The following is a 72,089-nucleotide window of genomic DNA, read 5'->3' on the forward strand; positions in this document are numbered from 1 at the left end:
AGATTATATAGTCCTACATTATTTTGGGTAGCTGGGCTGTAGAGTAGATGGCGTCTTCTGGAGTGTCTTTAGAGAGGTGTACAGCAGGGTATCTTGTAGATTCTACAGTATCTTTGGGTAGCTGGGCTGTAGAATAGATGGAATCATCCTGGGTTCCACTGGCTGTTGGAGGGCTTGAAGAGACTCTAGAATCTTTGGGTAGATCCATATTGGAGTAGATGAGAGAAGCTGGGCGATCCTCAGTAGAATAGCTTGGATTTATATAATCTTTGCGGCAGCTAGCGTTAGCATAGATGTCACAGTGTGGAACACCGGTGGCACAGCCAGCATGGTAGGTTGTAGAGGGTTGGCTAGCAGGGTAGGTTGTAGAGTTGGTAGGTGTGAGAGTAGAGTGGACTGAAGAGATGACCCCAGGGAGTGTGTCTGTCTGTCTGTCTTCCTCTCTGATCTCCTCATACACACAGTCAACCTGCATAGGGAACCAATTACAATAAATACATGTTTGTGCTTTTCTAATAACCAATTCCACTGGGTTCTTGCAAGTGATTGATTGATCATGCCTGGGAGGAATCACCATTGGTATACGCCCAGAACATTGTCTTGAGGATGGAAAGGGGTATCTCAGTTTCAAGGTCTCAGCTTGGAGAGAAGAAGCCTTGTGAGGTATTGGTCAGTCACAAGCGTGAACCAAACCTTAATAATGAATTAACAATTAATAATGAATAATCTAAATCATGCATATATAACTTGTCTGTGTAAGCAGTATATAAGAGAACTAACGGGACTGCCCCGGCGGAGCTCCTGATCGACATGTGTACCATGGGTCATTGAGTTTGTTGGAACCTCTCCAGCTACAGTGGGGAAAAAAAGTATTTAGTCAGCTACCAATTGTGCAAGTTCTCCCACTTAAAAAGATGAGAGAGGCGTGTAATTTTCATCATAGGTACACGTCAACTATGACAGACAAATTGAGAAAAAATAATCCAGAAAATCACATTGTAGGATTTTTTCTGAATTTATTTCCAAATTATGGTGGAAAATAAGTATTTGGTCACCTACAAACAAGCAAGATTTCTGGCTCTCACAGACCTGTAACTTCTTCTTTAAGAGGCTCCTCTGTCCTCCACTTATTACCTATATTAATGGCACCTGTTTGAACTTGTTATCAGTATAAAAGACACCTGTCCACAACCTCAAACAGTCACACTCCAAACTCCACTATGGCCAAGACCAAAGAGCTGTCAAAGGACACCAGAAACAAAATTGTAGACCTGCACCAGGCTGGGAAGACTGAATCTGCAATTGGTAAGCAGCTTGGTTTGAAGAAATCAACTGTGGGAGCAATTATTAGGAAATGGAAGACATACAAGACCACTGATAATCTCCCTCGATCTGGGGCTCCACGCAAGATCTCACCCCGTGGGGTCAAAATGATCACAAGAACGGTGAGCAAAAAATCCCAGAACCACACGGGGGGACCTAGTGAATGACCTGCAGAGAGCTGGGACCAAAGTAACAAAGCCTACCATCAGTAACACACTACGCCGCCAGGGACTCAAATCCTGCACTGCCAGACGTGTCCCCCTGCTTAAGCCAGTACATGTCCAGGCCCGTCTGAAGTTTGCTAGAGTGCATTTGGATGATCCAGAAGAGGATTGGGAGAATGTCATATGGTCAGATGAAACCAAAATATAACTTTTTGGTAAAAACTCAACTCGTCGTGTTTGGAGGACAAAGAATGCAGAGTTCAATCCAAAGAACACCATACCTACTGTGAAGCATGGGGGTGGAAACATCATGCTTTGGGGCTGTTTTTCTGCAAAGGGACCAGGACGACTGATCCGTGTAAAGGAAAGAATGAATGGGGCCATGTATCGTGGAGATTTTGAGTGAAAACCTCCTTCCATCAGCAAGGGCATTGAAGATGAAACGTGGCTGGGTCTTTCAGCATGACAATGATCCCAAACACACCGCCGGGCAACGAAGGAGTGGCTTCGTAAGAAGCATTTCAAGGTCCTGGAGTGGCCCTAGCCAGTCTCCAGATCTCAACCCCATAGAAAATCTTTGGAGGGGAATTGAAAGTCTGTGTTGCCCAGCGACAGCCCCAAAACATCACTGCTCTAGAGGAGATCTGCATGGAGGAATGGGCCAAAATACCAGCAACAGTGTGTGAAAACTTTATGAAGACTTACATAAAACGTTTGACCTGTGTCATTGCCAACAAAGGGTATATAACAAAGTGTTGAGAAACTTTTGTTATTGACCAAATACTTATTTTCCACCATAATTTGCAAATAAATTCATAAAAAATCCTACAATGTGATTTTCTGGATTTTTTTTCTTCTCATTTTGTCTGTCATAGTTGACGTGTACCTATGATGAAAATTACAGGCCTCTCTCATCTTTTTAAGTGGGAGAACTTGCACAATTGGTGGCTGACTAAATACTTTTTTCCCCCACTGTAGCTGATAATAAAGAATTATTCATTTAATATTGACTTCAGGTGTCCCTGGTGGTAATTCCCACGACAATGTTCAGATATGAAAAGAAGTGGAGGGCCCTCAACCATCAACAACATGTTAGCCACTGTTTTGTTTCTTCATGGAATGTTAGCAGGCTACACCACAATCCCACTAGAGACTGTACACTCACACAGTCAACCCTTAGATGTTAAGTTTAACGTCACACACAGCCTACCTCCCTGTTTATCACCTCTACACTAGAAGTTATGGACACACACACACACACACACACACACACACACACACACACACACACACACACACACACACACACACACACACACACACACACTCACCTCTCCAGTAGGGTCAGGTTGTGTGTTGGAGGAGACTGGTGGTGGTGGTGGTGTTCTCCTGGTTCCTCTCCTCTGTCTGTAGAACAGGAGCAGGACCAGTCCTAACACTGTCACCTTGACTACCAGACCAACACTGGTCCACCCCATCAGACCTGACCACAGACAGGAGGAGAGGCTTTATCAGGTTTACAACATTTCAGTAACTTTCCCCAATCTTTAATCAAAGCCTATTGGATGATAATTTATTTTTAACTAGGACAAAGGAATTTATAACTGACTTTTCCGACATAACATAGGTACAGCAAATCCCCTTATTGTATGGGACACCTTTAAATGTGCCTTTAGAGGCCATGCAATTTAGGTCAAAAGAGTTTATACTAACAAAGGAAATAGAAAGTCTAACATAACAGATAGATGGCAATAAAATAAGGCTCAGAATAAATTAGAGGAAAAACAAAAAGAAATGGAGAAACTTATTCAAGAAAGATCAAGTATAATATATTATAAAAATAAAGCAAACTGGATGGAATATGGAGAAAAATGCACCAAATTCTTTTTTAATCTTCAACATAGGAATTCTACCAAAAATAATTTAATGAAACTGGTTAAAATTGACGGAGTAACCCATGATTCACCAAATGATATTTTGAAGGAGGAAACAAGGTACTTTAAGCATATGTTTTCGTTTCAGTCGCCTCCATCTCCTCTAACTGAAGCTAATTGTATAGATTTTTTTTCTATTGATAATGTAAAATTAACAGCCAAACAGAAAGACTCATGTGAAGGTGAAATTACAGAGGAGGGACTTCTGGATGCAATTAAAGACTTCAACTTTTTTGAAATACTAAGAGGACCAATATTAGCATGTTTTAACCACTCCTATGTAAATGGTAGATTATCTGACACTCAAGAAGAAGGTCTGATCTCATTATTACTGAAACAGGATACAAGTGGAAAATATAAAGATCCAGTCCATTTAAAAAATTGGAGGCCCCTTACACTTCAGTGTTGTGATGCAAAAATTCTAGCAAAATGTATAGCGCATAGAATTAAAAAGGTATTGTCGGATATTAATAATTCTAATCAGACAGGTTTTTTACATGGAAGATACATTGGAGATAATATAAGGCAAGTATTGGAAACAATAGAACATTATGAAAAATCGGAGAAACCAGGCCTGCAATTCATAGCAGACTTCGAAAAGGCATTTGATAAAGTACGACTGGGGTTTATATATAAATGCCTGGAGCATTTCAATTTTGGTGAATCTCTTATAAAATGGGTCAAACTCATGTATAGTAACCCTAGGTGTAAAATAGAAAATAATGGCTATTTCTCAGAAAGTTTTAAACTGTCAAGAAGAGTGAAACAAGGTTGTCCACTATCGGCATATCTATTTATTGTGGCCATTGAGATGTTAGCTATTAAAATCAGATCCAACAATAATATCAGGGGATTAGAAATCCAGGGCTTAAAAACAAAGGTGTCATTGTTCGCTGATGATTTATGTTTTCTTTTAAATCCACAACTAGAATCACTCCACAGCCTCAGAGGATCTAGATACATTTTCTAACCTCTCTGGATTACAACCAAATTATGACAAATGTACTATATTACGTATTGGATCAATAAAAAATACAATTTTTACATTGCCATGTAGTTTACCAATATAATGGTCTAATGGTGATGTGGATATACTTGGAATACATATCCCAAAGGAAATAAATTATCTCACTTCAATAAATTAAAATTTTAAATTATATGAGAAAAAAATATTCCATTTTATTTGGAACGGCAAGCCAGACAAAATTAAAAGGGCATATTTATATAATGAATATGAATTTGGAGGACAGAAATTATTAAATATCAAAGCATTAGACCTATCACTAAAAGCTTCAGTCATACAAAAGTTATACTTAAATCCGAACTGGTTCTCTAGCAAATGAGTAAAATTGTCTCACCCAATGTTCAAGAATGGCCCTTTTCCCTTTATTCAGATTACAACCACTCACGTTCAGTTATTTGAAAAGGAAATCATCCATAGAAAGTTGGTTGCAATTTCAATTTAATCCTCCAGAAACAACAGAACAAATAATGCAACAAATATTGTGGTAAACTCAAATATACTTATTGACAAAAAACCTTTTTTTTTGACAAAATGTTTAAAAAAGGTGTAATCTTTGTAAATGATATCATCGGTAGGACTGGTGGAGTTATGTCGCACATGCAGCTAACAAAAACATATGGAAATGTCTGCTCTACCCAAAATTACAACCAAATAATTGCAGCCTTACCGCAAAAATGGAAGAGGAAAGTGGAAGGAGGAGAAAGTAAGGAACTTGTCTGTCGGCCTTGCATTAAAGAACATAATTGGTTAAGGAAAACTGTGATAAATAAAAAAGTATATCAGTTTCATTTAAGGACCAAAGGATTGACAGCCGTCCCATATAGATTGCAAAATAGTTGGGAAGAGATTTTGACGTACCAATCCCATGGCATAGTGTTTATGAACTGATACGTCAAAACGACACCGGATTCAAAACTTAGAATCTTTCTATTTAAATTATTATATAAAATTCTTGCTACCAATAGAATGTTATTTATATGGGGGATACAATCTTCCCAGCTCTGCAGATTTTGCTGCGAAGAGACAGAATCATTAGATCATTTGTTTTGGTACTGTCCATTTGTAGCTTGTTTTTGGACACAGGTCCAGGAATGGCTAAAGGATTGCAATATTTACCTGGAGCTAACCCTGCAGATAGCACTACTGGGTGATCTGAAAAGTCATAGTCAATCGATCAATAACATAACAACATGCCATTTAGCAGACGCTTTTACCCAAAGCGATTTACAGTGATGCGTGCATACATTTTTTTTGTGTATGGGTGGTCCCGGGGATCGAACCCACTACCTTGGCGTTACAAGCGCCATGCTCTACCAGCTGAGCTACAGAGGACCACAAAATGAGGACCACAAAATGTTTATTTTCAATTCATGATCAGTAGAAACAATGAGAATAGAAAGGTTCAGAACTTTAGTAAGACATCACAGTACAGTTGAAATATATATGGCAAATAGAAATCCTATGTGGATGGTGTTAAAAGATAGATGGGAGGTGTTGAATGGAATTGAAGGATGGGACTAATAACAACTAACAACAAATAATAACAAGATAACTAATAATGTAGGCCCGCTGTGTCCATAATAAGCGTATGGGTTGTAGGTTGGGAGCTTTTGTGAAAGAGCACAGTTAGAAAGATATGGCATATAGAAGCAAACCGGATGGACATCATGAAAATGATCGGAGAGGTTGAGAGTAGAAGAAGTTCAGGAGAAAGAACAAACAAAATGTAATTATTGTAGAATTGGCTGTGACCATAAGATGTGGATAAAATAAAAAAATATAATAATATGCCATTTTGCAGACGCTTTTATCCAAAGCGACTTACAGTCATGTGCGCAGACATTTTTACGTATGGGTGGTCCCAGGGATCGAACCCACTACCCTGGAGTAACAAGCACCATGCTCTACCAATTGAGCTACAGAGGACGGCGGATATGGGCTGGAAGTAGAGGCCTAGGTGTTGTTGTTCACTAGTTTACTCCAAGTGGGGAAAGGGTGGCGGGGTTGGAAAGTAATAAAGGGGAATATATATATATATTTTTTAAAGGGATGTGTATGTGTGTGTATGTATGTATGTATGTATGTATGTATGTATGTATGTGTGTGTGTGTGTATGTGTGTATATATATATATACATATACAGTGAGGGAAAAAAGTATTTGATCCCCTGCTGATTTTGTATGTTTGCCCACTGACAAAGAAATGATCAGTCTATAATTTTAATGGTAGGTTTATTTGAACAGTGAGAGACAGAATAACAACAAAGAAATCCAGAAAAACGCATGTCAAAAATGTTATAAATTGATTTGCATCCAGAAATGACCAGAATAACTCAATCCTATGCTTTACAGGCTATAGATATCAGACTGATGGATCGTTACCAGGGTCATCTGGTGGGTTGGTCAGTAGACTAGTGGATAGGTCAGTTAATAAAGTAAAGTAAGGTAGGTTGGAAGATTGGTCAGTTGTTTGGTCGGTCAGTTGGTTGGTAGGGTCTGTCAGGTGACAGGTAGAGAGAGAGAGAGAGAGAGAGAGAGAGAGAGAGAGAGAGAGAGAGAGAGAGAGAGAGAGAGAGAGAGAGAGAGAGAGAGAGAGAGAGAGAGAGAGAGAGAGAGAGAGAGAGAGAGAGAGAGAGAGAGAGAGAGAGAGAGAGAGAGAGAGAGAGAGAGAGAGAGAGAATGTGAGAGAGAGAATGTGAGAGAGAGAGAGAAAAAAAACACAGACAGACAGACAGTAAAAAACACCTACAGACAGACAGAAACACAGACAGACAGAGGGGGGTAGTGAGAGAGAGGAGAGAGAGAGCAGTGAGAGAGAGAGATATTTTTCCAATGATTGAACAGATACAATTGATTTCCTCCAGCGTTACAAGCATTTCATATCACAACATATTAGTTGTAATGTCTGAGATGATATCATATCATATCATCATACCTGTTCTTGATGAAGAGTGACCACTGATGTCTCCAGATGCCAAAAAGGTTGTGGAGATGTTTGGAGATGTTGCAGAGAGGTTTGGGAGGGTTGTGGAGATGTTAGAGGATGTTGCAGAGAGGTTTGGGAGGGTTGTGGAGACATGGGGTCTGGGGGTGACAGCTGTAGTAGCTGTGTTGAAAGACAAAGAACAGGTATCCACAAACACAGTCACCATTTTGCTTTTCTCTCACTGGAAATATGACATGAAGCCTATAAACAAGCAATAAACTGGGAATTTGAAAAGGCTAATGTGATTGTGTTCACTTACCATCTGTAACTATGAGATGCACCTCTTGTAATTTGTCTGGGCCAAATCTCCCCACTCCACACCAGTAGGTCCCAGAGTCTGACTTCCTCAGGTTCTTGATGGTCACATAGAAGACTCCATTTCTTAAGTCTTCAATGGTGTATCTCTCTTTCTCAATATAATGTTTGCTGCCCTTAGTTTGAACAAGTAAATCTCCCTGGTTACATTTTCTTTTGCAGAAATATTTTACATTGTCACCTGCCCATTTGTGAGAGCATTTGATTTTGACTTGTCCTCCTACCACCTCCTTCACATTAACGACAGCTGACTCCACGACACACAGAGCTGTCAGACAGAAGAACAGTACAGTCACAAATTATGACCTGGGAATATACTTTAACCCTGCTCAACTCTTACTTAAGCCCTGCTCACATTTTACTTGAACCCTGCTCAAATCTTACTTTAACCCTGCTCAAATCTTACTTTAACCCTGATAAAATTGTACTTGAACCCTGCTAAAATTGTACTTGAACACTGCACAAATCTTACTTTAACCCTCTACAAATCTAACTTTAACACTGCATAAATCTGACTTTAACCCTGCACAAACCCAGGTAAAAGACTCACCTGAGAGGAGACAGTAGGAGACAACATGGAGTATCTTCATTCTGGACAGTTACTCCTCAGTTTCTATACTGGTAAAGTTACTTTACTATACTACCAGCTAGCAGAGGTCCACAACAGCTTGTCTGTCAGCTATTCGTTTGACAGCAGGGTGTTTCTGAAATGATATGTCTTCCTTAATTGAAAGATCCTCCCTCCTCTGACACCCCACCCCTTGTCTGCAGGTCTATATGTGCTGCAGAGTGAAACTGGTTCAATCCGGCTGGAGGTTAGATTTCTAAACCACAAGAGAACTCAGCTAGCTGTGGGTGACTAAGTGTTAAAACTGTCAACTTTCCTGTTCTAAAGTTTCCATGTTTGTTCCAGCAGAGGAGGAACACATTGTTGAGATGATGACAATACAGTTAAAGTATACATCAATATATTGTATTACTTTTCTATGACATTTCATTGATCCAAATACAGTCTTTGTAAATGATAAACTCAACAGATGAGTTTCTGAACAGAACAAATATCCCTCCTCTACAACCCAACTCCCCCTTAATGAATGATGTCATCACATAACAGTCAATCAACTGAGATCTCAGTAAACCAATAGAACGACCTCCACATCGCCCCCTACAGAATGTTATCAGTACTGATGAATAAATATATTCTAATCTCGACAACCAGACGGTTCTTTCGCTCTCTATTGAGCCTGGGGACAAGGTTACGGTTATGTAAGTGAAATTCTATTCATGGATTGAAAAGTCTACATGGAAAATGATGGTCATCAATGATAAATTGAATTGTGATTATTTTTATGAATTGAATGGAATTCAATTCAATTCAATTCAATTGGACCCCAGCTCTGGTAACGATAACACTTGTGGATCAAAACCAGACGATCAGACGACCTCTTCTCTTCAGAATACAGAGCATAGAATTACATATTAGAACTTAATTACACATTCAAATGTAATTACATGTTAGTTAGATTTTAATAGGATTTCTGTGCTACAGAGTCTATCCGGAGTCAGTAGTTGTGACATTGTTGAGGTTCTGGTCCGATGCTTTAGGGTGGAGTGCTTGAAAGGCTGATGAGCAATGCATTCTGGGTCAGCGTTAGACACGGCTGAGGGGCCACTGCATTGTGGGTGGAAGTTATATTTTCTTCTTCCTCACCATCTTCCTCATCATCAACCTTTGAGACAGTGAGGAGAATCATGACTGTTACCATTAGGAGAAGACAGAAACACACGCGTGCGCATATGCCATAAATGAACCGTTGAACGTGTGAATGTCCTGACAAGGTAGGAAAATAACAAAAATCTGAAAAGTCAGGACATTTTTAATTTTTTTAATTTGTTAAAATTCTATTTTATGTTTAAGGGTTAGGGTTAGGGGTTAAGGTTAGGGTTAGGTGTTAGGTGTTTACGGTTATGGTTAGGGAAAATAGGATTTTGAATGGAAATACATTTGTAGGCCAGAAAATTCACAAAAACAAAGCTTTGTGTGTGTGTCCTGTAAATACCTGTTAGGAGGGACTGTGAATGAAGACCTCTCTTCTCTGTTGACTGCTGTTTTGGTAGTACTGCTGTTGGTGATAGACTGGGCTACTGGATGATGTTGACAGCATGGTGTAGAGTGATGAGGAGGAAGTAAGGGGTTCAGGAGTAACTGCTAGGAGAGATCAGAGAACAGAGAAGAGGAGAGGAGAGGAGAGGAGAGGAGAGGAGAGGAGAGGAGAGGAGAGGAGAGGAGAGGAGAGGAGAGGAGAGGAGAGGAGAGGAGAGGGAGAGGAGAGGAGGGAGGGAGGGAGGGAGGGAGGGAGGGAGGGAGGGGCCCCCTATTAGCTCATTGAAGTTACTGCGTTACAGACATGATTTGTGGAGAATAGAATAGAATAGCAGAGTAGATTTTCAAGTTTGGTTTATATGACTTTAACTTTGATTCATATTTTGACTCTGCTATAAACAGTGACCTAATTGGTGGACAACTTTTGATTCTGCTATAAACAGTGATCTATACTGAACAAAAATATAAACGCAACATGCAACAATTTCAAAGAGTTACAGTTCATATAAGGAAATCAGTGAATTGAAATAAATTCATTAGGCCCTAATCTATGGATTTCACATGCTTATCTATGGACAAGGCTCAACAGTGTAGACCTGATCCAGGTCCAGTCTCTAGTGTAACAGTGTAGACCTGATCTAGGTCCAGTCTCTAGTGTAACAGTGTAGACCTGATCTAGGACCAGTCTCTAGTGTAACAGTGTAGACCTGATCTAGGACCAGTCTCTAGTGAAACAGTGTAGACCTGATCTAGGACCAGTCTCTAGTGTAACAGTGTAGACCTGATCTAGGACCAGTCTCTAGTGTAACAGTGTAAATCTGTAAACCTACCTGAGAGGAGATATAGTATAGTGATACGGACAGTCATCATGATTCTCTCCCAATGAAGTCCCATCTCTCCCTGTACTGTCTCCAATCAATCCTGTCACAGTACCTTCACTACATCCTACACTACTTCTATCACATGTCCTTCACTACATCCTACAATACTTCTATCACATGTCCTTCACTACACCCTACACTACTTCTATCACATGTCCTTCACTACATCCTACACTACTTCTATCACATGTCCTTCACTACACCCTACACTACTTCTATCACAGTACCTTCACTACACCCTACACTACTTCTATCACATGTCCTTCACTACATCCTACACTACTTCTATCACATGTCCTTCACTACATCCTACACTACTCCTGTTACAGTACCTCAGTCTTCTCTCTCTGGTGGTTCTAGTAGAATCCTCTTCTTCAAACACACTACACACACACTGACAAACACACTACACACACACTGACAAACACACTACACACACATTGACAAACACACTACACACACACTGACAAACACACTACACACACACTGACAAACACACTACACACACACTGACAAACACACTACACACACACTGACAAACACACTACACACACACTGACAAACACACTACACACACATTGACAAACACACTACAAACGCACACTGACAAAAACACTCTACACAAACACACACTAACAAAAACACTACACGCACATAAACACTCCACATTCACATTGTTTTAAACATTTTGATGAGTTTTATTGAAATACTTTAAAAGTTAAAAGGCACAGTTTATGTACATATATAATAGATATGTAAATCTCAAAGGTACAACTGACTATTATGGTATTACTGTCTTCATTATTATAACAGCCAAAATGAAGCCAAAATGATATGACTAAATACATAGTTCATATTTACACAAATATATAAAAAATAAAATAATAATCTGGAGATAAAAGTGATTTTAAACCCAGATGTTCATATTTTACATAAATTATATACAGTAAAACCACATTAGCTGTTTGAATACAATTTGTCAAGGAGGATTTGAAAAATGAAAGGGATTGTTTTTTTTCATGTCATTCCAAGATGGCGGCTCTGTGGTGACAACCCTTAATCTCTCTACAGGGAGCTTCCCTTCATCCCAAATGGCACCTTGTTCTCTATAGAGCACTGCCTTTGACCAGGGCCATATGGGGGATAGTTAATAGAGTGTTATTTGAGACACATCCCTTGTATAGATTATATAGTCCTACATTATTATGGGTAGCTGGGCTGTAGAGTAGATGGCGTCTTCTGGAGTGTCTTTAGAGAGGTGTACAGCAGGGTATCTTGTAGATTCTACAGTATCTTTGGGTAGCTGGGCTGTAGAATAGATGGAATCATCCTGGGTTCCACTGGCTGTTGGAGGGCTTGAAGAGACTCTAGAATCTTTGGGTAGATTCACATTGGAGTAGATGAGAGAAGCTGGAGGATCTGCAGTAGAATAGCTTGGATTTATATATAACAGCAGACGCTTATCCAAAGCACACATTGCGTGCATACATTTTTTGTGTATGGGTGGGGGGTTCGAACCCACTAGCGAAAGCACCGTGCCTACCAGCTGAGCTACAGAGGACCACGTTTCCATCTTTGGGGAAGCATTAGCATGTCACAGTGTGGAATCAAGTATGGGTAACACCATATGTGGAGTGTGTGTGACAGTTAGCATTGCGATATAAGTGTTAGGATTTACATAAGTGGGTGTATGGAAACATACTAATTGGGAAGATTGTTGCCGCAAGACTGTTTTGAGTGGGCTGTTTCCTTGTAGCATTTTAGCGAGGGTTAGGCAGTTTATGATAATTACCGTGGGATGTTAGGATAATTAACGTGGCAGTTTATGATAATTACCGTGGGATGTTAGGATAATTAACGTGGCAGTTTAGGAGAATTACCGTGGTATGTTAGGATAATTAACGTGGCAGTTTATGATAATTACCGTGGTATGTTAGGATAATTAACGTGGCAGTTTATGATAATTACCGTGGGATGTTAGGATAATTAACGTGGCAGGTTAGGAGAATTAACGTGAGAGGTTAGGATAATTAACGTGGCACGTTAGGAGATTTAACGTGGCAAGTTAGGAGAATTAAGGTGGCAGGTTAGGATAATTAAAAAGGCAGGTTAGGATAATTAATGTGGCAGGTTAGGAAAACTAACGTGGCAGGTTACAATAAATAAAATAGCAGGTTAGGATAATTAAATTTGTCGGTTAGGATAACTAACATGGCAGTTTAGGAGAACTAACCTAGTAGGTTAGGAGAAGGAGGTTAAGGTTAGGAAACAGGTTAGGGTTAGCTAAAATGCTACAAGGAAAAAGCAAGCAGCCACACATATCGATTTTGAGTGGAAACCAAACTGCCCAATTAGCTGTTAGGTTTCCAAACACCCACTTATGTTGCTCCTCCCACTTATTTGGCAACGGCCACTTTCAAACACACTCCACGTATGCAGTTACCCATCAATCTGTAGAATACCTGTGGCGGAGCTAGCAGGGTATGTTGTAGATGCTTGGCCAGCAGTGTAGGTTGCAGAGGCGTGGTCAGCAGGGTAGGTTGTAGAGTCTTGACCAGCAGGGTAGGTTGAAGAGTTGGTAGGCGAGTTGACAGTAGAGTAGACTGATGAGATGACCACAGGAAGTGTGTCTGTCTGTCTGTCTGCCTCTCTGATCTCCTCATACACACAGTCAACCTGCATAGAGAGCCAATGACAACAACTACATGGTCAGATATGAAAAGAAGTGGAGGGCCCTCAACCAACGTGAGTCAAGGTGCAAACCAAACAATGTCAATGAAGAACTACATGGTTAATATGGCTGCATTTACACAGACACCAATTATTGGCAACATATCTAATCTGATTGGTCAAAAGACCAATTATTAAGATCAGAATTGGGCTGCCTGTGTTAACGCAGCCTTTGAGTCTGAGAATCCATTATCTGTTGAAACTGACTTGTCTAACTTACAATTGATGTTTGCAGCAACTTCTTCATGTTGACAGATTGAGGAATGATAACAGATTACAGTAGAAATACACTAGAGGACACACACACAAACACACACACACACACACACACACACACACACACACACACAAACACACACACACACACACATATATACACACACACACACACACACACACACACACACACACAAACACGCCCTTGTATCTCTCACCTCTCCAGTAGGGTCAGGTTGTGTGTTGGAGGAGACTGGTGGTGGTGGTGGTGTTCTCCTGGTTCCTCTCCTCTGTCTGGAGAACAGGAGCAGGACCAGTCCTAACACTGTCACCATGACTACCAGACCAACACTGGTCCACTCCATCATACCTGACCACAGACAGGAGGAGAGACTTTACAGAGTACTGTATATATCATAGATACCATCAGACCTGACCACAGACAGGAGGAGAGACTTTACAGAGTACTGTATATATCATAGATACCATCGGACCTGACCACAGACAGGAGGAGAGACTTTACAGAGTAATGTATATATCATAGATACCATCAGACCTGACCACAGACAGGAGGAGAGACTTTACAGAGTACTGTATATATCATAGATACCATCAGACCTGACCACAGACAGGAGGAGAGACTTTACAGAGTACTGTATATATCATAGATACCATCAGACCTGACCAAAGACAGGAGGAGAGACTTTACAGAGTACTGTTTATATCATAGATACCATCAGACCTGACCACAGACAGGAGGAGAGACTTTATCAGGGTTACAACATTTCAGTAACTTTCCCCAGTCTTCCAGGTTTTCCAGAAATGACCAGAATAACTCAACCCTATGCTTTACAGACTATAGATATCATACTGATGGATCGTTACCAGGGTCATCTGGTGGGTTGGTCGGTAGACTGGTGGATAGGTCAGTCAATAAAGTAAAGTAAGGTAGGTTGGAAGATTGGTCAGTTGCTTGGTCGGTCAGTTGGTTGGTAGGGTCTGTCAGGTGACAGACAGACAGAAAGACAGACAGACAGACAGACAGACAGACAGACAGGCAGACAAAACACAGACAGACAGACAGAGAGAGAGAGAGAGAGAGAGAGAGAGAGAGAGAGAGAGAGAGAGAGAGAGAGAGAGAGAGAGAGAGAGAGACAGGCAGGCAGACAGACAGACAGACAGATAGATAATGGAGTAGTGTAATAATAATAATAATAATAATAATAATAGTAATAATAATAAGAGGATAGATAATAAAGGTGTAATAAAGGAGGAGACTGTAGTGATCAGAGTCACCATAGCAACGGAGGCCATTGTGTCAGCAGCAGCTCTCCACAAAATGAAACTTACCAGAACTCTGATTCTGTCCTACACCAGGAGAGTAGTCTGAGGGGAGGAGAATCTAGAGAGAGAGAGAGAGAGAGAGAGAGAGAGAGAGAGAGAGAGAGAGAGAGAGAGAGAGAGAGAGAGAGAGAGAGAGAGAGACATTTGTCCAAAGAATGAACAGTTACAATTGATTTCCTCCAGAATTAGAAGCATTTAATATCACAGCTTGTTAGTTGTAATGTCTGAGATGAGAGATTCATCATACCTGTTCTTGATGAAAAGTGACCACTGATATCTCCAGATGTCAGAAACGTTGTAGAGAGGTTAGGGAGGATTGTGGAGGTGTTTGGGGATAATGCAGAGAGGTTTGGGAGGATTGTGGAGACATGGGGTCTGGAGGTGACAGGTGACGGTGTAGGAATGGGAGGAGCTGTGAGTCAGTAGAAAGTACATATAAACACCAATACTGAAACAACTTTATGTCAGGGGATATAAGTCAGGAAGTTCATTACTAGATATCAATTTATATGTAGTGTTCACTTACCATCTGTAACTGTGAGATACACCTCTTGGTATGTGTCCTTTATAGTTCGGTCCACTCCACACCAGTAGGTCCCAGAGTCTGGCTTCCTCAGGTTCTTGATGGTCACATAGAAGACTCCATATCTGTTGTCATCTATACTGTATCTACCTTGAGATACATTCTTTCTCCCATTAGTTTGAACCAGAATATCTTTACCAGAACATGTCCCCTTGCAGAAGTATTTGATGTTGTTCCCTGCCAATGTGAATGAGCAGCCGAACATGACTTGTCCTCCCACCACATCCTTCACATTCATGACAGCTGACTCCACCACACACAGAGCTGTCAAACAGAAACACACAGTACAGTCACAACTGATGACCTGTGAAATATACTTTAACCTGCTCAAATCTTACTTTAACCCTGCATAAAACTTACTTTATCCCTGCACAAATCATACTTGAACCGTGGACATCTTCCTTTAACCCTGCATAATCTTACTTTAACCCTGCATAAACCAAGGTAAAAGACCAACATATTAAGCATTCTAAGTTCAGTGCATTATCATAAGGTACATGTGAAAAACAAACTCAGAACTGTAAAACCTTATAGACAAGTACCTTTTTTATTCCTTTTGTACTATATAATCCAGACAGTAGTATAGAAACTGATACAGACAGACAGAGCTCACCTGAGAGAAGACAGCAGGAGACAACATGGAGTATCTTCATTCTGGACAGTTAATCCTCAATTACTATACCGTTGAAGTTACTTTACTATCACAGTTACTATACTGTTCAAGTTACTTGTCTATACTACCAGCTAGCACAGGTCCACAACAGCTTCTCTGTCAGCTATTCGTTTGACAGCAGAGTGTTTCTGAAATGATCTGTCTTCCTTAGTTGAAGCTCCTCCCTCCTCTAACAACCTACCCCTCTCCTCTCTCTCTCCTCTCTCTCTCTCTCTGTCTCTCTCTCTCTCTCTCTCTCTCTCTCTCTCTCTCTCTCTCTCTCTCTCTCTCTCTCTCTCTCTCTCTCTCTCAATTCAATTCAATTCAATTCAAAGGGCTTTATTAGCATGGGAAACATATGTTTCCATTGCGAAAGCAAGTGAAATAGATAATAAACAAAAGTGAAATAAACAGTATAAAATGCATGTCAGAGAGATTGAGATAGTGATGGTGGTGGTAGAGTGGGTGGACATTAGCTGATACATCCTAATTTCTCTGTAGTGACCTCAGTGTCTACAGGTCTATATGTCCTGCTGAGAGAAACTGGTTCAATACGGCCGGATGTTAGACTTGTGTTAAAACTGTCAACTTCTCTTTTCTAAAGTTACCACGTTTGTTTCAGCAGAGGGGAACACATTGTTGAGATGATGACAATATAGTTAAAATATACATAAATCTCTTGAATTACTTTTCTATGACATTTCATTGATCCAAATACAGTCTTTGTAAATGATCAACTCAACAGATGAGTTTCTGAACAGAAGAAACATCCCTCCTCTACAACCCAACTCCCCCTTAATGAATGATGTCATCACATAACAGACAAGCAACTGAGATCTCAGTCAACAAATAGAACGACCTCCACATCGCCCCCTACAGAATGTTATCAGTACTGATGAATAAATATCCTATAATCTCGACAACCAGACGGTTCTTTCGCTCTCTATTGAGCCTGGGGACGAAGTTACGGTTATGTAAGTGAAATTCCATTAATGGATTGAAAAGTCTACATGGTAAATGATGGTCATCAATGATAAATTGAGTTGTGATTATTGTTATAAATTCAATTGGACACCAGCTCTGGTAACGATAACACTTGTGTATCAAAACCAGACGATCAGACGACCTCTTCTCTTCAGAATACAGAGCATAGAATTACATATTAGAATGTAATGTAATGTAATGTGTGTGCAAGTTCGAACGTGCGCATGTGTGTGTGTGTGCGTGCGGCATGTGTGTGTGAACGTGATGTGAGTATGCATGCGTGAGTGGACGTGTGTGTGTTTGATGGTATCTCACCTAGATCCTTGTTGCTCTGCCAGAACCTGTAGAATATGAGGAGGATGACAACAACCACCAGCACAGCCAGACTCACACACACAATGATCACCACTGAGGTACCTGGAATACAGGGAGGTATGAGGGGGGACAAATGCCAGAAATGAACCGTTGAACGTCTGATTTATTTGATTATATATATTTTTTACTTAAAGTTGACTTAAACGTGTGAATGTGTGATGTTTTAAAATCATTCAACCAAGTTTCTTTATAACAATTCAACACATGAATGTCTGATTAAGACAGACAGACAAAAAGACAGACATACAGACAGAGAGAGAGGATAGATAACAAAGGTATGAGTAAGACAGTGATCATAGTAACCATAGCAACAGAGGCCATGGTGTCAGCAGTAGCTCTCCACAAAACCTCAAATGTTGCATCACTTCCTGTGGGCCTCTGAGAGACTCACATCTACATGGCCTTAAATCTTCCCTGGGACAGATGTAAATTAGCTGTTAGCTAAATCTGATTATACGCATCAGTTCTCACTTCTGAGACTTCTGCCACCACTGAAGTCAGTAGACATGAAACATACCAGCACTCTGACTCTGTCCTGCACCGGGAGAGTCCAATGTAGGAGAATCTAGAGCGAGAGGGAGACACCTCACCCCACTCATCTATCTATCTATCTATCTATCTATCTATCTCTCTCTCTCTCTCTCTCTCTCTCTCTCTCTCTCTCTCTCTCTCTCTCTCTCTCTCTCTCTCTCTCTCCCTCTCCCTCTCCCTCTCCCTCTCCCTCTCTCCCTCTCTCAATTAAATTAAATTCACAAGGCTTTATTGGCATTGGATACATATGTTTACATTGCCAAAGCATGTCAGAGAGATTGAGGTAGTGATGGTGGTGGTGGGAGGGGATGGCATTAGCCTACATATCCTGATGATTTCTCTGTAGTGACCTCAGTGTCTGCAGGTCTATATGTGCTGCAGAGTGAAACTGGTTCAAACCGGCCGAAGGTTAGACTTCCAAACCACAAGAGAACTCAGCTAACTGTGGGTGACTAAGTGTTAAAACTTCTCTGTTCTCAAATTACCGTGTTTGTTCCAGCAGAGGAGGAACACATTGTTGAGATGATGACAATACAGTTAAAGTATACATCAATATATTTTATTACTTTTCTGACATTTCATTGATCCAAATACAGTCTTTGTAAATGATCAACTCAACAGATGAGTTTCTGAACAGAAGAAACATCCCTCCTCTACAACCCAACTCCCCCTTAATGAATGATGTCATCACATAACAGACAAGCAACTGAGATCTCAGTAAACAAATAGAACGACCTCCACATCGCCCCCTACAGAATGTTATCAGTACTGATTAAGAAATATACTCTAATCTCGACAACCAGACGGCTCTTTCTCTCTCTATTTAGCCTGGGGACGAGGTTACAGTTATTCAAATGAACTATATGTTTCATCTCAGTTAATTCAGGAAGTGAAGTGAAATTCCATTCATGGATTGAAAAGTCCACATAAAAAATGATGGTCATCAATGACAAATTGTATTGCGATTCATTGTCTGTATTGAAATGGAACTAAATTAAATTAAATTGAACCCCAGCTCTGGTAACACAAACACTGTGTCACAACCAGCCCTGCCTGAGCTGCCCCGGTCAACTGTAAGTGCTGTTATTGTAAAGTGGAAATGTTGCTCCAACATCATACAATGACATTCTAGACGATTCTGTGCTTCCAATTTTGTGGCAACAGTTTGGGGAAGGCCCTTTCCTGTTTCAGCATGACAATGCCCATGTGCACAACGCGAGGTCCATACAGAACTGGTTTGTCGAGATCGGTGTGGAAGAACTTGACTGGCCTGCACAGAGCCCTGACCCCAACCTCATCGAACACCTTTGGGATGAATTGGAACACCGACTGTAAGCCAAGCCTAATTGCCTAACATCAGTGCTCTTGTGGCTGAATGGAAGCAAATCCCCACAGCAATGTTCCAACATCTAGTGGAAAGCCATCCCAGAAGAGTGGATGCTGTTATAGCAGCAAAGGGGGGACCAACTCCATATTAATGCCCATGATTTTGGAATGAGATGTTCGACGAGCAGGTGTCCACATACTTTAGATCATGTAGTGTATCATGAACAATGGTTGCAGTGTGTGTGTCTGTTGCCTGCGTTCATGTACATATATATACATTCATATGAGGGTTACTCACTTGATGATTTCCTGTCTCTCCTCCATTGGTAGATCACCACCAACACAGTCAGACTCTCAGACACCATGATGACCACTGGGGTACCTAGAACTACAAATACAAGATAATAACATTCCTCTCAGACCCTTCTCCTTCCTTCAGCTACTGTACCAGTTTCCTAACCACCTAGTCCCCCTACTGTACCAGTTTCCTAACCACCTAGTCCCCCTACTGTACCAGTTTCCTAACCACCTAGTCCCCCTACTGTACCATTTTCCTAACCACCTAGTCCTCCTATAACTACTGTATCAGTTTCCAAACCACCAAGTCCTCCTATAACTACTGTACCAGTTTCCTAACCACCTAGTCCTCCTACTGTACCAGTTTCCTAACCACCTAGTCCTCCTATAACTACTGTATCAGTTTCCAAACCACCAAGTCCTCCTAAAACTACTGTACCAGTTTCCTAACCACCTAGTCATCCTACTGTACCAGTTTCCTAACCACCTAGTCCTCCTACTGTATCAGTTTCCTAACCACCTAGTCCTCCTACTGTACCAGTTTCCTAACCACCTAGTCCTACTACTGTACCAGTTTCCTAACCACCTAGTCACCCTACTGTACCAGTTTCCTAACCACCTAGTCATCCTACTGTACCAGTTTCCTAACCACCTAGTCCTCCTACTGTACCAGTTTCCTAACCACCTAGTCCCCCTACTGTCCCAGTTTCCTAACCACCTAGTCCTCCTATAACTACTGTACCAGTTTCCTAACCACCTAGTCACCCTACTGTACCAGTTTCCTAACCACCTAGTCCTCCTACTGTACCAGTTTCCTAACCACCTAGTCCCCCTACTGTACCAGTTTCCTAACCACCTAGTCCTCCTACAACTACTGTACCAGTTTCCTAACCACCTAGTCCTCCTACAACTACTGTACCAGTTTCCTAACCACCTAGTCCTCCTACTACTACTGTACCAGTTTCCTAACCACCTAGTCCTCCTACAACTACTGTACCAGTTTCATAACCACCTAGTCCTCCTACAACTACTGTACCAGTTTCCTAACACCTAGTCCTCCTACAACTACTGTACCAGTTTCCTAACCACCTAGTCCCCCTACTACTACTGTACCAGTTTCCTAACCACCTAGTCCTCCTACTACTACTGTACCAGTTTCATAACCACCTAGTCCTCCTACTGTACCAGTTTCATAACCACCTAGTCCTCCTACTGTACCAGTTTCCTAACCAACTAGTCCTCCTACAGCTTCCCCAGCTAGAATGATAAGAGTTGTACTGTGTTCCTACGTGTTCTGGGAGTTCCAGTGGTCACAAGAAGAGGAGCTAGGGAAGAGAAGACACAGGTTGAAGATACTGATATGTGTGTGTTTATGTGTGTGTGTTTATGTGTGTGTGTTTATGTGTGTGTGTTTATGTGTGTGTTTATGTGTGTGTGTTTATGTGTGTGTGTTTATGTGTGTGTGTTTATGTGTGTGTGTGTGTGTGTTTGTGTGAGAGAGAGAGAGACATAGAGACACAGAGAGAGAGAGAGAGAGAGAGAGAGAGAGAGAGAGAGAGAGAGAGAGAGAGAGAGAGAGAGAGAGAGAGAGAGAGAGAGAGAGAGCGAGAGAAAGAGCGAGAGACCTGCAGCCCATAATAACTGATATTTGCTGTCAGGAGGAAGGGTCTAGAGAAGTCAGATGTTTTTTATTTAGTTAAGAATGTACAATACTATATACAATTCAGAAAAATTCACATCATAAAACCACCACAATAAAAAGATAACAGATTTATATTACACTTCACATTATAATAGTACAGGGTAATAATAATAATAATAATAATCAGAATCATCATCATCATCATCATCATCATCATCATTATAGTAATATTAATAACAATGGTAATAATAATAATTATAATAATCATCATTATAGTAACAACAACAACAACAATAATAATAATAATAATCTATTGGGTGGGTGCGCTTTTTGCCGTTGTTATCGAGTACTGACGGTGAATGTCGTCACTAAAACACGGCAAATGAGGAAGAATTATCAGACAGATCAAAAAAGGAATAATTGTTTCTCAGACAGCTCCATGTGTCTCTGATGGTAATGGCTTTTGAAATATTTTTGAGCCTTTAGTGAGCCTCGCTGTCGGTTTTGAGCAGGGCATTTGGAATTCGCCGCCGGCCTCCTAAATTGCAAATCAAGTGATACCTCCGCCTACACGGGCAAGAACCAGGCGTCTCATACTTTCAAGACATGCACACTCACTGTCACTGAGAGAACAGGAAGTAGCTAATTGACTGTGTCAGTAAGGAAAAGGCTATAGGACTGTGACCTCATATCCTCTCCCTGTCAACAACAACATTTGAAGAAGTAGGAAACAAGACCTGCTACTGTCTGGGTGTGTGGGAGAGAGAGAGAGAGAGAGTGAGAGAGAGAGAGAGAGAGAGAGAGAGAGAGAGAGAGAGAGAGAGAATGAGCAAAACAATTAAAAAGATTAGCTAAAAAGAGAGGTCAGTGCATATAGTTAACATATGTCCCTTTTGATTGGTAGACAGTGGGTGTATGGCCCTTGTGATTGGTCGCCAGTGTGTGCATGGCCCTTGTGATTGGTTGCCAGTGACTCAGGTGTGTGTGGGTTTGCCGACTGTAGAGTAGATGGGAGGAGCCTCAGTGGAGCTGTGTGGATGATTGACAGTAGAGTAGGCGGGGCTTTGACCAAAGTTCACAGTAGCATAGTCACATGAGGAAGTGCCCTCTTTATCGATGGCAAAGGTGGCCTCATTGCGGCAGCTGCCCTCTTTAGTGATGGTGACTCTGGCTTCGTTGGGGCCGCTGGGGTTCTTGTGGAAGTTGATGCTGGCGTAGTGGGGAGAGTCAGAGTGGCTTGTGGGTAAGTTGGCGGTGGCGTAGATGGTGGTGGGCGCAGAGTCTGAGTCTGACTGTAGGGGGCGCTCCTTTATCTCCTCATAGTCACCGTCACCATGACAACCCTGAAGAGGAGGGAGGAGAGAAAAAGGGAGGAGGAAGAGGAGAGAATATCACAAACACACTCAATGACATCACTCAATCACATAATATATAACACACACTAAATGACATCACTCAACACAACACATAAAACACACACTAATTGACATCACTCAATGACATCATTCAATCACATCACTCAGTCACTAAAACTAACAAATAAAATACACTGACCCCTTCGTTGTTCCCTTTGTCTGGGCTCACTCTGTGTGTTGAAGTGACAGATCCTGTGGAACACAACACACATTACTCAGAGAGAGAGAGAGAGAGAGAGAGAGAGAGAGAGAGAGAGAGAGAGAGAGAGAGAGAGAGAGAGAGAGAGAGAGAGAGAGAGAGAGAGAGAGAGAGAGAGAGAGAGAGAGAGAGAGAGAGAGAGAGAGAGAGAGAGAGAGAGAGAGAGAGAGAGAGAGAGAGAGAGAGAGAGAGAGAGAGGCACTTCCCCTATTTATCCTCTGCTTCTACACCAGTTTGTATCATTTCATTTACACGACATGCCTACCACTTTGAATATGCATTTTTTTTGTGTGTGAAACAAACAACAAATAAGACAAAAAAACAGAACACTTGAGTTAGCATAACTATTCACTCCCCCAAAGTCAATACTTTGTAGAGCCACCTTTTGCAGCAATTACAGCTGCAAGTCTCTTGGGGTATGTCTCTATAAGCTTGACACATCTAGCCACTGGGATTTTTGCCCATTCTTCAAGGCAAAACGAATCCAGCTCCTTCAAGTTGACCTTTAAGTCATACCACAGATTCTCAATTGGATTGAGGTCTATGCTTTGACTAGGCCATTCCAAGACATTTAAATGTTTCTCCTTAAACCACTCGAGTGTTGCTTTAGCCGTATGCTTAGGGTCATTGTCCTGCTGGAAGGTGAACGTCCGTCCCAACTTAAATCTCTGGAAGACTGAAACAGGTTTCCCTCAAGAATCTCCCTGTATTTAGCGCCATCCATCATTCCTTCAATTCTGACCAGTTTCCCAGTCCTTGCCAATGAAAAACATCCCCACAGCATGATGCTGCCACCACCATGCTTCATATATATTCATATATATACTGAGATCATGTGAAACTTAGATTGCACACAGGTGGACTTTATTTAACTAATTATGTGACTTCTGAAGGTAATTGGTTGCACCAGATCTTATTTAGGGGCTTCATAGCAAAGGGGGTTGAGTACATATGCACGCAACAAGTAAAATCCAAATAAAAATCAATTTAAATTACAGGTTGTATTGCAACAAAATAGGAAAAACGCCAAGGGGGATGAATATTTTTGCAAGGCACTGTAGCGATGTGAAAATAAATATGGGTTGTATTTACAATGGTGTTTGTTTTCTCTGTCTCTCTGTCTCTCTGTCTCTCTCTCTCTCTCTCTCTCTCTCTCTCTCTCTCTCTCTCTCTCTCTCTCTCTCTTCTCTCTCTCTCTCTCTCTCTCTCTCTCTCTCCTTGTCTTCCTCTCACATGACAACTGCAAGTTTCATGATGCCATTCAGTTTTTAAACCTGGGGTTATATATCTTGAACTCATGACTGCTTAGTGATACTGAGACAGATATTGAAACACAAAGACATTACAGAGGAAGTTACAGTGTTCTGGTCCAGTGTCTTTTCACACCGCTACAAACATACAGACATTACAGAGGAAGTTACAGTGTTCTGGTCCAGTGGCTTTTCACACCGCTACAAACACACAGACACACCCAGCCTCCACTAACACACTCACTGCCTGCTGTCAACCACTGAACAACTACTACTGATAAGATGTTAAGTTCAATGCTACATTTCAATGAACTGGTTTTTGACAATTAGATAATACAGTTTTTCTCAGTCGCCCTAACATGTGCAAAATAATAAGTGCATTTCTCAGAACAATTTGTACAAACTGCAATATACAATAGATATGTTTCTAAAGCTAGTCAGTCACTAAAAATCCTTAGTACATCTCTCAAAAGTAAATATTCATGCCAATGATCATGTCAGTGTCATCAGAATGATAAGTCATTGAGTCATTGTTCACGAACAAGGTTGTCAAAATGTTTAGGCATGTTGTCAATGGAACTGTGTACTTTGGCAGTATTACTTGATGTAAACTTAGGCTACAGTTTGGATGACAGTTACTGTATTGAAAATGCACAAGGCTGCACTTCTATGGCATATATCAATTTCAACAGTACTATTTACATATTACTGTATGTGGGTTATTGATTGAAAGAGACTGGACAACCCAAGGGGCACAAAGGAAAAAAAACTAAATTAGAAAGAAACACAGGAAACCACCCCTAAGGCACAACTTTGCCCACAGCACTGTTCTAGTGCTGTCTCTACACATCCAGACGTTCCTGTCTGTCAGCCCACATATTCTCATCCACATCACACCGGATATTTTCCCTTCCAATGCAACGTGGAAAGAATCTTTTGGAATGCCTTATCCATCCTCTGCAGGCGTCTACTGTGGTGTCCTCACATGCTGCATCCATTGCAGCCAGCAGGGTCATCTGTGTGTGTGGCTGACGATCGTACACCTTCCACCTCCATGCTGAAAAGAACTCCTCAATTGGGTTAAGGAATGGTGAATAAGGTGGGAGGAATTCTATGAGCATCCTCGGGTGGGTCACAAACCATTGCCTTATGATGTTTGATCGATGGAAACTCACATTATCACAAATGACCACATACTTTGGCAAATCCTCTCTAAACAGACCCCTCTCATCATCAGGGATGAGAGCCCTGTAGAGAGTCTCTAAAAAGTTGAGTAGATGCTGGGTGTTGTATGGCCCTAAAAGGGGGGATATGGGTTAGGACACCATGCTCCGAAATAGCAGCACACATGGTGATATTTCCTCCCCGTTGGCCTGGCAAATCCACAGTAGCTCTGTGACCGATGATATTCCGACCCCGCCTTCTGCATTTGGTCAGGTTGAAGCCAGCCTCATCCACGTATACAAAGTTGTGAGAGGGTTCACTTGATTCCAACTCCATTATACGCTATATCCCAGAACACACAGTTGAATTTGTTTTGGTAAGGAAGAGTGACATAAAATGTACATATATTGCATGTTCCTTCCACAGCAATGGAAATGTGTGCAGTTTATGCTTACTGTACTATGTAACACTATAAAATGTTGCTGTAAAGTAGTTACATAGATATATGTTTTACCTGTACATACTGGTACCGTAGCTCCTTAACTCTGTCCTCATTCCTTTGGAATGGTACACGGTACAGCTGTTTCATACTCATCTGGTTTCTATGCAGCACCCTGTCGATGGTTGAGATGCTAACCGTATGGATGTTTTCAAAGACATCGTTGTCTTCTATAATGGTCCTTTGTATTTCCCTGAGTCTCATGGCATTGTTTGCTCGGACCATGGTGCAAATAGCCTCCTCCTGTTGAGGTGTGAAAAGGCGTCCTCTGCCACCGGTTTGAGGTAATCTTGCAGTCCTATGTGTGGAAAAATGCAGTGATGCATCGCACACTTTCACATAGACAAAAACTATGCGAACACACATTTTACTGTAAAACATACAGGTGGGTGCATGTAAGGTGCAGTATGTATCTGTATAGAGTATATTTCTGTATGCTGTGAAATACAAGTGGACTACTGTAATATGAAGCATTGTAGGAAGTATACAGTATACTGCTTATATACAGTAACAGTGCACTGTACATTGGTGGACATACCTGTTCTCTCTTCGAAACGTTTGTACTATTGAGGACACGGTTGATCTCCCAATATTCGTCTGCACCCTTCGACCCGCCTCAGCCATTGTAAGGCCATGATTGACAACATGGTCTACAATAGTGGCCCTTATGTCATCAGATATGCGCCTATGTCCTCTTCTGCCTCTTCCTCTGTTTTGCCTTCCACCACGCATCCTTGCTCCTCTTCTTCCTCCTCTTGGCTGTTGACCCTGTTCGTTTCCTGGTCCATCCATTATTGGAAAATTGCAACTCTGTGTTGTGGTCTGTCTATATATGCTTGCCAATTGATTCTTCATGAGATGCACCTTTGAGCAATTTAGACAACTGGTTGATTGTTGGTTGAACTAACACTTTACATTCCTTCATGAGTGAGGGTTAATTTCACCTGCACGATTCAGCAATTTACGTTTTTGTACAAAAGGTCTAATAGAAATGTGTAAAACTATGCTTGACAGTTTATGACAAATAGTTCAACAATTTTGCATGTAATGGCTTATGCAAGGAACTAATGCCTAGATGTTTTGAGGGGTAAGACTATTCAACAGAGAACCATCTACTATATTTTGATCAACATGACATGAGCAATTGAAAATGTGGAAAAAAGCTGACACTTGTACATTATCAATTGCAATATGTACAAAAGCAATTGCAATTTGTTCAAAGGAATAAGAAATTGCTTTAATGATGTGCACAAGTGACTAGATGATTTGGAATTTGTACAAGTAGTATCAAGAATTGCACTTTTGATCTAAGAAATGCACCAAAGCGACTGAGAAAAACTGTAACACCATATTTCCCAATGTTCTAGATGTGATTGCTATTTTATGGCTTTTTATTATTTTTACTGTCAGACATGACACATTTACTGTAGGTGTACAGCATGGAAAGCAGAGGAGGCTGGTGGGAGGAGATATACTGTAGTTTGACGGGCTCATTGTCATGGCTGGAATGGAATAAATTGAACGGTATCGAACACATCAAACACATGGTTTCCATGTATTGATAGCATTCCATCCATACCATTCCAGCCATTACAATGAGCCTGTCCTCCTATATATCCTCCAACCAGTCACCACTGATGTAAAGAGTTGATCCACTGACCCACAGAGAGGTGAAGTCTAGTGTAGTCTGCAGGTCTCCACCTTCTATCAGATCCAAGTCTTGTTTATACTCACTTATAACACGTAGCTTCACCTGTGTGATCAGTGCAATGTAACGGTCTTCTGTCCTGCTGGTTTCTACTCCACACCAGTAGGTCCCAGTATCATCTTCAGTCAGGTCACTGATGGTCACTGAGTAGGATTTCACTCTGCTGTTTACAGACAGAGAGAAACGCCCAGCTTTTGCAGTTGAGAATCATGTTTGGTAATAGTAAGCTGATATCTTGTATTTACAGTCCCTGTCTTCTTTGCAGAAATGCTTGGTGCTGTCCTCGTGGTCCTCTGGATAGTTGCAGCTGATGGTAGCTTCTCCTCCCAGATAGACCGTCTCCGTGACTGACTTCTCACAGCAGTCATCTGTCAATAGGAACACAAATTACAACCTTAGTCTAATACTATAGACTGACTTCCTTTACTAGTGATATTGACCATGCAATAACATCGAGCTAAATTCATTTTATAAAGTTAAAGCAAAAGTGACTCACCTTCCTCTACTTTCAGCTCTACATCAGTGTAACTTCCCATTGCAATAGGTTTGTCCACTCCACACCAGTAGGTCCCTTCATCTTGTTTAGTCAGTTGTCTGATGATCACCGTGAAGTCGTTTCCTTCAGTGTTGTCATACAGAGAGAATCTACCACTGTGCTGCCAGGTGTTCTTCAATCCAGTTCTGATTGTATCCTTGCTGTTACCATCACTGAAAGATGTTTGATTGTCGTCCTGCTGATGTGAATATGCACAGTAGATGATGACAGTTCCTCCAGAGTATCCTGTCACTTTGAAGGAGCTCAAACAACCTGTCAATCAGAGAAGATAAAAATATTTTATATTCCTCTTGGTTTAGTGTTTTGTAATACTAGTGTACTGATGGTTAGAATTCCTACACCAGTGGCATCATCACATCACCCACACACACATGCACACACACACACACACACACACACACACACACACACACACACACACACATACACACACACACACACACACACACCGTAGTGTTTCCTTATCTGTAGTAGCAGCCATTATAAGAAGACTAACTGGATATTATTACATTGTTATAGAGAGTTATTACAAGCTTATTACCTGTCATGAAGGAGAGGAGGATGACTATCAGCAGGATCCTCATCTTGTTGTGTTCTCTCCAGGTTGGTCCAGGTGTCTATAGGTCCTGATATAATGTTGTGTTCTCTCCAGGTTGGTCCAGGTGTCTATAGGTCCTGATATAATGTTGTGTTCTCTCCAGGTTGGTCCAGGTGTCTATAGGTCCTGATATAATGTTGTGTTCTCTCCAGGTTGGTCCAGGTGTCTATAGGTCCTGATATAATGTTGTGTTCTCTCCAGGTTGGTCCAGGTGTCTATAGGTCCTGATATAATGTTGTGTTCTCTCCAGGTTGGTCCAGGTGTCTATAGGTCCTGATATAATGTTGAGTTCTCTCCAGGTTGGTCCAGGTGTCTATAGGTCCTGATATAATGTTGTGTTCTCTCCAGGTTGGTCCAGGTGTCTATAGGTCCTGATATAATGTTGTGTTCTCTCCAGGTTGGTCCAGGTGTCTATAGGTCCTGATATAATGTTGTGTTCTCTCCAGGTTGGTCCAGGTGTCTGTAGGTCCTGATATAATGCTGTGTCCTCTCCAGGTTGGTCCAGGTGTCTATAGGTCCTGATATAATGTTGTGTTCTCTCCAGGTTGGTCCAGGTGTCAATAGGTCCTGATTTAATGCTGTGTGTCCAAGTCTACAACTCTCTCTGTTCTCTCTCTACTTATAGGAACTTAAACGTCATGTACTTTATGTACTCTATGTCTCTCTCTCTCTCTCTGCCCCTCCCTCTCTCTCACTCACTCCTTGCACTGGTACAACTATGTACTTCCCTATTTCTGCATCTGTATCTCTCTCTCTCTCTCTCTCTCTCTACTAGTTCAAACCCTCCTACCACATGTTTCTTCTGACAGTCCCTCCCTCTTCCTCCTTAACCAATCATTTGTCTGTTCCTACATCACACAGAATAGAGAGGGTAAGAGAGAAAGAAAGAAAGAAAGAAAGAAAGAAAGAAAGAAAGAAAGAAAGAAAGAAAGAAAGAAAGAAAGAAAGAAAGAAAGAAAGAAAGAAAGAAAGAAAGAAAGAAAGAAAGAAAGAAAGAGATCAGTGAGAAAAAGAGGGAGAGAGAGGCCTCTATGGATCAAAGCACAGAAACACATTCATACACTCTCATGCAGACTGGAGGCTGTCTACAGAGAGAGAAACAGAGTTATTCTGCCACTGGAGGGCGATCTCCCTCCATCTATCCCTCCATCTCTTCTTCCATCTCAGCTCTGTGTGTCTAGTGACAGTGGTACATGCTGATGAGACAGGTACTGAGTTTACTGACAGCACCAGTGGAGGCTGGTGAGGGGAGGACGACTTATAGTAATGTCTAGAATGGAATGTATCAAACACATAAAAATATATTGGTACTTTATTGATAAATACACATAGGCTCATTTCCCAGTCAAGTGGAGTAAAAAACACTGAATAAGCAAAGCTTTCTAAAAGTGATAAACTGTCTCTTTTTGTTCAAGCCAGTGTTACATTCACAGTAGAAAAATGATTGAATGAATGAACGGAGGTACAGACGGAACGACCGACAAACAAACAAAAGAATGAACGAACAGATGATTGAACTAACGAACAAACAAATAAATCAATAAATGAATATACGAACAAATTAACAAATTATCGATGTAAAAAATATGAATAAAAATATGAATGAATGAATGAAAGAACAAACACATAAATGAATGATTGATTAATTTATAAACGAATTAACAAATGAACGATCAAATAAACAAATTAATTAAAAACACAAATGAGTGAAAACATTAATAAATGAAAACATGAATTCATGCTTTGCCATACAGATCAGTGACAGTAGTAGACTATGTAGCAGAGTGTTTAATGGTGCAGTACATCTATGAGGTGTCTACATCTGTAGGGTGAGTGTCTGGGTGGTTGCTAGCATCAGAGTCTGTACTGAAGGAGACAGTATTATAGTGGAATCAGGCTGGATCTCTGGGGAAGTTGACAGTAGCATAGTGGAGACAGGCTGGATCTCTGGAGAAGTTGACAGTAGCATAGTGGAGACAGGCTGGATCTCTGGGGAAGTTGACAGTAGCAAAGTGGAGACCGGCTGGATCTGTGGGGAAGTTGACAGTAGCATAGTGGAGACAGTCTGGATCTCTGGGGAAGTTGACAGTAGCATAGGTCACACTGTCTGGAACCTTTGTAGACGGACCAACGTTGGAGTAGATGTCATCTGCACAAGGATTGGTTGCCGTGGCGTCGATGGTGGTGAAGTCACGGGCTGTATCTGGATTCTTATTGGTTGCTGTGGCATAGATGGTGGTGATATCACAGGCTGTATCTGGGTTCTGATTGGTTGCTGTGAAGTAGATGGGGTTAGCGATGGTTCCTGTGTCTTGATCCTGGTTGGAGTGTTTAGATGCTAAAGAGGAAATCAAACAGATTATTTATTTATATTTTATCTTTGATGATTTACGTTATTTTAATTAACTGTTTTCATTTATAAAATGTATATTTATTTTTTGACATATTTTGGTGTTTTTTGTTAAATAACGATTGTGTGTGATAACTACTGTACCTGTTGGTCTCCTGTCTCTGTCTCTCCTCTGTCTAAAGAACATGAACAGCAGCAGACCCAGCAGTAGTAGAACAACACCCAGACCAACACCAGAGAACATCACATCACCTAGAACACCCAGACCAACACCAGAGAACATCAGATCACCTAGAACACCCAGACCAACACAAGAGAACATCACATCACCTAGAACACCCAGACCAACACCAGAGAACATCAGATCACCTAGAACACCCAGACCAACACCAGAGAACATCACATCACCTAGAACACCCAGACCAACACCAGAGAACATCAGATCACCTAGAACACTCAGAGACAGTACACAGGCATAATGTTCCAGTGATGCTACATTTAGCTAGTCTCTACTGTACTGTACTTCTGTGTTTCTTCATTTCAGAGGGAAGACAACATTAGACAGAGAAACAGGTGGGTGTTGAGGAGAGCAGAAATAAAGATGAAATGTTAATGATGAGATATCAATAGGAAGAGCCAGATTATTCAATCTAATACCAAGTATCAGGCACAGTCGGTGTGTTTTTGTTGTGGTTCAATCTCATTCACTGTCTGGAGGTGAAAGATGCAGTGGCTAGTTTCCACCACAAATGTATCTTCTTTACATTTATAGTTGTAGTTTATAAGGGTTTAATGCTAGGTAGTTGTATTCCATGTAACAGTTTGGTGCTTGGTAGTTGTAGTCCATTTTATAAATGGTACTTGGTAGTTGTAGTCCATTTTTATAAATGGTACTTGGTAGTTGTAGTCCATTTTATAAATGGTACTTGGTAGATGTAATCCGTGTTACATTATGGTACTTAGTTATGTCTGTTGTTACCTTGTGTTCTAGCCATGATGTTCTTATTGTCATAAACACACAATGACTATAACTACTAGCCTCTAAATACAGCACCACTCTGAGTACAGTTACAATACTAAAGATAATGACTATAACTACTAGCCTCTAAATACAGCACCTCTCTGAGTACAGTTACAATAATAAAGATAATGACTATAACTACTAGCCTCTAAATACAGCACCGCTCTGAGTACAGTTACAATACTAAAGACAATGACTATAACTACTAGCCTCTAAATACAGCACCTCTCTGAGTACAGTTACAATACTAAAGATAATGACTATAACTACTAGCCTTTAAATACAGCACCTCTCTGAGTACAGTTACAATACTAAAGATAATGACTATAACTACTAGCCTCTAAATACAGCACCTCTCTGAGTACAGTTACAATACTAAAGGTAATGACTATAACTACTAGCCTCTAAATACAGCACCGCTCTGAGTACAGTTACAATACTAAAGATAATGACTATAACTACTAGCCTCTAAATACAGCACCGCTCTGAGTACAGTTACAATACTAAAGATAATGACTATAACTACTAGCCTCTAAATACAGCACCTCTCTGAGTACAGTTACAATACTAAAGATAATGACTATAACTACTAGCCTCTAAATACAGCACCGCTCTGAGTACAGTTACAATACTAAAGACAATGACTATAACTACTAGCCTCTAAATACAGCACCGCTCTGAGTACAGTTACAATACTAAAGATAATGACTATAACTACTAGCCTCTAAATACAGCACCGCTCTGAGTACAGTTACAATACTTAAGATAATGACTATAACTACTAGCCTCTAAATACAGCACCTCTCTGAGTACAGTTACAATACTAAAGACAATGACTATAACTACTAGCCTCTAAATACAGCACCGCTCTGAGTACAGTTACAATAATAAAGATAATGACTATAACTACTAGCCTCTAAATACAGCACCGCTCTGAGTACAGTTACAATACTAAAGATAATGAATATAACTACTAGCCTCTAAATACAGCACCGCTCTGAGTACAGTTACAATACTAAAGATAATGACTATAACTACTAGCCTCTAAATACAGCACCTCTCTGAGTACAGTGTCACGATCGTTAGAGTGAGTTGACCAAGACGCAGCGTGATGAACGAACATACTTTATTTAATGACTGAACACACGAACAAAAACAATAAGATACCGTGACGTCCAAAGGTTAACCCAACCAACACGGAATAATTCACAAGGAACAAGATCCCACAACTATTGTGGGAAAACAGACTCTATAAATATGGCTCCCAATCAGAGACAACCAGCAACAGCTGACACTCGTCGCCTCTGATTGGGAACCACTCTGGCCAACACAGAAATACAACCATAGAATATACACACCCTGGCTCAACATATCGAGTCCCCAGAGCCAGGGTGTGACAGTACCCCCCCCAAAGGCGCGGACTGCGACCGCGCCTAAACATAAACAAACCAGGGGAGGGCTGGGTTGGCATTCCTCCTCGGAGGCGGTTCCGGCTCCGGGCTCGCCCACCACCCTCCAATAATCCCCCCGTAGCGCCCCTGATCCGGTCTGGCCCCGCTGGCTGGAGCTGGACTGGACATCGTAGGCGCGGATTGCTTAAGCTCCGGTGTGGAGCAGCTGACCGGTACCTGACCAGGCACCGGTGACCCAGGCACGGGTTGTGCCGGACTGACGACGCGCACCCCTGACTTGGTGCGTGGAGCAGGAACGGGCCGGACCGGGCTGACGATGCGCACCCCTGGCTTGGTGCGTGGAGCAGCAACGGGCCGGACCGGGCTGACGATGCGCACCCCTGGCTTGGTGCCTGGAGCAGGAACGGGCCGGACCGGGCTGACGATGCGCACCCCTGGCTTGGTGCGTGGAGCAGGAACGGGCCGGACTGGGCTGACGACTCGCACCCCTGGCTTGGTGCGTGGAGCAGGAACGGGCCGGACCGGGCTGACGACTCGCACCCCTGGCTTGGTGCGTGGAGCAGGAACGGGCCGGACCGGGCTGACGACTCGCACCCCTGGCTTGGTGCATGGAGCAGGAACGAGCCGGACCGGGCTGACGATGCGCACCCCTGGCTTGGTGCGTGGAGCAGGAACGGGCCGGCCCGGGCTGACGATGCGCACCCCTGGCTTGGTACGTGGAGCAGGAACGGGCCGGACCGGGCTGACGACTCGCACCCCTGGCTTGGTGCATGGAGCAGGAACGGGCCGGACCGGGCTGACGACTCGCTCCCCTGGCTTGGTGCATGGAGCAGGAACGGGCCGGACCGGGCTGACGATGCGCACCCCTGGCTTGGTGCGTGGAGCAGGAACAGGCCGGGACGGGCTGGCGACGCACACCGTAGGTTTGGTGCGAGGAGCAGGAACAGGCCGGGCCGGGCTGACGACTCGCACCGTAGGCTTGGTGCGAGGAGCAGGAACAGGCCGGGCCGGGCTGACGACTCGCACCGTAGGCTTGGTGCGAGGGGCAGGAACAGGCCGGGCCGGGCTGGCGACGCGCGCCGTAGGCTTGGTGCGAGGAGCAGGAACAGGCCGGGCCGGGCTGGCGACGCGCACCGTAGGCTTGGTGCGAGGGGCAGGAACAGGCCGGGCCGGGCTGGCGACGCGCACCGTAGGCTTGGTGCGAGGGGCAGGAACAGGCCGGGCCGGGCTGGCGACGCGCAACGTAGGCTTGGTGCGAGTGGCAGGAACAGGCCGGACCGGGCTTGCGACACGCACCGTAGGCTTGGTGCGAGGAGCAGGAACAGGCCGGGCTGGGCTGGCGACTCGCACCGTAGGCTTGGTGCGAGGGGCAGGAACAGGCCGGACCGGGCTTGCGACACGCACCGTAGGCTTGGTGCGAGGGGCAGGAACAGGCCGGGCCGGGCTGGCGACGCGCACCGTAGGCTTGGTGCGAGTGGCAGGAACAGGCCGGGCCGGGCTGGTGACGCACACCGTAGGCTTGGTGCGAAGGGCAGGAACAGGCCGGGCCGGGCTGGCGACGCACACCGTAGGCTTGGTGCGAGGAGCAGGAACCGGTCGGGCCGGGCTGACGACTCGCACCGTAGGCTTGGTGCGAGGGGCAGGAACAGGCCGGGCCGGGCTGGCGACGCGCACCGTAGGCTTGGTGCGAGTGGCAGGAACAGGCCGGGCCGGGCTGGCGACGCACACCGTAGGCTTGGTGCGAATGGCAGGAACAGGCCGGGCCGGGCTGGCGACGCACACCGTAGGCTTGGTGCGAGGAGCAGGAACAGGCCGGGCCGGGCTGGCGACGCGAACCGTAGGCTTGGTGCGAGGAACAGGAACAGGCCGGACCGTACTGGGAACACACACCACTGGCCTTAAACGGGGATCAGGAACGGGCCGGACCGGACTGGCAATACACCTCAGTACCTCTCGCCGTGCCTCTACAACTTCCTTCCCTCCTCTCACCAATGGCTCCCGTAACCCGGTGGCCTTCTCTCCTCGTCTCCCATTTCGCCCTGTGGCAGCCTCCTGCTGCCCAGTCGCCCATTCCGTGTGCCCCCCCCTAAAAATTTTCTGGGATTGCCTCTCGTCCGTCCGACGACGACACTGTTGACGCCGTTGCTCCTCTCTCGCCAGGGCCTTAATCTTAGCCCATGGCTCCTTGCCCCCGAGCATGTCCTCCCAGGACCACGATTTGCCCACCTGGGCCATCGCCAACCTCTCCAGCTCCTTTCCCGGCGCTTCCTCCCATGTCCAGGCCGCCTGCTCCTGGACACGCTGCTTGGTCCTGGTATGGTGGGGTCTTCTGTCACGATCGTTAGAGTGAGTTGACCAAGGCGCAGCGTGATGAACGAACATACTTTATTTAATGACTGAACACACGAACAAAAACAATAAACGATACCGTGACGTCCAAAGGTTAACACAACCAACACGGAATAATCCACAAGGAACAAGATCCCACAACTATTGTGGGAAAACAGCCTCTATAAATATGGCTCCCAATCAGAGACAACCAGCAACAGCTGACACTCGTTGTCTCTGATTGGGAACCACTCTGGCCAACACAGAAATACAACCATAGAATATACACACCCTGGCTCAACATATAGAGTCCCCAGAGCCAGGGTGTGACATACAGTTACAATACTAAAGATAATGACTATAACTACTAGCCTCTAAATACAGCACCACTCTGAGTACAGTTACAATACTAAAGACAATGACTATAACTACTAGCATCTAAATACAGCACCGCTCTGATTACAGTTACAATACTAAAGATAATGACTATAACTACTAGTCTCTAAATACAGCACCACTCTGAGTACAGTTACAATACTAAAGATAATGACTATAACTACTAGCCTCTAAATACAGCACCACTCTGAGTACAGTTACAATACTAAAGATAATGACTATAACTACTAGCCTCTAAGTACAGCACCTCTCTGAGTACAGTTACAATACTAAAGATAATGACTATAACTAGTCTCTCAATACAGCACCTCTCTGAGTACAGTTACAATACTAAAGATAATGACTATAACTAGTCTCTCAATACAGCACCTCTCTGAGTACAGTTACGTGTTGAACAGGTTATAGGGACTAAATAACATGGTTAATGTTAGTGACTGGGGGAGAGGGAGAAGTGAGTGGGGAGATGAGAGGGGGAGATGTTGGGGGGGGCAAAGGAAGACAGAAAGAGAGAGATAAAGAAGTCAGAGGAGGGACAGAGAAGGAGAGAGAGAGAGACAGAGAGAGCTACAGAGAGAGAGAGAGAGAGAGAGAGAGAGAGCTACAGAGAGAGAGAGAGAGCGCGAGAGAGAGAGCTACAGAGAGAGAGAGAGAGAGAGAGAGAGAGAGAGAGAGAGAGACACAGTGGTCTAAGGCATGTATGCATTCACTAACTGTAAGTCGCTCTGGATAAGAGCGTCTGCTAAATGACTAAAATGTAAATGTAGAGAAAGAAGCCAGAGGAGGGACAGAGACAGAGAGAGAGAGAGCTACAGAGAGATAGAGCGAGAGAGAGAGAGAGAGAGCTACAGATAGATAGAGCGAGAGAGAGAGAGAGAGAGCTACAGAGAGAGAGAGAGAGAGAGAGAGAGAGAGCTACAGAGAGAGAGAGAGAGCGAGAGAGAGAGAGCTACAGAGAGAGAGCGAGAGAGAGAGAGAGAGAGAGAGAGAGAGAGAGACGCAGTGGTCTAAGGCATGTATGCATTCACTAACTGTAAGTCGCTCTGGATAAGAGCGTCTGCTAAATGACTAAAATGTAAATGTAGAGAAAGAAGCCAGAGGAGGGACAGAGACAGAGAGAGAGAGAGCTACAGAGAGATAGAGCGAGAGAGAGAGAGAGAGCTACAGATAGATAGAGCGAGAGAGAGAGAGAGAGAGCTACAGAGAGAGAGAGAGAGAGAGAGAGATGTTGGCCTACAGGTAAGTGTGTAGGCTATAGAGAGCAGTTCTACTGAGGGTAATATACCTGCAGTGGAGTTTGAGGAGTCAGTTGCCATGGTGATGTTTGTTGATGGGTGTGTCGTGGAGAGGAGAGGTCTGGAGGTGATGGAGCCAGGGATGGGAGGAGAAGGAGCTGTAGAGAGAGGAAAAGAGAGAGAGAGTCAAGGAGAGAGAGAGAGAGAGAGAGAGAGAGAGAGAGAGAGAGAGAGAGAGAGAGAGAGTCAAGGAGAGAGAGAGAGAAGAGAAACAGAGAGAGAGATTCAAGGAGAGAGAGATAGAGAGAGAGAGAGAGAGAGAGAGAGAGAGAGTCAAGGAGAGAGAGAGAGAAGAGAGACAGAGAGAGAGAGTCAAGGAGAGAGTGAGACAGAGATATAATGCATCAACAAAAAATATAATGTGCAAAATGTAATCATCTACATAAACACACTAATAGAAACTCTTAGACACCAACCTCTCTCCACAGTTAACCTGACTTCAGTCTTGTGATACCACCACCATGTGTTTATTTCACACCAGTAGGTCCCTGAGTCCTCTAGGGTCAGGTTAGTGATGGTGACAGTGAAGACTCTTCTCTCTGTGTCGTCATTCAGAGAGTATCTCCCTTTATGAGTCCACGTTGGGTGTTGATGCGTTTGGGTTTTGATGACATCAACCCGGTAGGCCCAGATCCCTTTTGAGAGGTACTTCTGGTATGTCTCAAACCCCCGTGCATAAGGACACTGAATGCTAGCATTTCCTCCTTCTGTCCCTCTCTTTGTGATCACTCCTGACCAGGGACGGCCTGTTCAATAGGGCGATATGGGCGACGCACTGCCAAACGGGAAAAGGAAGGGATTTTTTTTCTAATCAATTATATCACGGCAACAGTAGTTATCAGTGTTGTAATCTGATCTGACTGCCACTAAATGTCAAATCAGGCTAAAGTCGTGCTTCAAATGGCCCCGCCCGTTTTTGGGCGATTTCAGTCAGGTTGAAAATCGCCCAGAAGTCTCTCATAGCCTGTCATGTAAAATCTATTTTTTTCAAATTTCAAAGCTTTCAATACATTCTCTATGGGTGTCTGTGGGCTTGCACTTACGCGCTTTCGTCATACGTGACGTAACCATGAACGTAACTAAGCAAATAGCGGCTAGCAGCGTCTCTTTGCGACCTGCAGTGTGGCGTTATTTTATGTTTTTAATTTGTACACTTAGTGGCGTTATTTTATGTTTTTAATTTGTACACTTAGTTTACAAACATTCTGCCAACCATGGATTTCGAGTGGTGGGTTTTGGACTGATCTTGTTGATCGTGTACATACCCGCTACGAACGGACTAAATAATGAAAACGTTGCTGGCAGCGGAATCCAATACAGCTGGGAGACTTGGCTGGATGACAGAGTCCCGGACAGAGAAGTGGAGCCGGCCGGCTTCACCCTGGTCGGAGCGGACCTCGATCTGACAGTCACAGGGAAAATCGATCCTGGTAAGAGAGCGACTCTGTACCCCCGAGCCCCGACATTGAACTGCTTTCTGTGTCACTGTGACCTTACTATCTGCCCCGTGAGTTCCCCCAATTGTTTGTTACCATTGTGTACTGTTGATAATCACAAGTTTACTGGAGAACTGAGACCAAGTAGAGACTTTGGACAGGGTGGATATGGTATAATAAAGGCAGTTTATTCAGAGGTAAAGATATCTGGAATCGTGTGCACGGACTCGTTCGTCAAACTCTTAGGGAGCTATCTGAAGAGAGCCCCGAAAACATTGTGTGCTGACATTTTATACAATAAATGATGTAGGTTGAATCTAGTAGTTCTGATCTTCTGATTGGTCCTGATGAGTTGGGCGAGGACCCCTCCACTGTTGCATTGGCTCTGAGTCGGGTTCTCTGTCTTCAAATGTTCAGCCTAAAGAGAGGGGATTTTTGTGTGTGTGTGTGTGTTTAACAGTGATGATGTGTGTGTGTGTGTGTGTTTAACAGTGATGATGTGTGTGTGTGTGTGTGTGTTATCAGTGATGATGTGTGTGTGTGTGTGTGTGTGTGTCCTCAGAGCAAGAACTCGTGAGTTGGAAGAACTGAGAGACCTATGGCGTGGGTGTTGTCCTTGGCCACCTGCTGACAAGGCTGACAAGATAGGACTCTTTTGTCCATTGTTATAGGATAGGAACAGCATTGATTGAAAACAAACGCCCAACACAAAATGGGTCATGCACAAGATTTTAGTCAGACCAAGCTATAACATTATATATTTACTACGACAGTACATTCAACCAAAAGCTAATATAACAAAGGCATCAGAGATTATTTATAATCTGTCACAGAAACTGGAATCCATCTCCCCAGATCAGTCAATAAATGCTTCTGGTATTGACTTATATGCTGCCCCTGTCTTCATGTTGTTGCTGGACATATCTTTTTTAAAATGTGTGTAGGTCACCTAAATCATCAGAAAAATTGCCCCTCCTGAGAATTTTTTCAGGAGCCGCCACTGCTCCTGACACCACACAGCTCACAGCTATGACACAACCAAAGAAACAGATTCACATCATCTCTACAACATCAGCTGCCCATTGTCACCATATTTCACAGACAGTCAGGTAATGGAGATACTTGAGTGATATGTAGAGAATGTTTAATAATCTGTGGCTGAGTGACACAGTACATTTATGTGTTCAGGACTACAGCAATACAGTAAAACAGTGTTCAATGATATAGTATAGTACAGCATTGATCACTGTAGCATAAAATTATATATGCCAACAATTGAGTGTTCAGTGAGTAACACAGTTCAGTATGAGGTGTGTATTAATGTAATACATTCTAATAGTATCAGTTCAATATGAGGTGTGTATTAATGTATTGAGGTCTGATAGTAACAGTTCAATATGAGGTGTGTATTAATGTATTGAGGTCTGATAGTAACAGTTCAATATGAGGTGTGTATTAATGTATTGAGGTCTGATAGTAACAGTTCAATATGGGGTGTGTATTAATGTAATACATTCTAATAGTAAAAGTTCAATATGAGGTGTGTATTAATGTATTGAGGTCTGATAGTAACAGTTCAATATGGTATAATAATATTAGTACTCACCACAGAGAAGTCTGATGCTGATAGACATGAGATTCCTCATTCTACTCTCTGGCTTCCCTCCTATGTTGTCTACTTTATACTGTTCTCCTCTCACTCCAGTCCTCTACCAGTCACTACCAGTCTAGTCCCAGATACTCAGACTCTCTACCAGTCACTACCAGTCTAGTCCCAGATACTCAGACTCTCTACCAGTCACTACCAGTCTAGTCCCAGATACTCAGACTCTCTACCAGTCACTACCAGTCTAGTCCCAGATACTCAGACTCTCTACCAGTCACTACCAGTCTAGTCCCAGATACTCAGACTCTCTACCAGTCACTACCAGTCTAGTCCCAGATACTCAGACTCTCTACCAGTCACTACCAGTCTAGTCCCAGATACTCAGACTCTCTACCAGTCACTACCAGTCTAGTCCCAGATACTCAGACTCTCTACCAGTCACTACCAGTCTAGTCCCAGATACTCAGACTCTCTACCAGTCACTACCAGTCTAGTCCCAGATACTCAGACTCTCTACCAGTCACTACCAGTCTAGTCCCAGATACTCAGACTCTCTACCAGTCACTACCAGTCTAGTCCCATATACTCAGACTCTCTACCAGTCACTACCAGTCTAGTCCCATATACTCAGACTCTCTACCAGTCACTACCAGTCTAGTCCCAGATACTCAGACTCTCTACCAGTCACTACCAGTCTAGTCCCATATACTCAGACTCTCTACCAGTCACTACCAGTCTAGTCCCAGATACTCAGACTCTCTACCAGTCACTACCAGTCTAGTCCCAGATACTAAGACTCTCTACCAGTCACTACCAGTCTAGTCCCAGATACTAAGACTCTCTACCAGTCACTACCAGTCTAGTCCCAGATACTAAGACTCTCTACCAGTCACTACCAGTCTAGTCCCAGATACTCAGACTCTCTACCAGTCACTACCAGTCTAGTCCCAGATACTCAGACTCTCTACCAGTCACTACCAGTCTAGTCCCAGATACTCAGACTCTCTACCAGTCACTACCAGTCTAGTCCCAGATACTCAGACTCTCTACCAGTCACTACCAGTCTAGTCCCAGATACTCAGACTCTCTACCAGTCACTACCAGTCTAGTCCCATATACTCAGACTCTCTACCAGTCACTACCAGTCTAGTCCCAGATACTCAGACTCTCTACCAGTCACTACCAGTCTAGTCCCAGATACTCAGACTCTCTACCAGTCACTACCAGTCTAGTCCCATATACTCAGACTCTCTACCAGTCACTACCAGTCTAGTCCCAGATACTCAGACTCTCTACCAGTCACTACCAGTCTAGTCCCAGATACTCAGACTCTCTACCAGTCACTACCAGTCTAGTCCCATATACTCAGACTCTCTACCAGTCACTACCAGTCTAGTCCCAGATACTCAGACTCTCTACCAGTCACTACCAGTCTAGTCCCATATACTCAGACTCTCTACCAGTCACTACCAGTCTAGTCCCATATACTCAGACTCTCTACCAGTCACTACCAGTCTAGTCCCAGATACTCAGACTCTCTACCAGTCACTACCAGTCTAGTCCCAGATACTAAGACTCTCTACCAGTCACTACCAGTCTAGTCCCAGATACTAAGACTCTCTACCAGTCACTACCAGTCTAGTCCCATATACTCAGACTCTCTACCAGTCACTACCAGTCTAGTCCCAGATACTCAGACTCTCTACCAGTCACTACCAGTCTAGTCCCAGATACTAAGACTCTCTACCAGTCACTACCAGTCTAGTCCCAGATACTAAGACTCTCTACCAGTCACTCCTAGAAGCTATGAACACATCTCTATCCACGTTTAAGAGTTATAGTAGCTGTTAAGTCCAGCCTCTCTCTCGCTCTCTCTCTCTCTCTTTCTCTCTGGATCGAAATCGTCAGTTCCTCTTTCTCTACTCTATGTTGATATCTGGGGTTTTCTTCCATGTCAGAGTGTGTGTTTTTTGTTTTTAGACGTACACACACTTATATTTGGGTGTTTGTTTAAATAAATATAAATGAATATGGACACTTGGTTAAGGTTATCTTATTGTTATACAATGGTTGGGTATAATCCTGGACGCTGATTGGTTAGAACATCATTCCAGCCGGTGTCTATTCCACAAGTTACCACCGGCTAAAGCTATGATGTTGAAATGCCTATTTACTCTGTTCCATCTCACTGCGCAATCCACTGTCTCATCAGCCCAGCCAGGCAATTTATAAACTTGATCTCCACTGTAAAAATCATCTAAACATTATCTCCCATTTCTTTTAGACCAGCAATTGGTTTTCAATAGCTGTCTGTCTCTCTAACATTTGCAACATTGATTCATTATTGAAATTCGATCTCCAGCTGTCGCATCGTAATGAACGTGTAGGGGTCTGGAGTCGGGACAAGACAGATAGGCAGGCAGCTTTTCTCAGCCAGTCGAAATCATGAATTTGCATCATTTTCATGGATATATTCAAAGAAATGTCCATAGAAAACTGGTGAAACTAAATGCAGCTAGTTAGCAGTCTTTTCAGCCTCAGGTTGAAGTGATTGTGTTAGCTGTGTTGTTGGCTAGCTCCTCTGAACAACAGTGTCCTGACGAGAGAGAGCACATTTTCTATGCCAGGTTAAATTGTGCATCATTAGCTCATTGTTATGCATGTACCAAATATATGTCACTAGAAAACAGCTTAAGAAATGCAAATGCAGCTTCTTTGTTGCTATTCTAGCTGCACTGCTGGACGTGACTGTAAGTTAGCCGTAGTTGGCTAGCTAGCTAGCAAGGGATAACAATGTTGCCAGCCAGTACGGCAATAGAACTCTTACAACGAAGAACTGGGTGGTGTCCATAGATACAGAACTAAAAGACTGAACGACTGGGTCGCGTCTCTGCCAATAGAACCGATAGAATGAAGACCAGCCGGCTTGGGTAGCAACCCTAGATTTGTGTCGGGACTATTGTCTTGTGGAAGGATGAAATAGTATGAATAAATTCAAAAAATTTATGTTTTTAATGAAAATATGTAAATCATTATTTGAAAACGTTGGTAACCCGTTGTATAAAAGTGATAATGCCCTCGAAACCTAACAACACCTGTGCCAATATATCGTTGGGCCTGACAACACCCGTGCCAATATATCCTTGGGCCTAAAAACACCCATGCCAATATATCATTGGGCCTAACAACACCCATGCCAATATATCCTTGGGCCTAACAACACCAGTGCCATTATATCCTCCAAACACCAGCTTCTCGGGCATTATCAATTAAAAAGCACATTCACACACACACACACACACACACACACACACACACACACACACACACACACACACACACACACACACACACACACACACACAGCCACTCACACACACACACACACACACAATTATATTTGGGTGTTTGAATAAATATAAGTGAATACTGCCACTTGGTGAAGGTTATCTTATTGAAAGCCACATTCACAGGTTCCTCATTGTATCATCAATCATTATAAAGTATACATTGTAACTTGTGTACATTAAAACAGAGCAACAGGCTAGTCAATACAGGCATTTGAAACCCCAGAGATCTCACACAATTAAATTACACATTTAAATTAAACACAGACTTGTTCATTAGAAAACTCTTGGGTATGTTGTGGTGGTGTGTCACTACAATTGCTTTACGGGAACCTGGTTCAATTATGTTTGTAGTGTAGCTAGTCACTGAATGGCTCTGAATTCACTAACAGAGTCTGTGTCTGGGGGGTTACTAACAGTGGAGTATATAACAGAGTCTGGGAGGTTACTAACAGTGGAGTATATAACAGAGTCTGGGAGGTAACTAACACTGGAGTATATAACAGAGTCTGGGGGGTTACTAACACTGGAGTACATAACAGAGTCTGCGGGGTTACTAACACTGGAGTATATAACAGAGTCTGGGGGGTTACTAACACTGGAGTATATAACAGAGTCAGTCTGGGGGGTTACTAACACTGGAGTATATACCAGAGTCTGGGGGGTTACTAACACTGGAGTATATAACAGAGTCTGGGGGGTTACTAACACTGGAGTATATAACAGAGTCAGTCTGGGGGGTTACTAACACTGGAGTATATAACAGAGTCTGGGGGGTTAGTAACACTGGAGTATATAACAGAGTCAGTCTGGGGGGTTACTAACACTGGAGTATATAACAGAGTCAGTCTGGGGGGTTACTAACACTGGAGTATATAACAGAGTCTGGGGGGTTACTAACATCAGTGTCTTTACTGAAGGAGACAGTAGCGTAGTGGAGACAGGATGGATCTCTGGGAAAGTTGACAGTAGCATAGCTCACAGTCTCTGGAGCCTCTGTAGATGGACCAACATTGGAGTAGATGTCATCTGGACAAGGATTGGTTGTTGTGGTGATGTCACAGGATGTATCTAGGTTCTGATTGGCTGGGGTGGGGTAGATGGGGGGGAAGGCAGTCCTTTTGGAGTTAGCAGATTCTGAGGATTGTAAAGGGGACATGTAATATATATATATATAATCCCTGTGTGTGTGTGTGTGTGTCTGTGTGTGTGTGTTTGTGTGTGTGTGTGTGTGTGTGTGTGTCTGTTTGTGTGTTTGTGTGTGTGTGTGTGTGTCTGTGTGTGTGTTTGTGTCTGTGTGTTTGGTTTTACTATCCTTGTGGCTAGCTTTGCACTTAACTGGCTAACAGTATCTACTAAGGGTAAGTTATAACCTACATTTATTTTTGTTTTTAACAGAGTCGTTCAAGGGAATTCAGGACATGGGTGACTAGTTAACGTTAGCTTGGCTCTCTCTGTGTGTTTCGTGCCGTGGGAGGAGGGGTTGGTTCATTGGCAGAGAGCAATGGCTAGCTAGTATGCTAACTATTCTAGCTAACTAACTGGCTGAATAAGTTGACGACATACTCACTCAAACTGTCAAAATTAACCCAAATCTTTACACAACGTTAGACACGGACACGAATGATCTGTTTGGCGTGTTAACACACTGGTGGTTTGTTGTAACTGAGTATTGGTATTAAACCGTGTTATTGGAGGCTGGCATGCTAGTTGGCTATGGCGTCATAGGATTCGGTGCCCTGGGCGGTTTTCACTGAATAATACTGTACCAATTAGCTAGCTGAATAAACTAAGTTAGAGTCTATTCCTAGAAAACATTGAACCGCTGTAGTTTACAACAATTATAATTTCTAAAGTGGAAGTTGGGAGAGTTATATTTGAGTGTTTCAGTGAAACGTAAGTGAGGGAGGCCCCGCTCTCTCGCTTTCCCAGATGTTTAGTCCATTTCATTCCGATCTCCTTTGCATTATTGTAGCCTTTTTCTGTAGCCTGTCAACTATGTGTCTGTCTATCCCTGTTCTCTCCTCTCTGCACAGGCCATACAAACGCTTCACACCGCGTGGCCGCTGCCACTCTAATCTGGTGGTCCCTGCGCGCACGACCCACGTGGAGTTCCAGGTCTCCGGCAGCCTCTGGAACTGCCGTTCTGCGGCCAACAAGGCAGAGTTAATCTCAGCCTATGCTACCCTCCAGTCCTTCGACTTCTTGGCGCTGACGGAAACATGGATTACCACAGAAAGCACTGCTACTCCTACTGCTCTTTCCTCGTCTGACCATGTGTTCTCGCATACCCCGAGAGCATTTGGTCAGCGCGGCGGTGGCACAGGAATCCTCATCTCTCCCAAGTGGACATTGTCTCTTTTTCCCCTGACCCATCTGTCTATCTCCTCATTTGAATTCCATGCTGTCACAGTCACTAGCCCATTCATGCTTAACATCCTTGTCATTTATCGCCGTCCAGGTTCCCTTGGAGAGTTCACCAATGAGCTTGACGCCTTGATAAGTTCCTTTCCTGAGGATGACTCACCCCTCACAGTTCTGGGTGACGTTAACCTCCCTACGTCTGCCTTTGACTCATTTCTCTCTGCCTCCTTCTTTCCACTCCTTTCCTCTTTTGACATCACCCTCTCACGTCCCCCCCTTCTCACAAGGCATGATAATGTGCCGTCGCAACCTTCGCGCTCTCTCTCCCGCTACTCTCTCCTCTTCCATCCTATCATCTCTTCCCTCTGCTAAATCCTTCTCCCTCCGATATCCTGATTCTGCCTCCTCAACCCTCCTCTCCTCCCTTTCTGTATATTTTGACTCTCTATGTCCCCTATCCTCCCGGCCGGCTCGGTCCTCCCCTCCTGCTCCGTGGCTTGATGACTCATTGCGAGCTCACAGAAGAGGGCTCCGAGCAGCCGAGCTGAAATGGAGGAAAACTAGACTCCTTGCGGACCTGTCATCTTTTCACTCCCTCCTCTCTACATTCTCTTCCTCTGTTTCCGCTGCTAAAGCCACTTTCTACCACTCTACATTTCAAGCCTCTGCCTCTAACCCTAGGAAGCTCTTTGCCACCTTCTCCTCCCTGCTGAATCCTCCTCCTCCCCCTCCCTCCTCCCTCTGTGGATGACTTCGTCAACCGTTTTGAAAAGAAGGTTGACGACATTCGATCCTCATTTATTAAGTCAAATGACACCGCTGGTCCTGCTCACACTGCCCTACCCTATGCTTTGACTTCTTTCTCCCCTCTCTTTCCAGATGAAATCTTGCGACTTGTGACGGCCGGCCGCCCAACAACCTGCCCGCTTGACCCTATCCCCTCCTCTCTTCTTCAGACCATTTCCGGAGACCTTCTCCCTTACCTCACCTCGCTCATCAACTCATCCTTGACCGCTGGCCATGTCCCTTCCGTCTTCAAGAGAGCGAGAGTTGCACCCCTCCTCAAAAAACTTACACTCAATCCCTCCGATGTCAACAACTACAGACCAGTATCCCTTCTTTATTTTCTCTCCAAAACTCTTGAGCTTGCCGTCTCTAGCCAACTCTCCTGCTATCTCTCTCAGAATGACCTTCTTGATCCAAACCAGTCAGGTTTCAAGACTGGTCATTCAACTGAGACTGCTCTTCTCTGTGTCACGGAGGCTCTCCGCACTGCTAAAGCTAACTCTCTCTCCTCTGCTCTTATCCTTCTAGACCTATCCGCTGCCTTTGATACTGTGAACCATCAGATCAGACCCTACACCCAAACGAGGGCACTACGTTCATCCACCTCTGGCCTGTTACCTCTACGGAAGCACAGTTCCCGCTCAGCCCAGTCAAAGCTATTCGCTGCTCTGGCACCCCAATGGTGGAACAAGCTCCCCCACGACGCCAGGACAGCGGAGTCACTGACCACCTTCCGGAGACACTTGAAACCCTACCTCTTTAAGGAATACCTGGAATAGTATAAAAGTAATCCTTCTTCCCCCACCCCCCATAAGAAAATAAATAAAATAAAAAGGTTATCCCACTGGCTATCATAAGTTGAATGATGTAAATGTAAAATGTTGTGGGGACCAGAAGTCCTCACAAGGATAGTAAAACTTGGAAAATTCAGACAAGTGGGAGAAATTCACTGAAAAAAGGCAATTTTAGGCTTAGGGGTTAAGTTTAGGGTTTGAATTAGGGTTGAATGTGGGTTAGGTTTAGGGTGAGGGGTTTGGGGTAAGGTTTGGGTTAGGTTAAGTTTAGGATTAGGTTCAGGGTTAGGGTTAGAATTAGGGTTAGTGTTACAATTAGGGTTAGGGGTTAGGGGTTAGGGGTTAGGTGTTAGTGTTAGGTTTAGGGTTAGGGGTTTGGGGTATATTTAAGGTTAGGGTTAGGTTTAGGGTTGAAATGGGATTTTGAATTGGAATCAGTTGTTTGGTCCCAAAAAGAATAGTAAAACAACATGTGTGTGTCTCACCAGTAGTTATCTTTGTTCTGGTCCTTTGTCTGATGAATATGATAAGAATGAGGATCAACACACACACCACCATCCCCAGACCTGTCCCCATATACACCAGTACACCTGGAGAACACACAGTAACACATTAGTAACACACACACCACCATCCCCAGACCTGTCCCCATATACACCAGTACACCTGGAGAACACACAGTAACACATTAGTAACACACACACACACAGGTTTGTTACCAGCGGATGAATCGGTTGTCATTGCTTCTGTTGGGGTTGCTATTGTTAATGGTTCTTCGCTCACTGCTTTCTCTTAATCAAGACAGAGATGGGAGAGAGAGAGAGAGAGAGAGAGAGAGAGAGAGAGAGAGAGAGAGAGAGAGAGAGAGAGAGAGAGAGAGAGAGAGAGAGAGAGAGAGATTGCATGCAGAGAATAATTAGGCAGATATAATGTTTACTCTACAGGTGTTTAGAGGTGTTTAGATCAGTGCCTGATCACTGATTACTTTCTGAATGCACTGTATACCCTGGTATCTGGATGCTAGGCAGCTTAGAATGCAGATGTACTGTCTCAATCTATGTCTAGAGCAGTGTATCTTAATCCTGGTCCTGGGGACCCAAAGGGGTGATGATTTAGTTTTAGCCTCAGCACTACACACCTGATCCCACTAATAAAGGTTTGGTGTGTAGTGCCAGGGTCCAATAATGAGTACCACTGGTTTAGAGGTTACCTGTTGCTATGACTACCGTTGTCCTGCTGACTATTACAGGGGGGCGGAGACTGGACCTAGTGATGTCAGGCTGAATAGACTGATGTAAGACTGCATTGTTGAACAGGGAACAGGAAACAGGAAGTGATGTGTGTAATAGCCACAGTGTGACACTGAGTAATAGTAATACCTCCTTGCCCACCCTACCATACCTCCTTGCCCACCCTACCATACCTCCTTGCCCACCCTACCATACCTCCTTGCCCACCCTACCATACCTCCTTGCCCGTCCAAATTAAATATTGAAATATTGATCATTTATTTGACTGAGACGCGCGCCGATAGAAGGACGCATCAATCTCAGTTAAAGCATCCGATTGAAACAGCGCCCCTCTGTCTCTGTATGTGTAGACCATGTATCTGATGCTGTCTGGTCATAAAGAGTATGGCATGTCATACTATTTCTGTCCAGACAGCATCAGATACATGGACTACATATAATAAGAAAGAGGGCCGCTGTTTCGCTGATCAGAGGCAGCTGTCGCTCGTTGTCTCTGATTGGGGACCATACTTAGGCAGCCTATTGGCACTAGTGGGTTGTGTTGTGTTGTGTTGTGTTGTGTTGTGTTGTGTTGTGTTGCCTTGGACGTCACGTCACGTATCGTTTGTTTATTGTTTTGTCGTTGTGTTTATTCGTTAATAAACATGTATGCATATCACGCTGCGCCTTGGTCCGTCCCGTCTATAAACGAACGTGACATACAGTGATTTACCATTGTCATTCTAGGAGTGGAAACGTTGTTTGCAGAGTTCACATCCTTCTACACTAGTCAGAAACAAGTTTTAGTTTATTTCATGAACATCATTTAGGAGTTTTATCAATGTTTTTCATTGTCTTTTGTTTGGAGTGCTCCGTGTGAGCAATAAGCATGTGTGTGGTTTCTCTGTCCTGATAACATTGAGGGAGCGTGCGCCCCTGAGCATGTCAACCTGCTGAGTTGATACAATGTTGCACTTCGTTAGCGATAGCTCAAGTCACGACAGATAGGAAGGGAGGCAGACAGGTGGAGTAGAGAGATGAATGTGATTGAAAGAACCTGAATGTTCATCTCATGAGCTGCCTGTGGTTTTTATTACAACACCATTAACAACATGTGTGGACGTCCCGGGAAAAACACGAAATCAAATGGCAGTCCAACTGATTCGTTCTGGTGCCGGACCTGCACGTCACTTCATCAATCTAACACACCAACAGCGCCCCCTATCAGCTCATTGAAGTTACTGCGTTACAGACATGATTTGTGGAGAATAGAATAGAATAGCAGAGGAGATTTTCAAGAAATTTTATTAGTTTGGTTTATATGACTTTAACTTTGATTCATATTTTGACTATGCTATAAACAGTGGTCTAATTGGTGGTTGGTCCCGGCTCTGCAAGATAGAACGAAATAATTGGTGAACAACTTTTGATTCTGCTATTAAAAGTGATCTATACTGAACAAAAATATAAACGCAACATGCAACAATTTCAAAGAGTTACAGTTCAACTTGAAATAAATTCATTAGGCTCTAATCTATGGATTTCACATGCCTGGCCAGTCAAAATTGGGCCTGGGTGGGCATTGGCCCACATTTACATTTTAGCAGACGCTCTTATCCAGAGCGACTTACAGTTAGTTACATTTTCATACTGGCCCCCCGTGGGAATCGAACCCACAACCCTGGCGTTGCAAACGCCATACTCTACCAACTGAGCTACACGGGACATTTGGGAACCCCACTTGGGAGCCATGCCCACCCACTTGGAAGACAGGCCAACACACCGGGGAGTCAGGTCCAGCCAATCAGAATACGTTTTGGAGAGAAATAAGCTTTTTGTGTGTATGGAAAATGTCTGGGAACTTCTATTTCAGCTCATGAAACATGGGACCAGCACTTTACATGTTGCATTTCTATTTTTGTTCAGTATAATTGGTGGATGGCCCCAGGCTCTGATCCATGTTGTCTTCTAGAAGCTGTTCCAGGATCAGGCTCTGGTAGATGTCTTCTGGAAGCTGTCCCAGTGTAAGACTGTGATAGTGGACGGCTTGGCCAGTGACGTCCATATCTACGTACTCATCAATGGTCAAGCCAACTCGGCCGCTGAATGCAGCTTCTATGTGCTGTGGATCTATGTGGGCGTAGAGTCCATACTTTACAGCAGTGTCTATGTGTTGTGGATCTATGTGGGCGTAGGGTCCATACTTTACAGCAGTGTCTATGTGTTGTGGATCTATGTGGGCGTAGAGTCTAGACGTTACAGCAGTGTCTATGCTGTCAAGATCTATGTTTGGGGTGATTCCGGCACTTGTGACAGGGTTCATGGTCACATAGTCAGAACTGAGGGTGTTCTGGTTCTGGACGACCAGCAGCAGAGAGAGGGTGAAGAAACCCAGGAACAGCAGTGCTGAGAGACACGTCACCGTGGTTAGAACCAGGAGAGTCAGCTGGGAATCTGAAGAGAGAGAGAAGAGAAACTGATGTCCACCTGGTATATAACACACACACACACACACACACACACACACACACACACACACACACACACACACACACACACGTGCATAACTCACTGTGTTGTGTATGGTTGTTTGTCCTGTTCTAGGGAGGGCTTTCAAGGTCTGTGGTGAAAATAGCTGAAGGGAAACAGTAAAAGGTGAATTACTGCACACACACACCAACTAAACACACACACACCAACACACACATGCACACGCACACACACACACAAACACACACACATACATTCACGTACACACAGTTTCCCAGGAAGTGAGCAATTGAAGAGGGAACAGATCTGAGAAGAGAAACCAGCACAGTTCTCTGTTACGAGAAAAACCCCTCACCTGCTTTGATAAACAGACTCACACAGGCTCAGCAATATCCTATACCTCTATTAGACAGGGTTAGGATTAAAACACAGGCTCAACAATATCCTATACCTCTATTAGACAGGGTTAGGATTAAAACACAGGCTCAACAATATCCTAGACCTCTATTAGACAGGGTTAGGATTAAAACACAGGCTCAACAATATCCTAGACCTCTATTAGACAGGGTTAGGATTAAAACACAGGCTCAACAATATCCTAGACCTCTATTAGACAGGGTTATGATTAAAACACAGGCTCAACAATATCCTAGACCTCTATTAGACAGGGTTAGGATTAAAACACAGGCTCAACAATATCCTAGACCTCTATTAGACAGGGTTAGGATTAAAACACAGGCTCAACAATATCCTAGACCTCTATTAGACAGGGTTAGGATTAAAACACAGGCTCAACAATATCCTAGACCTCTATTAGACAGGGTTAGGATTAAAACACAGGCTCAACAATATCCTAGACCTCTATTAGACAGGGTTAGGATTAAAACACAGGCTCAACAATATCCTAGACCTCTGTTAGACAGGGTTAGCATTAAAACACAGGCTCAACAATATCCTAGACCTCTATTAGACAGGGTTAGGATTAAAACACAGGCTCAACAATATCCTAGACCTCTATTAGACAGGGTTAGGATTAAAACACAGGCTTAACAATATCCTAGACCTCTATTAGACAGGGTTAGGATTAGTAGGATTCACCCTACTGTGGGAATGGTTATGTCACCCTGCTGTGGGAATGGTTATGATTTAAAACCTTTAGAAGTGGTACTTTGGTTAAAGAGGGACAGGATTAACCAATGAAACACAGAGATAAAGTGCCTACCTGGTGTAACCTGCAGTTGAATCTCACTGACATCATCCGGCAATAAGAAGATGTCCACTCCACACCAGTATTTCCCAGCATCCTTCAGGCTCAGCATGTCTATAATGACAGTGAAGACCGCAGCAGTGGTGTTGTCGTACACAGAGAATCTCCCCTCTCTCACCCAGACGTCATGCTTCCCGGTCCGGATCAGGTCCCGGCAGGATAGGCGGTCATCGATCCGACAGAAGTCCTTGACATTGTCCTGGTTGGTGAAGGCGTATTCACATAGAAGCTCCTTCATCTGTCCCTCCACTCCCCTCACAGAGATCTTCTGGCCATGACAGGTAGCTGTCAATCACATAGACGGAACAGTTGATCACTTTTCTATTTCTTAACCTTTGATATTGAATACTGCCTTGTTGAAGAAGAGCTTGGAACTAAGCATTTCACTGTACTGTTTACACCTGTTGTATCCTGTGCAAGTGACAAATACACTTTGATTTGATTAGATCAATCAATTTGACTGCTACTATGAAGGCATTGCTCACTTTACATCAGATTTAAAATACTACATTTAACAAGGTTTGCCATCTGCTTAGTAATACATTTTGAAGCCAACAAACTTTCCTGTCTTCAAATGTAATCAGTAAAGTAGTAAAGTTTGTGATGTCACGAGAGGCTACACAGCTTTCAGCGGGATTGCTCAAGTAGTGCAAGGAGACCAGGTTCAACCAAAACAAGGATTTTATTAAAGGTCTTGGGAAACTAACGAAAGTATAACACAATTCTGTTCTCTGGTGGCTCTTTAAGGTTTAACAGTTCAGGGATGTCTCTTCCACATCCAAAATCATAACTCTCCCTCGCTCAAATAACTTTTCCCCAGTCTTACTGTATTCCACGTTGCAGCTAGTGGCCAACCCAGCAAAACGTCCTTCCAAATGTCCCACACGTATTTCCACAGGTGCATATATCCAAAGGTGAGTATTTCCCAAAGGTAAGTATCTCCAAATCCTTATATTCCTCATGGAAGTGGACGTGCAGCACTCTTGTCCTCCAGAGAGCCCCGGCTTCGAGACTGTGTCTCTTCCCTTCCCAAACCTTCAGCTCATCAGCTCCTCATTTGTTTCAGCTGCGTGGGAAGATTGGCCATAGAGGGGTGGAGTTCCCGACCATACCAGCAGATGGAGCCATAGCTGTCTGGGTTTGCAGCCACCTCAGGGGGATGTAACGTCCCTCCAGGACACAGCCTCTCGTGACATCACACATCCCCCTCCTCGGGACCGACGTCCTCGTCGGGGTAAAGGCAGCGAAGAAGGCATCACGCCGGGAGAGGGCGTCCGCATTGCCGTGGTGCTTGCCAGCCTGCTCTCTCTTCAACTCCTCCACCTCTAGGACCAGGGACTCAGCCTCCTGTTGTCTCTCCTTGAGTTTCTTACTGAACGCATCAGCCTTGGTTTTAGCAGAGTTTAGCTTTTGTTGAGCAGCTTTCAGTTCCTTCTCTCTCTCTGCCTCCGCATTCTTCATCTTGTTCTCCAACACCTTGTACTTCTCCTCTGCCTTCTTCTGGACCTCCTTACTACTGCGCAGGGTCTCCTCACACTCCTCGATGGTCCTGCGCAGCCTCTCCAGCTCCTCCTGTTGCTTAGGGAAGGAGCTCTGTTGGAGTTTAGCCTGGAGGATATCTAACTCTTCTGTCTTCATGTCTAACTGTTGCTTTAACAAACGATACCTCTCAGCGGTCCCCTTCAGACCAGACAGTTCTTTGTCCAGATTCTGTAGCTCCGTCTCTGTGTCGGTCTGGGCACCTGCCATCCCTATCAGAGCCCGGGGCGGGAGTGAGTAACTCGGAGGATTGCACCGGAGCCTTCCCAGGATGAGTCTTGCCTCTCCGTTTCCGAGGTACTCGGGTTATCCTCTCCTGAGACTCTCTCCAGAGTGGGTAAAAGGCTGGGCAGTCTCGTCCAATTAGGACAGGGACGGGGAGGGAATCAACCACCCCCGCCGTCGTGTGTATGGTTCCCCGTGTGCTGGTCATTGTAAGTACAGTAATGGGGTATTCTCTGGTGTCCCCATGGACACAGGAAACTGGGAGGACTTTCCCCGGGGTCAGACACGTTGGGCCCACCAAATCCTTACGCACCAGGGTGGCCCGGCTACCAGAATCCAGTAAGGCCTCCACATCATGGTGATTCACAGTTACCGGGCAGGTGGGGGGTCGATCTGGGCCGCCATCTACGACTCCCAAGAGCGAGGCAAAACGGTGTGTGGGTGCTGAGCTGGAGGACTCCGCAGTGGGCATAGGTTCATCGGCTGGTTTCCCACACTGCCAGGAGATATGTCCCATCTCCCCACACCGGTAACACTGTCGAGTTTCCCCCTCCTGGTGTACTCTTCTTGGACCCGCCTGGTTTCTGGCTCCCCCTGGAGCCGGGATAAGTCCTGACGTGGCTGGGTTCGAGACCTTGGGGTCCTTTGGACGGGTTCTTCCCATTTGTGGTGGGGCCGCACTCCTGGGGTCTTTTCGGGAAGCATTCAGCATCTCCGCTGTGGCCTGGTACTTTTCCACAGCTTCCACGGTCAGATCAGCCGTGGTCAAGGCCTGTTGACTGATGACCCGTTTTGCCTCATAAGGCAGGGCGCGTGAGGTAACGATCCACCACAACGGCCTCCACCACCGCCGCTGCTGTATTCCTCTGCGGATCCAGCCATTTCCTTGCGATTCGGACAAGTTCATGCATCTGCGCCCGAGGAGGTTGGTCTGGTTGGAAGGTCCAGCTGTGAAAGCGCTGGGCCATACCAAACTTTGTGAGTCCATATCTGCTGAGGATCTCAGACTTCAGGGCATCATAGTCAGTAACCTGGTCAGGGCCCAGGTCCCGGACAGCATTCAGCGATTCCCCGGTTAGAAAGGGGGCTAACAGACCAACCCACTGTTGCTTGGGCCAGGCTTCCCTAGTGGCCGTGGCCTCAAATGCATGCAGGTATGCCTCAATGTCATCGGTAGCTCCCATCTTAGATATAAAGTCACTTGCCTTTATTGGGCGGGTATTTTGGACCACCCTCTGTCTCTGCAACTGCAATTCCTCTGCCTTCAGAAGGTTGGCTTTCTTTTGCTCCTCCAAGAGAGCCACGTTTGCTTGCATCTGGGCTTGCTGGCCAGCAACAAGGGCTTTCAATATGTCCTCCATTTCAGTCGGCGGGGAGCCTACGGCCAACTTGGAAAACTGGGTGATCAAACCTTCGGTATCCTCCTCTGACATGCACTATTAACGCTTGAGCGTGCCCGTATTCTCCACCATCTGTGATGTCACGAGAGGCTACACAGCTTTCAGCGGGATTGCTCAAGTAGTGCAAGGAGACCAGGTTCAACCAAAACAAGGATTTTATTAAAGGTCTTGGGAAACTAACGAAAGTATAACACAATTCTGTTCTCTGGTGGCTCTTTAAGGTTTAACAGTTCAGGGATGTCTCTTCCACATCCAAAATCATAACTCTCCCTCGCTCAAATAACTTTTCCCCAGTCTTACTGTATTCCACGTTGCAGCTAGTGGCCAACCCAGCAAAACGTCCTTCCAAATGTCCCACACGTATTTCCACAGGTGCATATATCCAAAGGTGAGTATTTCCCAAAGGTAAGTATCTCCAAATCCTTATATTCCTCATGGAAGTGGACGTGCAGCACTCTTGTCCTCCAGAGAGCCCCGGCTTCGAGACTGTGTCTCTTCCCTTCCCAAACCTTCAGCTCATCAGCTCCTCATTTGTTTCAGCTGCGTGGGAAGATTGGCCATAGAGGGGTGGAGTTCCCGACCATACCAGCAGATGGAGCCATAGCTGTCTGGGTTTGCAGCCACCTCAGGGGGATGTAACGTCCCTCCAGGACACAGCCTCTCGTGACATCACAAGTTATTTCTGAAAACTAACCAGTAGAAGGTTGACTGATCTAGGACCAGTCTCTAGTGAAACAGTGTAGACCTGATCTAGGACCAGTCTCTAGTGTATCAGTGTAGACCTGATCTAGGACCAGTCTCTAGTGTATCAGTGTAGACCTGATCTAGGACCAGTCTCTAGTGTATCAGTGTAGACCTGATCTAGGACCAGTCTCTAGTGTAACAGTGTAGACCTGATCTAGGACCAGTCTCTAGTGTATCAGTGTAGATCTGATCTAGGACCAGTCTCTAGTGTATCAGTGTAGACCTGATCTAGGACCAGTCTCTAGTGTAAAAGTGTAGACCTGATCTAGGACCAGTCTCTAGTGTAACAGTGTAGACCTGATCTAGGACCAGTCTCTAGTGTATCAGTGTAGATCTGATCTAGGACCAGTCTCTAGTGTATCAGTGTAGACCTGATCTAGGACCAGTCTCTACTGTATCAGTGTAGACCTGATCTAGGACCAGTCTCTAGTGTAACAGTGTAGACCTGATCTAAGACCAGTCTCTAGTGTAACAGTGTAGACCTGATCTAGGACCAGTCTCTAGTGTAACAGTGTAGACCTGATCTAGGAGAGGAGAGGAGAGGAGAGGAGAGGAGAGGAGAGGAGAGGAGAGGAGAGGAGAGGAGAGGAGAGGAGGGAGGGAGGGAGGGCCCCCTATTAGCTCATTGAAGTTACTGCGTTACAGACATGATTTGTGGAGAATAGAATAGAATAGCAGAGTAGATTTTCAAGTTTGGTTTATATGACTTTAACTTTGATTCATAGTTTGACTATGCTATAAACAGTGACCTAATTGGTGGACAACTTTTGATTCTGCTATAAACAGTGATCTATATTGAACAAAAATATAAAGGCTACATGCAACAATTTCAAAGAGTTACAGTTCATATAAGGAAATCAGTGAATTGAAATAAATTCATTAGGCCCTAATCTATGGATTTCACATGCTTATCTATGGACAAGGCTCAACAGTGTAGATCTGATCTAGGACCAGTCTCTAGTGTATCAGTGTAGACTTGATCTAGGACCAGTCTCTATTGTAACAGTGTAGACCTGATCTAGGACCAGTCTCTAGTGTAACAGTGTAGACCTGATCTAGGACCAGTCTCTAGTGTATCAGTGTAGACCTGATCTAGGACCAGTCTCTAGTGTATCAGTGTAGACCTGATCTAGGACCAGTCTCTAGTGTATCAGTGTAGACCTGATCTAGGACCAGTCTCTAGTGTATCAGTGTAGATCTGATCTAGGACCAGTCTCTAGTTTAACAGTGTAGACCTGATCTAGGACCAGTCTCTAGTGTAACAGTGTAGACCTGATCTAGGACCAGTCTCTAGTGTAACAGTGTAGACCTGATCTAGGACCAGTCTCTAGTGTAACAGTGTAGACCTGATCTAGGACCAGTCTCTAGTGTAACAGTGTAGACCTGATCTAGGACCAGTCTCTAGTGTAACAGTGTAGACCTGATCTAGGACCAGTCTCTAGTGTAACAGTGTACTGTAAACCTACCTGAGAGGAGATATAGTATAGTGATACAGACAGTCATCATGATTCTCTCCCAGTGAAGTCCCATCTCTCCCTGTACTGTCTACAATCAATCCTGTCACAGTACCTTCACACTCACACACACAAACATACCCCGGCACTAGTCCTGTCAGAGTACCTTCACACACACCCACACAAACACACCCCGACACTAGTCCTGTCAGAGTACCTTCACACTCACACACACAAACACACCCCGACACTAGTCCTGTCAGAGTACCTTCACACACACCCGTACACTACTGCTATCACTGTACCTGTAACTGAATCTGCTCTCTCTGTGGCGTTTCAGTGTGTGTGTATGTGTGTGTGTGTGTGTGTGTGTGTGTGTGTGTGTGGGTGTGTCAAGCGGTTCAAGTTGAGATTCTTCCTCTACATGTGCACACACACACACTGACAAACACACACACACACACACTGACAAACACACTACACACACACACTGTTTTAAACATTTTGATGAGTTTTAATGAAATGCTTTAAAAGGCCCAGTTTATGTACATATATAATAGATATGTAAATCTCAAAGGTACAACTGACTATTATGGTATTACTGTCTTCATTATTATAACAACACATAGTTCATATTTATACAAATATTTACAATAATGTTGGTTGACTTTCACAAAATCTGGAGACAAAAGTGATTTTAAACCCAGATGTTCATATTTTACACACAATATATACAGTAAAACCACATGAGCTGTTTGAATACAATATGTCAAGGAAAATATGAAACATGAAAGGGATTTTTTCCCCCATGTCATTCCAAGATGGCGGCTCTGTGGTGACAACCCTTCATCTCTCTACAGGGAGCTTCCCTTCATCCTGAGTGGCGCAGTGGTCTAAGGCACTGCATAGCAGTGCTAACTGTGCCACTAGAGATCCTGGTTCGAATCCAGGCTCTGTCGTAGCCGGCCGTGACCGGGAGACCCATGGGGCGGCGCGCAATTGGCCCAGCGTCGTCCAGGGTAGGGGAGGGAATGGCCGGCAGGGATGTAGCTCAGTTGATAGAGCATGGCGTTTGCAACGCCAGGGTTGTGGGTTCGATTCCCACGGGGGGCCAGTATAAAAAAAGATATGTATTCACTAACTGTAAGTCGCTCTGGATAAGAGCGTCTGCTAAATGACTAAAATGTAAATGTAATGATCCCAAATTGCACATTGTTCCCTATAGAGCACTGCCTTTGACCAGGGCCATTTGGGGGATAGGTAATAGAGTGTCATTTGAGACGTGTCCCTTGTATAGATTATATAGTCCTACATTATTATGGGTAGCTGGGCTGTAGAGTAGATGCCGTCTTCTGGAGTGTCTTTAGAGAGGTGTACAGCAGGATATCTTGTAGCTTCTACAGTATCTTTGGGTATCTGGTGTGTAGAGTAGATGGAATCATCCTGGGTTCCACTGGCTGTTGGAGGGCTTGAAGAGACTCTAGAATCTTTGGGTAGATCCACATTGGAGTAGATGAGAGAAGCTGGGTGATCTGCAGTAGAATAGCTTGGATTTATATAATCTTTGTGGCAGCTAGCGTTAGCTTAGATGTCACAGTGTGGGACACCGGTGGCACGGCAAGCAGGGTAGGTTGTAGGGGCTTGGCTAGCAGGGTAGGTTGTAGAGGCTTGGCCAGCAGTGTAGGTTTTAGAGGCTGGACCAGCAGGGTAGGTTGTAGAGGCTTGGCCAGCAGGGTAGGTTATAGAGTTGGTAGGTGAGTTGACAGTAGAGGTGACTGAAGAGATGACCACAGGGAGTGTGTCTGTCCGTCTGTCTGCCTCTCTGATCCCCTCAGACACACAGTCAACCTGCATAGAGAACCAATGACAATAAATACATTTTCAGATATGAAAAGAAGTGGAGGGCACTCAACCATCAACAAGTGATGCTTGCCACTGTTTTTCTTCATGGAATGTTAGCGGGTTACACCACAATCCCACTAGAGGACGCTATAGACTCACACAGTCAACCCTAAGATGTTTAGTTTACCATCACACACAGTCAACCTCCCTGTCTATTACCTCTGCATTACAAGTTGTTATGGACACACACACACACACACACACACACACACACACACACACACACACACACACACACACACACACACACACACACACACACACACACACACACACACACACACTCTCCTCTGTCTGGAGAACAGGAGCAGGACCAGTCCTAACACTGTCACCTTGACTACCAGACCAACACTGGTCCACATCATCAGACCTGACCACAGACAGGAGGAGAGACTTTACAGAGTACTGTATATATCATAGATACCATCAGACCTGACCACAGACAGGAGGAGAGACTTTACAGAGTACTGTATATATCATAGATACCATCAGACCTGACCACAGACAGGAGGAGAGACTTTACAGAGTACTGTATATATCATAGATACCATCAGACCTGACCACAGACAGGAGGAGAGACTTTACAGAGTACTGTATATATCATAGATACCATCAGACCTGACCACAGACAGGAGGAGAGACTTTACAGAGTACTGTATATATCATAGATACCATCAGACCTGACCACAGACAGGAGGAGAGACTTTACAGAGTACTGTATATATCATAGATATCATCAGACCTGACCACAGACAGGAGGAGAGACTTTACAGAGTACTGTATGTATCATACAGTGAGGGAAAAAAGTATTTGATCCCCTGCTGATTTTGTACGTTTGACCACTGATAAAAGACATGATCAGTCTAATTGTAATGGTAGGTTTATTTGAACAATGAGAGACAGAATAACAACAAAAAAATCCAGAAAAACGCATGTCAAAAATGTTATAAATTGATTTGCATTTTAATGAGGGAAATAGGTATTTGACCCCTCTGCAAAACATTACTTAGTCCTTGGTGGCAAAACCCTTGTTGGCAATCATAGAGGTCAGACGTTTCTTGTAGTTGGCCACTAGGTTTGCACACATCTCAGGAGGGATTTTGTCCCACTCCTCTTTGCAGATCTTCTCCAAGTCATTAAGGTTTCGAGGCTGACGTTTGGCAACTCGAACATTCAGCTCCCTCCACAGATTTTCTATGGGATTAAGGTCTGGAGACTTGCTAGGCCACTCCAGGACCTTAATGTGCTTCTTCTTGAGCCACTCCTTTGTTGCCTTGGCCGTGTGTTTTGGGTCATTGTCATGTTGGAATACCCATCCACAACCCATTTTCAATGCCCTGGCTGAGGGAAGGAGGTTCTCACCCAAGATTTGACGGTACATGGCCCCGTCCATCGTCCCTTTGATGCGGTGAAGTTGTCCTGTCCCCTTAGCAGAAAAACACCCCCAAAGCATAATGTTTCCACCTCCATGTTTGACGGTGGGGATGGTGTTCTTGGGGTCATAGGCAGCATTCCTCCTCCTCCAAACACGGCGAGTTGAGTTGATGCCAAAGAGCTCGATTTTGGTCTCATCTGACCACAACACTTTCACCCAGTTCTCCTCTGAATCATTCAGATGTTCATTGGCAAACTTCAGACGGGCCTGTATATGTGCTTTCTTGAGCATGGGGACCTTGCGGGCACTGCAGGATTTCAGTCCTTCACTGCATAGTGTGTTACCAATTGTTTTCTTGGTGACTATGGTCCCAGCTGCCTTGAGATCATTGACAAGATCCTCCCGTGTAGTTCTGAGCTGATTCCTCACCGTTCTCATGATCATTGCAACTCCACGAGGTGAGATCTTGTATGGAGCCCCAGGCCGAGGGAGATTGACAGTTCTTTTGTGTTTCTTCCATTTGCGAATAATCGCACCAACTGTTGTCACCTTCTCACCAAGCTGCTTGGCGATGGTCTTGTAGCCCATTGCAGCCTTGTGTAGGTCTACAATCTTGTCCCTGATATCCTTGGAGAGCTCTTTGGTCTTGGCCATGGTGGAGAGTTTGGAATCTGATTGATTGATTGCTTCTGTGGACAGGTGTCTTTTATACAGGTAAAAAGCTGAGATTAGGAGCACTCCCTTTAAGAGTGTGCTCCTAATTTCAGCTCGTTACCTGTATAAAAGACACCTGGGAGCCAGACATCTTTCTGATTGAGAGGGGGTCAAATACTTATTTCCCTCATTAAAATGCAAATCAATTTATAAAATTTTTGACATGCGTTTTTCTGGATTTTTTAGTTGTTATTCTGTCTCTCACTGTTCAAATAAACCTACCATTAAAATTATAGACTGATCATTTCTTTGTCAGTGGGCAAACGTACAAAATCAGCAGGGGATCAAATACTTTTTTCCCCTCACTGTAGATACCATCAGAGCTGACCAGAGATAGTTACAACGTTCATTCGGTCAGTTGGTTTCTCAGTTGGTCAGCGGGTTGGTCAGTCAGTCTCTCAGTAAGGCAGGAAGACAGGTAGCCAGCCGGACAGACAGACAGACATGCAGGCAGGCTGCCAGGAAGACAGACAGACACACAGACAGACATACAGGCAGGCAGGCAGCCAGGAAGACAGACAGAGATAGAGAAAATAAAGGTGTGCTAAAGGAGGAGACTGTAGCGATCAGAGTAACCATAGTAACAGAGGCCATGGTGTCAGCAGCTGCATCACTTCCTGTAGGCCTCTGAGAGACTCACATATACACCATCATGACAACACAGCCACTGCTACCAAATAATATAACCATTTTATTTTAGCCACCGCTGAAATCAGTAGACATGAAACCTACCAGCACTCTGCCTCTGTCCTGCACCAGGAGAGTAGTCTGAGGGAGGAGAATCTAGAGAGAGAGAGAGAGAGGGAGTGAGAGTGTAAGTGAGAATGAGAGTGAGATTGAGAGAGAGAGTGTGAGAGAGAGAGTGAGCGAGAGAGAGCGCGAGAGAGAGAGCGGGGAGCGAAAGAGAGAAGGGGGAGCGAGAGAGAGAGGAGAGAGAGAGAGAGATTTGTCCAATGCTTGAACAGATCCAATTGATTCCCTCCAGCATTACAGCATTTCATATCACAACATATTAGTTGTAATGTCTAAGATGAAAGATTCATCATACCTGCTCTTGATGAAGAGTGACCACTGATATCTCCATTTGCCATAAACGTTGTGGAGATGTTAGAAGATGTTGCAGAGAGGTTTGGGGATGTTGCAAAGAGGTTTGGGAGGGTTGTGGAGACATGAGGTCTGGAAGTGACAGTTGACGGTTTAGAAGGAGCTGTGTGTAAAACAGAACAGGCATCCTGTCAAGTCCAAGGTACAACAAACATACCTCACACGGAACAAGATCCCACAACCCACTAGTGCCAATAGGCTGCCTAAGTATGGTCCCCAATCAGAGACAACGAGCGACAGCTGCCTCTGATTGGGAACCACACCGGCCAACATAGATCTATACATACTAGAACCCCAACATAGAAATATACAACATAGAACATACACACCCTGACTCAACATATACGAGTCCCCTGAGTCAGGGCGTGACAGTACCCCCCCCCCCCAAAGGTGCGGACTCCGACCGCGCAACATAAACATAACAGGGTAGGGGCCGGGTGGGCATTCCGCCTCGGAGGCGGATCCGGCTCCGGGCGTGACGACCTCTTACTCTCCGCCTCCCTGTTGCGCCCCTGGTCTGGTCTGGACCTCGGCGCGCTGCTTCCCCTCTCCTTCCTCCCACAAAGTACCAAGCCCTGTCTGGACCCTGGTGTGGGAGACCCCGAACCTGGAGAGGGGCTGACGTCTGGGTCTGGACTGGAACCGCTGACTGGAGCTGGACCCGACGACGGTGGAGCGAACTGCTCTGGCTCCGGAGTGGAGCCGCTGACCGGAGCTGGATCAGGCACCGGTGGAGCGGACTGCTCTGGCTCCGGAGTGGAGCCGCTGACCGGAGCTGGACTGGACCCCGGTGGAGCGGATTGCTCTGGCTCCGGAGTGGAGCAGCTGACCGGAGCTGAACTGGGCACCGGTGGAGCGGACTGCTCTGGCTCCGGAGTGGATCCGCTGACCGGAGCTGGACTGGACCCCGGTGGAGCGGACTGCTCTGGCTCCGGAGTGGAGCAGCTGACCGCTGCCGGACCAGGCACCGGTGGAACAGGCACGGGCCGTGCCGGACTGGACACACGCACCACTGGTCTGGTGCGAGGAGCAGGCACGGGCCGGACCGGACTAGGAACACGCACCACTGGCTTGATGCGAGGAGCAGGAATGGGCCGGGCCGGGCTGGCGACGCGCACCACTGGCTTGGTGCGAGGAGAAGAAACATGCCGGGCCGGACTGGCAACGCGCACCACTGGCTTAATGCGAGGAGCAGGAACGGGCCGGGCCGGGCTGGCGACGCGCACCACTGGCTTGGTGTGAGGAGCAGGAACAGGCCGGGCCGGACTGGCGACGCGCACTACTGGCTTGGTGCGAGGAGAAGGAACAGGCCGGGCCGGACTGGCGACGCGCACCACTGGCTTGGTGCGAGGGGCAGGAACGGGCCGGGCCGGGCTGGCGACGCGCACCACTGGCTTGGTGCGAGGAGCAGGAACGGGCCGGGCCGGGCTGGCGACGCGCACCACTGGCTTGGTGCGAGGAGCAGGAACGGGCCGGACCGGACTGCGAAGGCGGACTGGAGGTCTGGAGCGGAGAGCTGGCACAACCCGTCCTGGCTGGCTGCCCACTTTCGCACTACACGTGCGGGGCGCTGGCACAGGACGCACTGGGCTGTGCACGCTGTGATGTCACGAGAGGCTGTGTCCTGGAGGGACGTTACATCCCCCTGAGGTGGCTGCAAACCCAGACAGCTATGGCTCCATCTGCTGGTATGGTCGGGAACCCCACCCCTCTATGGCCAATCTTCCCACGCAGCTGAAACAAATGAGGAGCTGATGAGCTGAAGGTTGGGGAAGGAAAGAGACACAGTCTCCAACCTGGGCTCTCTGGAGGACAAGAGTGCTGCACGTCCACTTCCATGAGGAATATAAGGATTTGGAGATACTTACCTTTGGGAAATACTCACCTTTGGATATATGCACCTGTGGAAATACGTGAGAGACATTTGGAAGGACTTTTTGCTGGGTTGGCCACTAGCTGCAACGTGGACTACAGTAAGGCTGGGGAAAAGTTATCTGAGCGAGTGAGAATTATGACTTTGGATGTGGAAGAGACATCCCTGAACTGTTAACCCTTAAAGAGCCACAAGAGAACAGAATTTTGTTATATTTTCGTTAATTTCCCAAGACCTATAATAAAATCCTTGTTTTGTTTGAACCTTGTCTCCTTGCACTACTTGAGCAATCCCGCTGAAAGCTGTGTAGCCTCTCGTGACGTCACAGATGGTGGAGAATACAGGCACGCTCAAGCGTTAATAGTGCATGTCAGAGGAGGATACCGAAGGTTTGATCACCCAGTTTTCCAAGTTGGCCGTAGGCTCCCCGCCCGACTGAAATGGAGGACATATTGAAAGCCCTTGTTGCTGGCCAGCAAGCCCAGATGCAAGCAAACGTGGCTCTCTTGGAGGAGCAAAAGAAAGCCAACCTTCTGAAGGCAGAGGAATTGCAGTTGCAGAGACAGAGGGTGGTCCAAAATACCCGCCCAAGAAAGGCAAGTGACTTTATATCTAAGATGGGAGCTACCGATGACATTGAGGCATACCTGCATGCATTTGAGGCCACGGCCACTAGGGAAGCCTGTCCCAAGCAACAGTGGGTTGGTCTGTTAGCCCCCTTTCTAACCGGGGAATCGCTGAATGCTGTCCGGGACCTGGGCCCTGACCAGGTTACTGACTATGATGCCCTGAAGTCTGAGATCCTCAGCAGATATGGACTCACAAAGTTTGGTATGGCCCAGCGCTTTCACAGCTGGACCTTCCAACCAGACCAACCTCCTCGGGCGCAGATGCATGAACTTGTCCGAATCGCAAGGAAATGGCTGGATCCGCAGAGGAATACAGCAGCGGCGGTGGTGGAGGCCGTTGTGGTGGATCGTTACCTACGCGCCCTGCCTTATGAGGCAAAACGGTTCATCAGTCAACAGGCCTTGACCACGGCTGATCTGACCGTAGAAGCTGTGGAAAAGTACCAGGCCACAGCGGAGATGCTGAATGCTTCCCGAAAAGACCCCAGGAGTGCGGCCCCACCACAAATGGGAAGAACCCGTCCAAAGGACCCCAAGGTCTCGAACCCAGCCACGTCAGGACTTATCCCGGCTCCAGGGGGAGCCAGAAACCAGGCGGGTCCAAGAAGAGTACACCAGGAGGGGGAAACTCGACAGTGTTACCGGTGTGGGGAGATGGGACATATCTCCTGGCAGTGTGGGAAACCAGCCGATGAACCTATGCCCACTGCGGAGTCCTCCAGCTCAGCACCCACACACCGTTTTGCCTCGCTCTTGGGAGTCGTAGATGGCGGCCCAGATCGACCCCCCCACCTGCCCGGTAACTGTGAATCACCATGATGTGGAGGCCTTACTGGATTCTGGTAGCCGGGCCACCCTGGTGCGTAAGGATTTGGTGGGCCCAACGTGTCTGACCCCGGGGAAAGTCCTCCCAGTTTCCTGTGTCCATGGAGACACCAGAGAATACCCCATTACTGAACTTACAATGACCAGCACACGGGGAACCATACACACGACGGCGGGGGTGGTTGATTCCCTCCCCGTCCCTGTCCTAATTGGACGAGACTGCCCAGCCTTTTACCCACTCTGGAGAGAGTCTCAGGAGAGGATAACCCGAGTACCTCGGAAACGGAGAGGCAAGACTCATCCTGGGAAGGCTCCGGTGCAATCCTCCGAGTTACTCACTCCCGCCCGGGCTCTGATAGGGATGGCAGGTGCCCAGACCGACACAGAGACGGAGCTACAGAATCTGGACAAAGAACTGTCTGGTCTGAAGGGGACCGCTGAGAGGTATCGTTTGTTAAAGCAACAGTTAGACATGAAGACAGAAGAGTTAGATATCCTCCAGGCTAAACTCCAACAGAGCTCCTTCCCTAAGCAACAGGAGGAGCTGGAGAGGCTGCGCAGGACCATCGAGGAGTGTGAGGAGACCCTGCGCAGTAGTAAGGAGGTCCAGAAGAAGGCAGAGGAGAAGTACAAGGTGTTGGAGAACAAGATGAAGAATGCGGAGGCAGAGAGAGAGAAGGAACTGAAAGCTGCTCAACAGAAGCTAAACTCTGCTAAAACCAAGGCGGATGCGTTCAGTAAGAAACTCAAGGAGAGACAACAGGAGGCTGAGTCCCTGGTCCTAGAGTTGGAGGAGTTGAAGAGAGAGCAGTCTGGCAAGCACCACGGCAATGCGGACGCCCTCTCCCGGCGTGATGCCTTCTTCGCTGCCTTTACCCCGACGAGGACGTCGGTCCCGAGGAGGGGGATGTGTGATGTCACGAGAGGCTGTGTCCTGGAGGGACGTTACATCCCCCTGAGGTGGCTGCAAACCCAGACAGCTATGGCTCCATCTGCTGGTATGGTCGGGAACCCCACCCCTCTATGGCCAATCTTCCCACGCAGCTGAAACAAATGAGGAGCTGATGAGCTGAAGGTTGGGGAAGGAAAGAGACACAGTCTCCAACCTGGGCTCTCTGGAGGACAAGAGTGCTGCACGTCCACTTCCATGAGGAATATAAGGATTTGGAGATACTTACCTTTGGGAAATACTCACCTTTGGATATATGCACCTGTGGAAATACGTGAGAGACATTTGGAAGGACTTTTTGCTGGGTTGGCCACTAGCTGCAACGTGGACTACAGTAAGGCTGGGGAAAAGTTATCTGAGCGAGTGAGAATTATGACTTTGGATGTGGAAGAGACATCCCTGAACTGTTAACCCTTAAAGAGCCACAAGAGAACAGAATTTTGTTATATTTTCGTTAATTTCCCAAGACCTATAATAAAATCCTTGTTTTGTTTGAACCTTGTCTCCTTGCACTACTTGAGCAATCCCGCTGAAAGCTGTGTAGCCTCTCGTGACGTCACAACGCGCACTGGCGATACAGCTCGTAGAACTGGCGCAGGATATGCGGGACCGAGGAGGCGTACTGGAGACCAGGAGCGTTGAGCCGGCACACCCTGTTCTGGCTGGATGCCCATCTTCGCACGGCACGTGCGTGGTGCAAGCACAGGACGTACAGGACTGTGCCGGCGCACTGGCGACACAGTACGTAGCTCCGCATAACACGGAACTTGCCCAGTCATACGCCTTCTCGCGTGAGTACGGGGAGTTGGCTCTGCTCTAACCCTAGGCTCCGCCAACCACCCTGTGTGCCCCCCCCCCAAAATGTTATTCGGGCTGCCTCCTCGACCGGCCTCCCCCGTGTTGCCGTTGCTCCTCTCCTGCCTGGGCATCTACCTTAGCCCATGGTCCTTTCCCCGCAAATATCTCTTCCCATGACCACAACTTGCCGACCTTCGCTCCGCCTGGGCACGCTGCTTTGTCCTCGTTTGGTGGTATCTTCTGTCACGTTCGTTCATCAATGGGTCAGACCAAGGCGCAGCGTGATATGCATACATGTTTATTTAAATTTAATAAACAACACGACAAAACAACAAACTAAACGAAATGTGATGTCCAAGGTACAACAAACAACATACCTCACACGGAACAAGATCCCACAACCCACTAGTGCCAATAGGCTGCCTAAGTATGGTCCCCAATCAGAGACAACGAGCGACAGCTGCCTCTGATTGGGAACCACACCGGCCAACATAGATCTAGACAACATAGACTTATAACATAGACCTACACCACATAGAAAATACACACCCTGACTCAACAAATAAGTCCCCAAAGTCAGGGCGTGACACATCCACAAATAGTGTCACCATATTGCTTTTCTCTAATGAAGTCATGAAACCTGTAACAAACAATAACCTCTGAATATTTCAAGACAAATGTGATTGGGTGTTAACTTACCATCTGTAACTGTGAGCTGCACCTCTTGGAATGAGTCTAGTCCAAATCTCTCCACTCCACACCAGTAGGTCCCTGAGTCGGACTTCATCAGGTTCTTAATGGTAACAGTGAAGCCTCCATCTCTATAGTCATGTATGGCGTATCTTCCTCTCTCAATATAGTTCTTGTTCTTCTGAGTTTTAACCAGAACGTCGTTGTAACTGTCACATTTCTTCCCACAGAAGTACTTGTCATTGCTTTTTCCAAACCATTTATCTGCATGTGAGCACCGAATTGTGACCTTTCCCCCAACAACTCCAGTCACCTTAGTGATGGCTGACTCCACAACACAGAGAGCTGTCAAACAGAAACATACGGTCACTAAAGAGGAATTGAACCTCATTGTCCTCAACACCTTCATAGTCCTACTGTACCCATCAAGTGAGAGGTGAGAGGACCTCACCTTTTAAAGTTCAGTACATTCTACAATGAATATGCAGATATATCATCTGATCACATCTCTAGTGTATCATGTTCTGGCTCCTTATAGACAAATCATTAACTTATCATACTATATCATCCAGACAGAAACTGATGCAGACTGTAGACAGACAGTATACAGTCTAGTACTATAGAAACTGATACAGACTATAGACAGACAGTATACAGTCTAGTACTATAGAAACTTATATAGACTACAGACAGACAGTATACAGTCTAGTACTATAGAAACTGATACAGACAGACAGTACACAGTCTAGTACTATAGAAACTGATACAGACTACAGACAGGCAGACAGACAGACAGACAGGTGGACAGGCCGACATACAGACAGACAGGTAGACAGGCAGACAGACAGACAGACAGGTGGACAGGCAGACAGACAGAACTCACCTGAGAGGAGACAGCAGGAGACAACATGGAGTATCTTCATTCTGGACAGTTAATCCTCAATTACTATACTGTTAAAGTTACTTTACTACCAGTGTTACTATACTGTTAAAGTAACTTTACCATTACAGTTACTATGCTGGTAAAGTTACTTTACGATACTACCAAGCACAGGTCCACAACAGCTTGTCTGTCAGCTACTCTCAGTCCTACTAAACCATCAGCAGTTAGACAGTGTTTGACAGCTGGGTGTTTCTGAAGAGCTCTTTCTTCCTCCATTGAAAGCTCCTTCCTCCTCTGACACCCCACCCCCCTCCCTCTCTCCCTCTCTCTCTGCATGTCAGAAAGATGGAAATAGTGATGGTGGTGACAGTGGCGGTGGAGGGGGAGGGCATTAGTCTACATATCCTGGTGATTGCTCTGAATTGACACTAGTGTCTGGAGGTCTATGTGCTGCAGATGGAAACTGGTTCAATCCAGCCGGATGTTAGATTTCTAAACCACAAGAGATCTCAGCTAGCTGTGGGTGACTAAGTGTGAAAACTGTTAACTTCTCTGTTCTAAAGTTACCATGTTTCTTTCAGCAGAGCAGGAACACATTGTTGAGATGATCCTCTGTAGCTCAATTGGTAGAGCATAGCGCTTGTAACACCAGGGTAGTGGGTTCAATCCCCAGGACCACCCATACGTAAAAATGTATGCACGCATGACTGTAAGTCGCTTTGGATAAAAGCGTCTGCTAAATGGCATATTATATTTTAGATGATGACAATATAGTTAAAGTATACATCAATATATTTTATTACTTTTTCTGACATTTCATTGATCCAAATGCAGTCTTTGTAAATGATCAACTCAACAGATGAGTTTCTGAACAGAAGAAACATCCCTCCTCTACAACCCAACTCCCCCTTAATGAATGATGTCATCACATAACAGACAAGCAACTGAGATCTCAGTAAACCAATAGAATGACCACCACATCGCCCCCTACAGAATGTTATCAGTACTGATTAATACATACTCAAATCTTGACCACCAGCCGGGTCTCTCTCTCTCTCTATTGATCCTGGGGACGAGCTTACAGTTATTCTAATAAACTATATGTTTCAACTAGGTCAATTCAGGAATTGAAGTGAAATTCCATTCATGGATTGAAAAGTCAACATGGAAAATGATGGTCATCAATGATAAATTGAATTGTGATTCATTGATTGTATTGAAATGGAATTAAATAAAATGTAATTGGTCCCCAGCTCTGGTAACAAGAACACTGTGTCACAACCAGACAATCAGACGACCTCTTCTCTTCAGACTACAGAGCATATAATTACATATTAGAACTTAATTACATATTAGACTTCAATTAGTGTTACAGAGTCTATTCAGAGTCTGTGACATTGTTAAGGCTCTGGTAGACATTCAATGCTTTGTGGTCCCGCGCCTGATAGGCTGATTGGTAGAGGGAGGGGTCATGAGCAATGCATTCTGGGTCAGCGTTGGACACGGGCTGAGGGTCCACTGCATTCTGGGTAGAAGTTGTATTTTCTTCATCCTCACCATCCTCCTCATCATCAACATGTTAGACAGTGAGGAGAATCATTAGGTGAAGAAAGACACAGATGTGCACACAAGCACACAAACACACGCATGCACACACACACACTTACACACACACACGTACACACATACGTACACTCATGCACAGACACACACACGCATGCACACACAAACACACGTACACACATACGTACAGACACAACACGGGCACGTAAACAAACGTAAACACACACGTACACTCACGTACACACACACACATGTATACAGACGTACACACACTCACACACACGTTAACAATGTATAAGTCAAATTCTCCGATAGAGTTATTATTATCAGCTTTAATATTGCAGATAGATTGTAACTTCCATCAATGTAATTGTCTGCATCACTTCTCAAAAAAATAAAGGGAACACTTAAACAACACAATGTAACTCCAAGTCAATCACACTTCTGTGAAATCAAACTGTCCACTTAGGAAGCAACACTGATTGACAATAAATGTCACATGCTG

At 44.8% G+C, this 72,089-nt stretch overlaps 4 protein-coding genes across 4 annotated transcripts; all 4 read right to left on the reverse strand.

The window, feature by feature from the left end:
* Positions 1-15,538: 15,538 nt before the first annotated feature.
* On the reverse strand, positions 15,539-16,313 carry LOC123481516 (CMRF35-like molecule 5). Its single transcript, XM_045205852.1, has 2 exons — positions 16,217-16,313; positions 15,539-15,867 (listed from the first exon to the last, which is right to left on the reverse strand). Exons 1-2 carry the CDS (start codon positions 16,254-16,256, stop codon positions 15,539-15,541), a joined length of 369 nt encoding a protein of 122 aa, XP_045061787.1. The 5' UTR covers positions 16,257-16,313.
* Positions 16,314-27,524: 11,211 nt separating this feature from the next.
* Positions 27,525-28,846, reverse strand: LOC123481456 (polymeric immunoglobulin receptor-like). Its single transcript, XM_045205730.1, has 3 exons — positions 28,743-28,846; positions 28,142-28,453; positions 27,525-28,013 (listed from the first exon to the last, which is right to left on the reverse strand). The coding sequence occupies exons 1-3, from the start codon at positions 28,783-28,785 to the stop codon at positions 27,853-27,855; spliced, it is 516 nt and encodes a 171-aa protein (XP_045061665.1). The 5' UTR covers positions 28,786-28,846; the 3' UTR covers positions 27,525-27,852.
* Positions 28,847-30,678: 1,832 nt separating this feature from the next.
* On the reverse strand, positions 30,679-40,680 carry LOC123481517 (CMRF35-like molecule 8). The gene is made up of 5 exons (XM_045205853.1): positions 40,641-40,680; positions 38,015-38,344; positions 37,589-37,696; positions 31,294-31,401; positions 30,679-31,137 (listed from the first exon to the last, which is right to left on the reverse strand). Exons 1-5 carry the CDS (start codon positions 40,678-40,680, stop codon positions 30,692-30,694), a joined length of 1,032 nt encoding a protein of 343 aa, XP_045061788.1. The 3' UTR covers positions 30,679-30,691.
* Positions 40,681-62,880: 22,200 nt separating this feature from the next.
* Positions 62,881-70,080, reverse strand: LOC123481518 (CMRF35-like molecule 5). Its single transcript, XM_045205854.1, has 4 exons — positions 70,022-70,080; positions 69,148-69,483; positions 63,003-63,053; positions 62,881-62,897 (listed from the first exon to the last, which is right to left on the reverse strand). The coding sequence occupies exons 1-4, from the start codon at positions 70,059-70,061 to the stop codon at positions 62,881-62,883; spliced, it is 444 nt and encodes a 147-aa protein (XP_045061789.1). The 5' UTR covers positions 70,062-70,080.
* Between the last annotated feature and the right edge of the window lie 2,009 nt (positions 70,081-72,089).

This window comes from Coregonus clupeaformis, chromosome 20 (assembly GCF_020615455.1).
Source record: "Coregonus clupeaformis isolate EN_2021a chromosome 20, ASM2061545v1, whole genome shotgun sequence".
Lineage (NCBI taxonomy): Eukaryota > Metazoa > Chordata > Actinopteri > Salmoniformes > Salmonidae > Coregonus > Coregonus clupeaformis.

Coding starts and splice junctions, on each gene's coding strand:
- LOC123481516 (XM_045205852.1), bottom strand. CDS start 16,256: ATGAAGATACTCCATGTTGTCTCCTGCTGTCTTCTCTCAG. Junction 15,868..16,216: donor CTCCTGCTGTCTTCTCTCAG/GTGAGCTCTGTC, acceptor TCTGTTTGACAG/CTCTGTGTGTGGTGGAGTCA.
- LOC123481456 (XM_045205730.1), bottom strand. CDS start 28,785: ATGAGGATCCTGCTGATAGTCATCCTCCTCTCCTTCATGACAG. Junction 28,454..28,742: donor CCTCCTCTCCTTCATGACAG/GTAATAAGCTTG, acceptor TCTGATTGACAG/GTTGTTTGAGCTCCTTCAAA. Junction 28,014..28,141: donor AGAGCTGAAAGTAGAGGAAG/GTGAGTCACTTT, acceptor TCCTATTGACAG/ATGACTGCTGTGAGAAGTCA.
- LOC123481517 (XM_045205853.1), bottom strand. CDS start 40,680: ATGAGGAATCTCATGTCTATCAGCATCAGACTTCTCTGTG. Junction 37,697..38,014: donor CAGGTTAACTGTGGAGAGAG/GTTGGTGTCTAA, acceptor CTCTCTCTACAG/CTCCTTCTCCTCCCATCCCT. Junction 31,402..37,588: donor CTCCTCAAACTCCACTGCAG/GTATATTACCCT, acceptor TGGGTGTTCTAG/GTGATGTGATGTTCTCTGGT.
- LOC123481518 (XM_045205854.1), bottom strand. CDS start 70,061: ATGAAGATACTCCATGTTGTCTCCTGCTGTCTCCTCTCAG. Junction 69,484..70,021: donor CTCCTGCTGTCTCCTCTCAG/GTGAGTTCTGTC, acceptor TCTGTTTGACAG/CTCTCTGTGTTGTGGAGTCA. Junction 63,054..69,147: donor GCAGCTCACAGTTACAGATG/GTAAGTTAACAC, acceptor CTCTCTCTCTAG/ATTCTCCTCCCTCAGACTAC.